Raw genomic sequence first — 63,290 nt, 5'->3', positions numbered from 1 at the left:
TTTTGCATTTGCACAGAATATTTAATTTGTTTTTGAAAAGTGCTTTATGGTTAATAAATCATATGACTGTTATTTTCCTGTGATATGAATCCAGCAGTCTGTGGTCCTGCTGCGGTCCTGGTCAGCACCTTTTTATGTTGTGTCACGTCTCTCTGTCTTAGGCTCTTGTTCCTCCACGTCCAAGTGGCTAAAAACATTCCCTGAAAAACCAATTAAGCCGAGGTTGGTAATCCTCAGCCTGCAGGCCGTGCTGGTGTCACTGACAGGAGCTGCTGTACGAGCATGTGCGAGTCAGACAGTGCCCTGCACGACAAGTTCTTTTTTTATTCTATAATATACCAACCTGGTTAAAAAACAGCCGAAGTAATATGGACGATATTTACATTTTAAATATCATAAAAATCAATGACTTTCTGCCGATATGGGCTCAAAATAACACCACAAAATATGACCTAAAAATGATCATAGAGTTAGTTCAGCTTCCCCTAAAGACAGTCACGCTTCACATACAGACAGTTTGTGAAGACGGATATTTGCATTAGATTGGAGCATGATATCTGTTGTTTATGCCTATTTTTAAACACCCAAGCTACATTGAAATAATCTAAGATTAGCAGATTATTCTCTGATACAGCGACCACAAGAATGTTCCTGTTCCTGTTTTTACCTCGAGCCTGTTCTAAAGACGTTTGGCTGAAGTGTCTCTGTGCGTACTTTCATTAGAGAGAGAATCTAAAAACAATAAATTAATTATTAAGAAATAAACCGTGAACAATTTGATTCTCTCACACGTGTTTGTCATGAGTGGTTAATGTACCCTGACTAACTGTGGGATCCAGAGAGATCCAGTCGAGGACTCAGGACGTACGAATTCTATTCAGGCGTCGTTTTTGGCATCACCTGAAGCGAGGCTCACCTCTGTTAGGTAACAAGATTACACAGAGTCGCAGCTCGTCTGCTGCTCCGCTGAGCCTGTTTAACACTTTCGCTCTGGTTTTGCTGCTTGTGGAGCTCTCTCAGCCCCGACAGCTCTGCGGTAAAGGACTTGTTGAAGTAAACATGTGAAAGACATGAAAGTAAACGTTGATTCCTGCTTTATCGTCACTTTAAAAACAGTTTGTTCACGCAAACATCTTCAGTTTGCACCGCCTGAGGCCACAGCTATAATGATAGTAATTAAGTCATTTGTTCATTAGTAGGTGGAAGCTTAAAGTAACCACCTAACATAGCCAATTTTCCACCTCTTTGTTACTATGGTGATAAGCAGGAATTGCAGGTGTTATTTGACCTCAATCTAACGTACATAAAAAAGGGTCCAAGCTGATGATTTCTGATCGTTTGTTTTCATTTGAACATCAAATTTGTGTCTTTTTTTTATTGGTTTAAAAGTTTGTAGTGACTCTTTTCTTTCTTTCTTTCTTTTTTTAAAGGATTATTTGTTTGACTTTTGCCTTTATTTATAGAACAGCTGAAGAGAGACAAGAAAAGTGGGGAGTAGAGAGAGGAGGATGTCATGCACTGAATGAACGCCGACTGGGAGTCGAGCTTGCGATCAGTGCGTCGAGGCCTGTAGCCTCTGTGCATGGAGCGCCTGCTCTACCATCTGAGCTAAACCAGCACCCCAAGTCACTCTTTTCTATCATTGTATGGCTAAAGTCGCCTTACATCTCAGCAAAGATCGAGAACACAGAACACCGCTTCCACCTCTTCTCCCGAGCACACCAACCACTGCTGGCTTTTGGACTCACTTGTGGTTTTTTTTCCAGCGCTGTCTTCTCCAAAAAACAGAAAAAAACTAAGACTAAAGAAAACTGCAAAATGAAACAAATATTCAGACATTTTTTTATAACCGAAAAACCTCAACATGGCCACTTTGATATGTGATTAATTGCCAGAAGTCACGAATCAGGAAATTGGCCAGAAAATTTGCTGATTCCACTTCTTATAACGTGATGATTTTCTTTGTCAAAGAGAATGTAAATTGATTGTAAATCTTGGTTGGTAAAAAAGGCCCATTAAGCAGCGATTGTGGAGCTTTTGAAATCATTATCTTAATGGGCAGATGGAGTTTAACAAGCTGCTGGGAGTGGAAACGTTTGAACCATTTGTCAGTCAACTTGAGGAATAGTGGAAGAAGTATTTAAAGTGGTAATCTCGAAGATCTCAGTTTCGTTCTCTTTGGCGCCTCTAATGGCGATAAACAGTAATTGCGGGAGCACACTTCCCAGATATCCAGACAGTGTTGCATGTGTGACGTCCACGGTCGGCTCCGGTTGTAACTCTTGATTTTCCTGGCTGACGGTCGCTTTCCTTTTCAGACTGTTTGCTTCATCTGAGCGTCGAGTTTGTTTCTTTTTCTTTGGATTTTCACTTCTTGTTGAAGTTGTATCTGTAGTCATCCATCTTTTCTTTGTTTGTTCAGCCATAGTAGATTACTGTTTACTCGCAACACTTGCAGAGAGCGGAAAAGCAGCCGCTTAGCTCCGCCTACCCTCTCTGGCAGACCAACCACTGCTGGCTGATGGAAAACACGTCACTAACTGGGCGCCGCTTGGTGTGAACACCCAGTCTGTAATACTGCAAATGCAAAGGCTTTCATCAGAGGGCCATAGACTCAGTCACCATTGTGTCACCTCATTCGGCGACAGATAGAGACTTAACAGACATTTATTTAAAGGAAAATCTTGAGATGATGACTTTAAGCATTTACTTTAGCAGACGTACAACAAAATGTACTTAAATATAACATTAATATTTGGATACCTGTGTCATGTTCTTCGCTAACCTACACTCCTGACCTTTCAGGGGGCTTTTGGCAGATTGCAGTGGATCTCTCTGAACAACCAGCTGATCACAGCAGCGAGGAGAGTCTGACGTCTGCGCTCTCAAATGGCTTCATACGGATCGTCATTAAACCGCAGTCAGTCTCTGGCGAGCGGCCTGGAGAAGAACTCACCAACGTGGAACAAACCGTCTCACTCTCGGAGCAGCAGCACTCTGTCGTCTCGACACTCCAGACAGGTGAGGCTACGGACCTGTAACCACCGTGACCTGTAACCGTCTGAACAAAACAGGGCTGTCCTTTATTTGAGGGCACTTCCTCTCCAGAGGAAGAAATCACTTCTGACTTTTGTTACAGTTTTAGGTGGTTTTTCCATATATGAATTAATAAGCCCGATGCTGAGGCTTTTATTGTGAAATAAAGACATGATGTAACCATCAAATCAACAGCACAGTCATTGTTAATGTGACCAAGACCCCACAAGTCAGTTTAAACCAGACCCTGAACACAGCATCAACATTTTCACATATAAAAGAATCCAAAAATGAAGAAAATCGGGTCAATTATTTCACATAGTCTGAATTTTAGACGTTTAAAGTCCAACGAAATTGACAGATTACTAAGAAAGTAAGCAAAGACAAATAAGTAGCCGATCTTTCCTTCTTTTTTGAGGCTTTCAGACAAAGTTAGACTCATAAAAATAAAAGAACCTTCCAACTTTTGCTCATTTGAACACACGAATATTTAAAGGTTTTACTAACATCACGTCAAAGCTTGTAACACAGCCAGGAAACCTTTAAACCATCTTCCCGTTCACGCTGTCCATAGATAATCAAAGATTGGGAGGTGATCGACGACCCTCATGTAGAAATGCACACAGGAGGTGACAACCCTCAGGACGTGACCACCCCGGGTATCTGCGAGGGGTATCTGCACAAGAGGAGGAAGTGGCCCCTGAAGGGCTGGCACAAGGTGAGAGAAACATCCGCTCTGTCGTCCTGTTCGCAGAGATGTCAAATTTATGACTTTAATGTTTCCTCTCTGATTCAGAGATACTTTGTTCTGGAGGCAGGGATTCTACGTTACTGCAAGAATCAACATGATGTAAGTGAATGTTGAATTTTATAACAGAATTTTCTCACCTTGTAGATTTAGAAACACGTAAACATAAATGTTTCTCCTGTAGGTGTCCAGAGGACGAGTGCAGGGCTCCTTAGATCTCAGCCTTGCAGTGATGTCGATAAACAAGAAATCAAATCAGATCGACCTGGATGCTGGAGACATTCTTTATCACATGAAGGTAAGCAGAATATTCAAACTAATGACTGAATATAAAGATGGCCGACGCGTCTCTACCTCCTCTTGTTGTACAAAACTGAAGCCAAAACCCCCGCCGGAGTGGGCGCTGCCATCTCGCTCATTTGTACCAAGCCGCAGTATTGATGTCCCGCCCCTTCCTGACAGAAACCATGTTTGAGAAAAATGTATTTAGATTTTATAGTTTGACTCGTGTCCCATCTGTTAACATGGAGGAGGCGGGCTTTATGAGCTATACTGCAGCCAGTCAGCAGGGGGCAACAGAGAGGGTTTGGCTTCACTTTAAGGGAGCTGTCACGTCGTCCATCTTTTTATACAGTCATTGTAAATGAAAGAAATGTCCTCTGTTTAAACAGACGAACATGCTTGATGACTGTTTTTGTCTCTCTAAGGCAAAGAGTCATGAACTCTTCTACATTTGGGTAACGAAGCTACAGGCCCACCGCATGTACAAGAAGAACGAGGCCGCGCATGTTCACGGCGGCTTCCTCCACACTCTGTCCCACAGCGCTGCGGCTGGACAAGCTCAGAGAAACGGAGATGTGGTGAGTATCAAACACACAGTGACGTCAAACTTCTGACACATGGATCTTTACACGTGATTCCAAGTTTGTCTTTAACTCATGAGGGTTTTCCCCCTGTGTACTCGTATCACCAGAGCTCTGCAGGCAGGGCTGATTCTGCAGCAGCATCCGGAGTGCTGCCCTCGGCTAACACGGCTGCGAACACCAAAGTGTCTGCCTGGCTGCAGCACAGTCACGACCCAGACACCTGTGTTCAAGGTAACCACCGGGGTCAGCCCTACACATGGGTTTTTATGTGGCTGACTGTGAGTGAGTGAGTGATGGTACTTTCGGGAAACACTTCAAAATAAAAGCATTGTGTACAAACAAGGGGAGTCAGAATTCCAGCTTGGGCTTTTACTTTGAAAAAGCATACCAGAAGTGTTGCCGTACTTTCCTCTCCATGCCTGTGAATTTGACAACAGGAAGAGATGTTGATATTGCTGTCAGAGATCAATAGGACTCATCACAATTCATTTTGCGAGCCTCCTGTTCTCTACATTTTCGTCGCGAGTCACGCCGGCATTGACTCATCATGCATTTCAAATGAAAGTGAACACGTCCCGCGGCTGTCACGCACACGCCACGCTTCCAGTGTTGTCCACAAAACTCACATTGTCTTGATGCAGTTAGCCACATACGAGGTTTTGACCTCGTCGTGTTTCTAATTGCGAGGCAGCAACATTCACAAACCAGAAAGAGTCTCATGGAAGAAACTCAAACTGCCTTTGTATCCTTAACGTTCTGTAAATCCTTTTGCTTCAGGGAGACGTGCACGAAGCATAATAAATGACATCGAGAGATGTGGACATCTCAGAGACCTTAAAACACGTGTTTCCATCCACTGTGTTGATACTGTATGCGTCCAAGTTGCATTGTGGGTATTTTAGATGCCAGGAAAAGGAAAAAGAATGCACGGATTAAACTGCATTTATTTTTATTTAAATATATTTTTTAATTATCTGTCCGGATTATGACACTGGTAAAGTGGTGTTTTTGTTTTCTTTATTTGTTGTATCTGACGTTATAATAATTTCCACCATTAAAAGCACATAAAATGAACAGCTCAACTCGTTTCTTGCACCTGCAGTATCGTACCTGTCTCTGTGAAGGAGTCCACGCTAACCTTCTTCTCATGTTCTCCAGAGCTGAATCGATGCCACGCCGACCTTTCTGAGCTAAACCGCTTAATCCAGAGGCTGCAGACGTTGGAGGCGGGCCAGGCTTTCACTAACGGAGACCTTAAACGCATCATCAGCACACACGTACGCTTCCTGTTCGGTTTTTAGACGAGCTTAAGACCAAATCAGTCGTCCTTTTCACGCAGAATTATTTAATATTGTTGTAATATTGATTGTTTGTTCTGTCTCGTCCTCTTATGAAAACGTAGAATCTCTCCCTGGAGAAGCCGAAGAAGCAGAGGTCAGGGAAGATCTGGGGTCACTCTCGCACGCTGTCCAGAGTGGAGGCGCTGGGGATGGTAGGAATTTAAGCTACTTTTATCTTTAATTTTTATTATTATTGTGTTTGTTTTTAAATCAAGAAGTTTTATTTTTAGTAAGTTTCAGAGCATATTGAGATTAAGTATTTGACATCCCGTCCCTCCTGTAACATTTTGTGGCCTTTCTTTAATCCAAAGCCTATTCGTGGGATTACTAAATCGGTGAGTTGGCCAATGGGCAGAACTTGATTCTCCATTTACACTCTGATGCAGGCTGCCGTCCTGAAAATAAACCATTACTGTTAAAGTAATGACGTGAGAGAAGACGTTTTTTCCTTCACAGTAGTTGCTCTGTTTCTGTAGCACTTTTATTCGACATCCAAAACACATTTATATACCAGAGTATTTAGTTTTTCCCACTGAATACAGCAGAGTAAAGAAATGATTTATGTTCATAGAAATCTGTTGTAGAGTGAGTCGAGCAGGAGAGCCTGCATTTAGTTTAGATGCTTCATAGCTTCTTTAGAGTTGTGCTTGTTGTCTGTCCTGTCAGCTGGTCTGAGTCCTCCCGCTCTGAAGGTTGTCTTTCTTACCACACAAACACATTAACAACATGATGCCAAAGTAACATTGTGTAGGACAAAAAACCTGCAAACCAGCAGCTCTGAGCGATAAAGAATTTAACCTGATGTGTGAATAAGTCCCTGACAGGTAACCTCGGAAACCAGCGGCTATAGTCTGACGACAATATATTCTCTGGGACCGACGGTGAACACGTCGGGCGTTCCAGTTTAGCGATAAGGACTTCCTGCTCCGTGCGCTGCATTGGTTACAGGTCTGTCATCAAGAGGAGAAGAAGCAGATTTAGATCGGCGGGCTTTGAGTGCAGGTTTGAAGGATAGAGCCAGGCAAGCAGCTATCAAGTGTTAGCAAGCTGAAAACATCTAAACCAAGAGGGAGAAAATGCTAATCAATATGGCAAACATTACACCGGTATACTAGCATTATCATGATATATATGAGCGAGTAAGTATCCTGATGTTAGCATGTGCAGAGAGAATCACTATGCCACAGTAAAACCTCACCATGATGCTAGCATGACTGTAGACTCTAGGTCCATCCCTGTGTCTTTATGCTAAGCTAACTGGCTGCTTTTACGTACCGGCATGAAACTCCAATCTTCAATCGCCAATAAACGTATTTACCATAAATCCAACTGTTACTTTAGCACACAAATCTCAATGGATTTGCCTCTCTCGTCCTCGTTACCGTCTTCATATTGTATAAAATGCGTTTACAAAATGAAATATGATCCACTTACACTGCAACATAAACGTAAAAACTGCATTTAAATCCTTACGTACTGATAACACCACAAGATTGAGACACGTTTATCCCCTCACACACAAACTGACGGCTAACAAGGGATGGCTAAATAAACCAATGACCCATCCATCTTCCATCCTCCTCTGTTCACCTCACAGCTGTCATCGAGTCACCTGAGCAACTCGTCTCACCTCGGTACGTCAGTCCCCTCCATCCCGGACTACGTCTACTCCCAGCTCTCCCCCTCTGCTGCCTCGCTGTCGCCTGAGGGGAAGAAAATCCACCAGGACATCTGCGCTACATCGCTACGCGGTCAGAAACATATGATGAAGAATATTAGCATAAACTTAAATATTATGATCATTTCTCCTGAACCTGAATCTGTCTTTTTATGCCTCTGCAGTGTTTACTTCCCTGAAGTCAGTGCATGAAACTCTGTCCCAGGAGAGGCAGAAGCTGCAGGAAGTCTGGGAAACTAACAACATCCACCAGTCCAACACTTCAGCAGAGGTAAGATTCATGCTGCACCTGCGTCTGGATCCTCTGGCTCATATTCCCCTCTGCTCTTTGATGGCTTATTTCTTTGTTCCGCCCTGTTTCCTTATTTCTTTGTTCCTCCGTCGTTAGTGTGCAGAAGTGAGGCGCTCGTCCCACGGGACTCCTTCAGTGGCAGACTCGGCTGCGGAGTATTTTGACGCCAGCGATGACGTCCTGTGTGCGTGTTCCTCTGGGGTGTCGGATGAATCAGGACTCAGTGATGGAAGCACCACCAACTCTGAGCCGGAGGAAGGACATGGTGGGTTCATGTTCACGAAATATCTTTGTCCACTAGTTGCATCAGCACACAGCCTATCCCAGCTGTCACTTTGGGAATATTGTTGTTGCGAATTATACTGTTTCTCCTAGTTTTGATTCCTTGATTAATGTTCTCCTTTTTGCGACATTACAGGATCAGCCACCCGGAAGTACCGCGCTAGCATTTCCAAAGCTCCTAACTGCGTTGTTCCCAAGAGCACCGGACGGCGAACTTCACTTCCCGCTCCGTGCCCTGACAACAGCCACGTGGGCCTCATGGCCATCCTCTACAATAACATAGGCAAGGACAGCAACCATCTGATAGTGCATGTTAATTATATTTCACGCACAGCTGCTATCTGAGTGTTATCTGCTGTTCTTCTTCAGGTAAAGACTTGGCTCGGGTGTCCATGCCGGCTGCTCTCAATGAGCCTGTTAACCTGCTGCAGAGACTGTGTGAGGAGCTGGAGTACAGCGAGCTGCTGGATACGGCCAACAACACAGCAGACCCCTACCAGAGGATGGTAAGACTGTTCTAACATACGACAGTATGTCTGTGTAAGAGAGATGGGAAACTAGGGGAGTCCGATATGATTAATTAATCTGTTTCTAGTAGATTTTGAAAACGTTTATTTCCTGCATTGTAACAAAGAAGTGAGCGAAGTAAGAGACACATGTGCTCATATTATACAGGAATACTGCAGCTGCTTTAACTCTTTTTAAACGGTCAGGAGGATGGCTGCAAGGAGGAGTTTCTTAATACAAACCACCTGAACATAACGACCTGACAACCATTTTTATTTATTACTGTTTTGAGACACTTCTGTGTTACCAACGACGGCTCCAACAGTCAGTAAACCGAGTGAGAAAGCAGACGCTGACGCCGCTGTGAGCAAGTCCGATTTAGTCGCCGTACTTGCAGAGCACCGTTCGGTTCTGCTCGCTGAGCTCAGAACATCGTTTAAAGAACTGAACGGGAAATTAGACGGACTTCAGACGACCGTCAGAAGCCACAGCTACAGACTGACCTCTGTGCAGGAAAAGAGTCTCTTCACCAGCGGCGGGAGGAGGTTGGATCGGTTTGCGGCCTGTTGCAGACAGAAAATCAGAAAAACTGACTCGGAAGAGAAAATAAGATTGTAAAAACTAAGGTCAAACACCAGAGAAAGAAGTGCAGAAGTAAGAGAAATAATGGACGTGTGTGAGTTTACTTGAAAATACTATTAAAGAAAACTGAGCAGTAAGCTCTTCAAAGTTCGCTACATTGGAGTACAAATATAAATAAGACAAAACTTCTGTCCCTTTTGTTTTTCTACAAACTTTTACAAAAAAAGATTCAAATAAACGACCAATATTATTTTTAAAAGAAACATTGTGAGCTTTTGTGTTCTTCTTCTTCCAGGTTTACATCGCTGCCTTTGCTATCTCCGGTTATTCCACTGCGACGTTCAGAAACCGCTACAAGCCCTTTAACCCGGTGCTGGGGGAGACCTACGAGTGTGTCAGAGAGGACCGGGGCTTCAGCCTCATCAGCGAGCAGGTATCACAGGAACAACCACAATATTTACTTTATCTCCTGATCAGATAAGCCTTTAAAAGCTCTTCTCGGCCACCGTAGAGAACAGAAAACACTTTACTGACCTTCTTTTGAATCGGGCAAAGACGATTGGTAATTACTTTTGGGCGGCCATAATCCCCTCTTGGTAAATTATGATGAATCACCCGTTGGTGTAATTGAGCAGCTCAGCCTCGGTGATTTATTGCTCTAATTAAGTCGCAGTAACTAATGATGTCATCAAAAATGAACACAAGTCATTACATCGTTTATTTTGATTGGAGCGCAATTAGTAAAAAGTAATTAATGTCAGATCTGAACAGAGTCATTAGTGTCCTGAACCGCAGCTCAGCAGTGTCGCTCTGAGAGACAAAGGATGTTTCCCCTTGAAATATGGCTGCATTATCTGCTGCTAGCATAATGCTGCTAGCATAATGCTGCCTTCAAAGAGAACATGTTAGCTCGCGGTTGTGACATAGTCGTTTTTGTCTTCACTTTACCAGGTCTGCCACCATCCTCCCATCTCTGCCTGCCATGCACAGTCAGACAACTACTCCTTTTGGCAAGGTGAGTTAACCTGACCTCTGGCTCTGCTTTGAAAAGCTTCTGAACAACACGACATTACAACAACACTTGTTTATGTTCCTGAACAGACCAGAGATGGAAAAACAAATTCTGGGGGAAGTCGCTGGAGATTCTGCCAACAGGGATGGTGAATGTCACTCTGTCAAGGTAAACAGTCCACACCTGCTGATCTGTATCTGCAGATCAAATGTTTTAAATAAGACCAAACAAACTGCAAAACATCTGTCTATTTATTCCACCCCAGCAGACCCACAGCATGAACATGTAAACAAAATAATGTGAGCAGAATCAGAAACAGCGCCATCTTGGATTAAGATGTATCATAATTGATCGCACAACAAGATGTTTCCATGAATATACAGCTCATAAGAGAGCACTCCAAATGTTCCTTAGATCAGCATCTCTCTCTTCATGTCACGGCCGGCCCGATCCAGATGTGAACCCCATTAAAACCTCTGAATGTGATCAAGAGGAAGATGGACGCTCACAAGCCATCGAACAAAGCCGAGCTGCTCCTCGAATGGCCTAACAGTACTGTGACAGACTAGAGGAGAGCATGCAGAGATGCAGGAGAGCTGTGATTAAAAACCAAGTATTGATCTGTGAACTCTTCCTGAGTTAAATCATTCTGTTGTTTCAACATGAACTGTGTTGAAATGTTTTCTTTGCATTATTTGAGCTCTGAAAAACATCTCTTGCTTTCTTAACCAGTCGTCATTTTCTGCAAATAAAAGACCCGAATGAGAATATTTGATTTGGAAGTAGGAGAAAAGTTGTTTAGAATAAAACAAAAGTTCATGTTACACGAACACAAACCGATAAATAGAAGAACCAGAGAAAAACATGTTTTTGCAGTGGTCTCTCGTGGAGCTGTATCTTTCACTGCATAAATCCAAAATATAAGAAGAAAGGACTAAATTCAGGTTGCAACTTCTGATAATTTTCCCTTTTTGAGATTTTCTCAGCCTGTCAGCTGACAGTGCAGAGAGAGACAGAAAATATGGATAAATGTTCCAAATGTTGAACTCAAATTGTGACGTTGTGATTTTCCCTCATACAGCCTCTGCCTGAAACGACTCAGTCAGCTCTGTCCCCTTAAGAAACCCCGCTCCTACAAGCCCGCTTTCCTCTGATTGGCCAGCTCTCCGAAGCCTCCTGAGGCTGCACTTTGTGACGTCAAAGTCTGAAACCTTGCAGACTGAGCTGAGAAGCCTGGGGATTAATCAAACATACTTTTACCTACAGATTTGAAACTTCAGCCACGTTTAGTCGAGACAGTAACATTATATATATGTGTTAAAATGTGAAACAGCATAGTACCCCCTCTTTAATGATGAGCAGATTAATATTATTTGTTTGCTTTTGCCCAAATTACTCTGAAATGTCTGAAAAATCTCAATAATTTCCCAATAACACCCAGGCAGCAGCCTTCAGAGAGCTTGTTTTGTCCACCAACAGTCAAATAGCACAGCTTCTCTTTTCGCTCAGGTATGGAGACCACTATGAGTGGAACAAGGTAGTGACCTGCATCCATAACGTCCTCAGTCAGCAGCGATACCTGGAGCATTACGGAGAGGTCACCATCCGAAACCTCAAGAGCAACGTCTGCACCTGCAAGATCACCTTCGTCAAGGTAAGCTTAACATCTGTCTTGACTACTTTTCTCAGTCGTTTGGTTTCACTGTCGACCGACAACTTTGTGTTTTTGTTGTAGTCTCGTTACTGGGGTTCAGAAACGAACAAGAACGAGGTGCAGGGCACGGTGCTGGACCAGAGTGGGAGCGTCATTCACCGGTTCGGAGGTCTGTGGCATGAAGGCATCTTCTGTGACACTCTGCCCAACCCCAAGTGTGTCTGGAAGCCAAGTGAGTCCACGAACGTCCCAAACCTGTTAACGAACGTGTTGTCCTTTTCCTGTACTGACGTCTTCAGTCTCAGATTCTGCTTTAAAGGTTGAAGGTTTAATGGAAGTTCGGTGAAAGGATCCAACACTGCTAATCAGCATAAATCCAGGCGTCACGTTTGTGCAGCAGCAGCTCACCTGACGACTCTTGTCATCCCACAGATCCCATGCCAAAGGATTACCTGCTGTACTACGGCTTCTCCACCTTCGCCATGGAGCTGAATGAGCTTGCCCCCGACCTGAAGCCTTTCCTGCCTCCCACAGACAGCCGCCTGCGTCCAGACCAAAGGTGAGCTGAGCTGAGAGCAGATGCTTTGTAACTCTTTCTATAGATGCTGGTGTGTTTACAGAAGAGTTTCCAAAATGACTGCACATGTTTAATGTCTCAAAAAAGTGATTTTAGTCTGAAGTGACTCTTTAAATGATAATTTCTTTCTGTAGGATGCTGGAGGAGGGATATGTGGATGAATCAGACAGAAAGAAAGATCATATCGAGGAGTGTCAGAGGGAGATGAGAAAAGAGCTCGCCAAGAAGGGACAAGAACACATGCCACGCTTTTTCAAGTGAGTTCATAACTTTTATAATCCTTGTTATCAAAGCATGATTCCGATCTGTTATCCAGCCATCCATCCATTTTCTTCCGCTTATCCGGCATTGGGTCACAGTGGCAGCAGGCTAAGCTAATTAGCCCAGACGTCCTTCTCCATAGCATCATTTTCCAGCTCCTCCTGGGGGATTCTGAGGTGTTCCCAAGCCAGGTGGGATATATAATCCCTCCAGTGTGCTCTGGGTCTGACCCAGGGTCTCCTCCCAGTTGGATATACCCAGAAAACCTCCACAGACAGGCGCCCAGGAGGCATCCTAATCAGATGTCCGAACCACCTCAACTGGCTCCTTTAGATGTGAAGGAGTAGCGGCTCTACTCCGAGCTCCAGTCTGGATGTTTGAGCTCTTTACCCTCTCACTCTAAGGCTGAGAAAACAACCGGAAATTACTGGTTATCACGGGAAAACTGAAATAAATAATATGTATGGATGTATGTCCGCTTAAGGCTTCCATACCTAATTGTTTTCTTGATGGTAAACTTTTATTTTATCCCTTTTTCTTTCTTCAGGAAGTCCAAAGATTCCTGCGGACGGGACGTGTGGGTGACAAACGGGACGTACTGGAAGGTCAGAGAAGATCCAGGTTTTGCTAAAACTGAAAACCTAACTTTGTGGTGACGAGACAACACGAGACAAAAACACATCAGAGGGAGAGACATAAACTATCACTGGTGGATATTAGCATATATGAACCGCTCTGAGAAACATGCAGAGTGGAGAAAGTGCTGCTGACCTCTCCTCGTTCTTCTGTCCTCCCGTGACTGGCTCATGGGAGGCAGACAGTGAATTACCCAGCATCCAGTGCAGGTGAAGAAAATAGGAAGAACTTCCTCCTCAGGATCAGTTTTCTAATGCATTTTAGGTTTTTTAGATTACTTGAACAACATATGTGTGAATTTTTTTTGAGAATTTAATTGTTTCCTGCTGAACTTTGAACTGAACAAATGACTTGAAATGAAAAAAACTTGTTAAACATGCATTTCTCTGTTGGGTTAGTAAGAGGCGACTTCTTTTTTTAGTGTTTAAAATGTAAACATGCAATCATGTCCTCGCAACAATTTCACTGTTTTATAATGTGTACCATTGTTTAGCTTTATGAATGTACTGTTAATGCCCTAATCCTGGCTGGATCACCAACTGGGTGACACAAGATGAGCAGCCTGTCATTTAATTTTCGCAAATTTGTTTGGAAATGTTCACCAGTAAAGCATATTTAAGCCACGAAGCTGCTGCTGCCCGCCTGTCAAGTCCATCTCTATAAATTCAGCCAGTAATAATCACATTTCTCATTTTATTTCATTATACATTTCATTTATATTTTATTTATACGTACAATGCTGCTCTCAGGTGGCCCAAAAAAAAATCAGTTCAGGCAGTGAATGAACAGCCCCTGACCAGGCTAATCTGGCAGTAGCTCAGGTACAGATACCAAAGTAAGTCCCCTGTCACATGGTACTGATGTAATGCATATGAAGTACTTTAACGTGATATCTGTGGCTTTTACTTGATTCATAAGTGCTGAAGATAATCACCTGCTTTAAAAACAATGTTTTATTAATGAAGTTTAAGTCACTATCCTTCTAAATACTTTGGTCATTGCTAGCATGGATCATGTTGGTGCAGCATCTTGAAATATTTTAATGTTTTTTAATGAATTTTTTGAGAATATATATACATCACATTAACATTTAAAAAATTATGTCTAACTTCCTGTGTCCACTAACAGTGTTTTTTGCGCTGGCAGCGCCTACTTTCTGTAGAAAACCGATCCAGTTCAGCTTTGTCAGCGCTCAGCATCCAAAACACAAAAACGCCCTCAGCTGTGTTTTTGTCGCTCTCAGATGAAAACAATGACATAAAGACTATAGCTGAAAATAGTTCAACTTTTTGAACACCGCTTCGCTCGTCAATGTCACTTCTTACTCACCGACCAATCAAAATCAAGACGGGGCGGGACTTACAATTTCAACTTTGTCAACAACAATGGCGGAGGAGAAGCTAATCGTTCTGTTTATTCGAGAGTACAATTTCCAGGTGTAGTACTTCTGCTAATGTCAGGACACGATTCCTTTCCATTGTTGTTATGTTTTATTTGTTAAATTTCCTTAAATAAAAGCAAATATCAAACATACAGAGCAATTTAAAACAGACTTAACGGTCACTAGCAAGGGAAGCGGAAGTGTCGCCAGCTTTTGTTACCTAGCAACAGGAAGCGCCGGTGAGAAGCGCTCTGAAATTGAGGTCGCGTGCGCTGCTAACGCAAAAAATGGAAGAAAGAGGACATTACACTGTATTTTTTATGTCTTTAATAGTGAAACGAATATCCAGCTGGTTGGAAACATGTTCAAATTTATTTATACAGAACATTAAACTGTCTATATCACAATTGTGTTTTTATTTCTCAGCAGCTTATCAATTTATCATAATTGCATTTTACTGCACTTGACTGACTTTTATTTGAAAACACCTGTCCTGAAGCCATTATTTTTCCGTATATTTAAATCTAAATTGAATGATGTAGGGTATGCAGCATTTTGAAAAGGTGCTTTGTTTATACTGTAGGTCTTCAGATAAATAAGAGACACAGATTATGCTTTTTATGTGTAAGCTTTAATTTCATGAATAAAAAAACAACAGTACAATACACAATTATGCCACCTTTTAATAAATAACAATTTTCCCCTTCAGAAATCTCTTATTTGTTTATGCATCACATTTTACAAGCTCTCAATGAAAGAGACAAAGGAGGATAACTTCTCCCTCGACATGAACGGTGCACATGGACCACACACAAAAAAATAACACACTTGCTGCTCGACCCTGATCTCCCCTCTTCACTCCTATTTTTACATTTTACATTAAAATCTCTGGAAAAACAGCTCCTGCACAGTCTTTTCTCTTACTGGGGGAAATGTGTGTACAAGGGACGCACAGACTCATGGGAAATGGAGGTATAAGAGGTTAAACATCAGTGGTTTGGCTGATTGTAATAGCTGAGATATCCAGCAGAGGGCGTTCCTGAGGTGTCTGCTGGTTGATGTGAGCTCTTGCTCTCGTCAGGTTGAGGATCTCTGAGTGACCACGTTAACAAACCACAGCACATAAAATAAATAACAGACATCGTCCACAGGCCAGTGAGCACATTAAACCTTTCTCTTATTATTTTTGAGAATCCTTTGCTGCCTCTAAACTAATTTATTTTCTTATTAATTGCACTTGAAACAAGAATTGTCCATTTGGCAGCTTCTTTAAGGTACATCAAGAATCATCTTTTTCTTCGTGAATAAACATATTAAATAGTACATCTTATGGAAATGTTAAACAAGCAACACACATGTTCTCATCCGAATCATACAGATATCCACTCTGTTTTTAACACAAAATTAACACTTTATCATTTAACTTATTTAAATGTTCAGTTAAAGGACTCAACTGTCAGACAGTTGTTTATTTTCCCAAGTGCTTCTTCATGTGTTTGATTGTCTCTAGGCTCCAGTTCCTCCAGTGTAAGTGCCACTCTTTGTAAAAAATCAACTTCGGTCAGAGACAGCTTAAACTGTTGTGTCTATTTATGAAATTCTAACAATGCAAACAGGCAAACTGTCCGCCTACCAGCACCTCTAAGCTCAGACATGAACTCTTTTTAGTTTGATATGTTCAGGAGTATTACTTCACAAGTTAGCCTAGCTGTTTTCCACCTGCTTCATTATTTATGCTAAACTATGCTAAGCTAACTGTGTCATGGCTCTAGCTAAATTTTTAGCATACAGAAATGAGCAATCACTCTGTTTGGAGCAATCTGTGTTAGCAGGATCAATCCATCTCAACATCCTGTTAATGTGATAAATTAAGGAGAACTTTTAAAAGGTTTTATGTTCTCAGCAATATTTTTATCCCTTAGTCAAATGTGCAATGTTTGTTTTCTTGGTAATTTTCTTCCCTGATGTTATCTTTCATGAAACCTTTGTCCTAAAAATTTGCAGGCAATACATTTTTTTTACTTTGACTAGATATATTCCACAGATTTTTACAATTTAATTAGAAATTGCAGGGTGCCGGTTGAGCTCAGCGGTTAAACTCTATGTGGCGGCCCCGGGCTCGACTCCCACCCTCGGCCCTTTGTCGCGTGTCGTCCCCACTCTCTCCTCCCCTGTTTCCGACACTATCTGCTGTCCTCTCTCTCAATAAAAACAAAAAACATCTTTAATCTGCAACCAAAACATCCTTTCTCCTCTGCTCTTTTGCAATTCAGTCTTTGAATATAACCCTCCTCAATTTCTTACAGTGTTAATGAACATATGTCCCCAGGACAACATATAATGACCCCCAACTTATCTAACACCAAAATGTCAGCCTGTTTCTTTAATGAGCTTCTTTAATCATTTTCGGTGATTTCTTTTTAAATTAAGTCATAAATAAACGTAAGTTATTTGATCCCCTTAGAGAAGACTTAAGTAACCCAGCCTTCACTGCACCGAGGAAGTGCCTGTCTGTCGCCCCCAGTGTTGTCTGACGCCATTAGCACACCTGGCGAGGAATGAGGAGCAGATCTCTGATCAGCACCGACTGCTGCCTCACTCTTCATCTCTGTCACCGGGCGGAGAGCCGGGCCCCTGTCACCCACTGTCACAACATGATCCGCCCCGAGACCAGAGGGGGAAATCCTGTGCCCGTCTGGTCACTTTGTGCTTCCTGTTCCTATCGTGACACTGCCTCGTCTGTTTACCTACAGCAGGTGTGTGGAGACGTTCTGATTGACCCACTTTTTACACGTCTGCAGCACTGATGCTCTGCTGCTACTGTACGGGGAAGAGATGCAGAATGAGGGAGTCTTATACAAAATTTAGATGTTTCAGAGCCACAGTGAAGATTTGACTCTTGTCGTCACCTTCTCTTGTGCAGTGGGTTTCTGTTTGTGTTTGTTTGTGTGTTTAAAGCTGTCACGCTTCCCTCTGCCAATACTGTTTTCCGGTTACGTCGTTGTCGCGGCTCATATTGATCTGGGGCTTTATCTGTGTGTGGTGACAGGAGCGTTTTCACATCGACTGATTGGAGCACGGGGCTGGAGGGGCCTTTGTTATAATGAGGCCTTTATTACTCTATCAAAGCAAGCAATGTCCATCTGGCCTTGTTTACACCTGCTGCTAAGATGCACAAATGTTTCCTATCTGTCTATAAATGTCCTTAAAGCTATTGCAAAAGGAGAGGTAGAGCACTGCCTTGAAACTGGGTAAAATTGGTGCGACTGCTACTGCTATGTCTTCATATTTTAGGACCATCTTCAGCAGTTTCCCAGAATTAGGAAAGTGAGATACCGAGTATCACTAGTTTTTGAATATCCTATTATGGCGCAGCTCAAAACAGCTTTTTCTCATACTTGATGGTGCCCTCGTCATGCATCTTTCCGTCCTTAGATCCAGAGGGCTGTGTCTGACAAATCCAGTAACTTTTTCAAAACCTACAGTCGGACATTTACTCCCACTTTGGGCTGTGATTGTCCAGCTGTGCAGAGGTGAGAGAAGACCCAGGTTTCTAACTCCTTTACTCTGAAAATGTGTGCTGGATTTCCATATTTAAAGAGCCAGTATTTCACTCCAGTGTCTCTCTTACTTTCAGAGGGAGGGTAGCAATGCACTCTGGGTGTTGTAGGAATGTAGAATGGGCGAAACCAGGAGCTGTTTGTACAACTTTCTCCACAGCTATGGCGCCAATTTCAAATACTATTGCTTCTATTGATTACAGAGAACACCAGCTTTGACTGACAGCGGCTTTTTCCAGGGAAGAATCGCTCCGATATCGATAATCCTGCTTTCTATGACAATATGCACTTTTTCTACGCGCCTTTCAGTTTGGCTGTTTGAAACAAGCTTAACCGCTTAATCATTGCATGTCTAATCAAGCTATATGATTACTTTTTCTCTTCTTTTCTCGTCTGTTTGCAGAGTTTGCCTTATTCATGAATGTGTGTGGATTATCAGCTACTGAAATGTTTTTGTTTTGTCACATTCGACGGCCTTTTGATGGTAATTGTCTCTGTGTTTTGGGCATGAAGTGCTAATCACTGCAGGTTATTATGAAATGTTAAATTTGATCCCAAATAAAAAATGCATGAGGAACTTTAAAGATACGAGCTCTCCTGTTGCTGCTGAGTAATTCCATTCCTAAGTTTCCCCTTAGATTGTCTCCAGGTGTAATGACTTGCTATTTCTGCACACAAGCACACACACACACACACACACACCGACACACAGAAAAGATTGTCCTAGCTGGATTGACTTAGATTACCGGTCGTACTTCAGAACATGTGCTCGCTAAGCCCTCTTAACCTCCTGACATTAGTTAACTCAGACAACTCTGGCCTTGGCAGAATCCGCCTGTAACGCGCCTCTGTGGCCACCGGTGGGCGCTGCGCTGCACATTTTGGGCCTGATTGACAAGAGGAAAGTGTGTGAAATATAATTTCTGCTCAGAATGATGAGGGGAAATGAACGTGAGCATATTGTGGGAGTATGTGTGAAGGGCTGAGGGTGAGAAGGACGAGACAGAGCGAGAACAAGATGGAGCAGAAGAGACACACAGAGTGTTTGATGCAGAAAGAAGAGACAAGCCCTTCAGGCGTCTGTCACCAAGCAGATATGCAGATCATTTTTTCACCCCCAAATCTCCAGATGCTTCTGAGGCTAAAGTCACAGGTCTGTTTGTCTGCGTGGTGTTTATGTGACTGTAGGGCAGCGTCCCAGTCACTTCCACTTGTGTTCAACAAGAAGTTTGACAGCAACCTTGAAAGTTCCTCCTGAATCGTTCGACACTTTGAGAGGAGACTTTATAAACTGTGTGGACGGATGCTGCTGTGTGTCCCTGGTATTTGTCCTGCCCTGACTGGACAGGTGGAGTTGGGAAGACTCTGGGAGAGACTGTGGCGACTGGTGATGTATGAGGTCATATGCATGAGGTCATCAGTGGGTGTAAAAGCCATAGTAGTCTGCGTCACTGTTGCTGTCCTTCTCGCAGACGTCTCCACTGCGGGGCGGCGGGGAGTTTTCAGTGCTGGACGTGTAGGGCGACACCCTCCTCTTCTTGTTGTCCCCCACGCCGCCCTCAAACAGGCCCGAGTCTGCTGAGGCTGCAGATTTCACCGAGGGAGGCTCGAGCCAGGGGTCCTCCACCACATGCACTGTCTCTTTAGGTTTTTCCTGCAGCAGCGGCGTCTGCATGGGCTCCAGGAGCGGGGGAGGGTGCAGCCTGGGGTTGCCAGGTGACGTGGAAGAAGATGAGGAGGAAGAGGAGGATGATATGGGTCTAAACCAGCCCAGACTGGGGCCGTGCTTACTCGGGTGGCTGAGGTACTGAGGGGTGGGCCGGCTGGTGGTCCAGCCGGCTGAGGTGGCTCCTGATACAGACACACTTGTAGAAGCGAAAGGATGGTCGGGGTAGTAGGTGAGGGCGTGGTGAGCGGATGTCTGCAGTGGGAAAGGCTTGTAGAAACTGTTTCCGGAGAAGTCGCCCTCATACGAGGAGGGGAAGTCCAGGCGGTTGGGGGCCACACCCTGCTGAGGCGGCAGGTACCAGTGGCTGTGAGGACCGGGACTGGAGGTGGGGTCTTTGCGCTGCTGGCCCATGCTGAAGCGGCCCTGAGGCAGGGGGCTCATGTACTGCTCTGAGAAGTAGCCCTGCGGGTAGCAGCTCCCCGTTAGCAGCTGCTGGCTCTCTGTAGGGGAGGGGGTGAGGCGGTCTGAGTCTGGAGGAGCGTACAGCCTAGGCAGGGGGAGGAGGAGGAGGAGGAGGAGGGGGAGGAGGAGGAGGGGAAGAGAAGAGTGTGAGAAGAGAAAAAAAAGAAGGTGTTATTTCCTGAGCAAACCTCAAACTATCTATCAAACATCTCACAGCCCCTCACACCCTCTCACTGCAGCATGCTCGAGCTGCACAGTTATTTCATCTATTCCAATATTCGAATAAGAGCACTCAGGACATTTAAACACACGCAATGATCCTGTCGCACTATTTATAGTGAGCGTATGCACGATTCAAATAAAGACGTGCTAGTTCTCCTCTTTAAAGGAGACGATTCACTACTTTTTTCTTTCTACAAACACAGTTTTTATAAAGATTACTTACGTGTCGTAACTGTCGCGGAAACCTTTAGCGAAGGGGTTATGGTCTATTTTCAGCTGAGTGATCTGTGAGGGGAAGAAGAGGAGGGCAGTGAGAGAATGTAGGCAAAGACGGAGCGAGCAAACACGCAAGAGAAACAAGAGAGCAGACAGAGAGGAGGTCACTGACTAATTATTAATGAGGATAATGTGCAATTTATTTTCCTGCTGCAGCTGGAAAAACATTGGCACAAAAACACACACACATATATATATATTTATACACACTGTGATGGAATAAACATACAAACAGTGTGAGTGTAAATTACTTTGGAAAAATGTTCCACAATGAGCAGCTGTTAAATTTAATCTGTATAGCACAAATACTCGTGACGTCTGAGCTACTGTACTCAGGTCAGCTGAGGTGATGTGACTCTTCGTTGAACTCTGCGACTGTACACTAACCCGTGCTCACACTTATAGTAGATAGTAGGAATGTAAATTAGCGTGTGTGAATTTTTGATGCTTGCATGCATAAACCAAGGCCTCTATCGGAAACATGGCTCCGACATGAATCATTGACGTCTAGACCCCATTAAGACGGTGTTAGAGAAGTTAGAAGAGGTGCTGTTATGATTGACGGCCTCATTGTGCAGGGTTACACTAAGTAAGAGTGTAAGTGACAGAAAATAAAGTAACAGATCTCTTCTTGTAAGAAAACTACAGAAGCGAGACATGTTATAATGTTTTTAGCTTCTTCTCAGGCTTTTTTAAAGTAAGAAAAGAAAGACATTTTACACTTTATGTCATGTTTCACCCGGTGATATATTTCTTTACTTGTCCTGATAGATGTGACTTACATCTGCGTTCTGATAAGCAGTGACAGCGATGAACTGGGTCTCCGGGAAGATGAAGGTCTGAGCTTTGGCCGAGAGGAAGGGGTCCTCAGAGCCGTCCTCTTTAACCTCCACGATGTGAAGGCGAGGCTGGTACTTGTGGAGCGACTGCAGCACGATCATCTGGAGAGGATGCACGAGCCGGTTATTTATTTCTCTAAGACATTATGAGGAATCTCTTGACTTTATCTGAATGAGCACTGAGAGGAAGTGTGTGGGCAGAGAGACAACAGCAATATATCTTAAAAATAGTCTTTGATGACGAAGAAAAGAGGAAGTGAAAACAAAGCTGAAGTGACTTTAACCTGCATTCTTTCTAATGGCCTGCAGGGGGCGACTACTGGCTGCAACAGGCAGTTGGATAGCACAGAAATCTACTACTTGGTTTATTACCTCTGCAAACATGCACACTTGGTCTCAGACACTAGTTTAAAGTCTTCTTCAATACAGCCTGATGTTTATTTTGTCAGTTTTGGTGCCATTTACAGTGAGATATACAATAAAGCAGGGCATGCTTTAGGGCAGTAGTTCCCAACCTTTTCTCCTTGGAGGCCCCCCTCTTGTATCTAAGAAAGGCTGAGCCCCCCAGCCAGCACACATGTACACCAAAACAATAAAGTGATTCATTCGAAATCTTCATTGGCAAAAATTAACACCAATCAGCCGATAGTTCGCAGTGACGTGGCCCACAAAGTAGCTGCTATATTTGAATGAGGAACCAGAAGAAAAAAAGTTTAATAGTAGACTTTTGATTAACAAGTAAGTACTTTTTAAATGATTTTATTTAACGTGCAAATTTCATCTTGACATTCTCAGTGCAGACAAAGCCTCGAGTACCCCCAGCGATCTTGATGAACTTTTACTTTTACAGACAGTCTGCTGAGTCGACTGCTCGTTTTCTTGTGGCTTCACTTTATTTAAAGACTGTTTTTAACTAGCAACAATCATATTTTATTAGAAGACTTGTTGCTGCTACTTTTATGCCCCCTGATTGACTACGCTGATGTTTTATATATGCATGCACCTTCAACGCCTCCACTCTCTGGATACTGTATACCATGGAGCATTGAGGTTCAGTACAAATCTTAAGGCCCTAACTCATCATTGCTCCATGTGTGCTCCAGTTGGCTGGCCTGCATCGTCCACCCAAAGACTAAATCAGTAGTGTGTCCTTATTTATCAGCAATTCTTAACTTGCTTCCCTCTCACTGAAGAATTAGTTTTTTGCCTTTTATGCCTTCACTGACAGAGACAGGAAAGTGGGCAGCGTTGGAATGAGGGGGAGAGAAAGGGAGCATGACGTGCACCAAGGGGCCGAGGGTGGGAGTTGAACCCAGGGCCGCCGCATCGAGGGCTGTAGCCTGTCTATATGATTTAACCGCTGAGCTAAAGCAGCACCCCGTGAAATTTAACTCATCTGAAAAATGCTGGAAGTTTCACTCTTTGTTCTGTGACCCATTCACTAGACTTTTTTGTTGCTATCTGACCCCTAAGTGCGTCTTGAAAAGGGGTTTTAGGTTTGCTGCTCCTGCAGGATTTGGGTCTCGGGGAGCTGATCTCTTTAAATCTTGTTAAAAGTAGATTGAAGGCGTTGGAGGAAGATGCATCAGGCTGCAGAAGCTTTGACTTATGACTTTCTGCTATGTGACCCAGGATATGTTGTGTTTGTTATGTGTTTGTTTAAATGTGCTGCTGCTGTCTTGCCCAGTACACTCTTGTCAAAGAGATTTCTAATCTCAATGAGGCCTTTATGCTTAAATTAAATAATAATAAAAACCTCAAAATTCGTCTTTTACACAGTTTATGTTTGCAGTTAGATTGTATGCATCTAAGAACACTGTTACACTGTGACAAGTTTAATTCTCATTACAAAGCCATGGTTTCAGCCTTCTAAAAATGTCAATTAGATGGTTGATAATAAATAAACAATAAACTACAGACATGCTCAGATGGAAGTATTTCAAGGTAGAAAGCAGAGGTGACTGTACCTGTGCCACATTGTTGGTGCTGCCCTTGTTGTTGGTGAGCTTGAGTTTGCTGAAAGACACTTCTTGTCTCATCCAGTGCGCTCCTGTGTTTGGAGAGTCGGGGTGCATGTACATCCTGTTCCCTGCAGAAGAACTCAGCATGAGCGCTATTCAGAGCACTTTGAAAATATCTTCTATCATGTGTAGCACAGCACTAAAACCAGGACGATTTACACGTTGGTCACTTAAACAAGCATTCATTTAATGTCAGCCATGTCTGCAAACCTAATACCCCAAAGTGAGCCACATTTATTGAATTACTGTCTTTGTGTATTTGTTATTTTATCAGTGAAAACAAGAGATAAGGCGAGTCAAGACTAATTCAGCTTTTAACTGCCTTTTGCCCTTTTTTTTTTGCAGCTCAATCTCAGACTTCGTTGTAAAAAAAACACCACAGAAAACTGAAGATGCAATCTGAGCAGCTGTGGATGATGGGGATGTTCCTCGCTGCCAATATTTGTCAAAATCAGAAAAAAATCACTTTAATGTCATCATTCAGTTTGAGATGTTGGAGGACGAGAAGCTACTTAAACAAAAAACACTTTTCCATCATATTTTACCAAAAATAAATCAATAAATCAGCCACTAATTTCTGCTAATAGGGAAGATATTGTTTTCATTCAGTCTCCGAGCTGTGATTTTTCACAGCGTCACCACAGTGACCTGATAACCTTCTATGACAACACCACACAAATGAACTATTAAATCTTATTGTGTTAAGTTGTTTCACCACAGTTTACCACAACTGTAGCACCAGCTGTCACCTTTCCACAACACCTGGCACATGTGTGACAACACCTTACACTCTGTAACATTTATATATCTGTGGTTACAGTATCATCAGTCGCACACAAAATGTCGTCTTGGTTCAGTTGCTTTGTTGTTGTTTAAGGTGTGAACAGGAAGAAATGATTGAACGGAAGAAAAAGCAAAACATGGGTGTAAAGTAAAGTTAGAGAGTAAATCGATTATCCAGATTTGTTATTAAGCACCATAATAACATGTAATCCAGTGTCGATCATATATGTCCATTAACCCAAACTGATGTCTCTGGGGAGGAGCATGAATGAGGTGCATTTTGTCACCATTTGAGCAGTTAAAGGGATTTTAGTTTTAAATAAAGGTTTAAATGTTACTTCTGGGCACCACACCTGCTGGGCCCAACCAGCTCAGGCCTTGTACTAAACAAAATATGAGCAATCATACACACATTTCCTGCACAGTTACTGATGGAGAAAAAGTGATCAGTGCCCTAAAATAAATGATGATATTCCCAAAGACCATGTTGTCCCTTCAAAATAAAGTTCCAAGAGGCTTTGAGGGAATCGCTGTGCTATAAAAACCACGTATCACCAACATCTAAACTTATCTTCAGCTTAAAACACGACCTCAGTTTTTAAATTCATTATTATGTTTTTCCAAACTCCAGTTAGCTTAAAAAGGGTTTATATAGTTCAAGAAAATCACCAAAGTTTGCCTGATTTGATCTGCAGTTTTATATTGGCGACATCAAGGAAAACTGACAAATTATTATTTAATTTGTCCAACAGAAATACTACAGTTACACCTATCCAACACCTACATACATAAATATCCCCCCGTCATATACAGAAAGGTTTGAGGTTTCTTTGTACGTTTTAAAAATATGAGAGAACCTGGCAAATAAATCCACACAAATGGATATGCTAAAACGTATTACTGCAAAGAGACTGAAGTTAATATCAGATTAAAAACCTACAGCAAAACAATGCAGTATGTCCAAACAGATGTTGTTTGATAAAGCTGGGGAAAGACTAACATAAGAGAGGTTCTTAAAGTCCACCGTTAAGTTGCAGCCAATAAAGCTGTTGGGAAATATCTCACCCTAAATGTCCACTTCCTGATATTGTTTACTCAGTCTCTGCAGAACGTCCTGTGAGGCTTCTGAACGCAACAAAAGCAATATCAAAATGTCCACAGAAACCTCCTCTCATATCACTTGTGCATCATGATGCACATTTTGGTTTCCCTACTGTAGGCATGTAGGTTTGCTACAACTCTGCTCAACAAAACCACTTCCTCATGATCTCCCATGTTGCATGAGCTGAGCTGAAGACCTGCGTGTCTCCGGCTAATTGAGCAGGTTCAGGCTCAGCTGCCGATCATATTCTTTGCAACTGGAAAAATGCAACTACGTCTTTTTTTTTTCATCATTTGTGGGTAAGTGTCTGATTTAAGAAGTGTCTGATGTTTGGTTGAAGTATTCTGTGAAAGATTGAGGAATAACATTTGCTATTTTGCACGTTTGCAGGTCCAAATATCAGGAACAGGTGACTTTAAAACATACTGAACTGTAGTAAAGTGCATGCTCAGCTTATATCACTTTAATTAAAGCAACACTAAATGAAAGCAGGAGAAAAAGACCAGCACATTTTTAATTCTTACATCATTAAATTAAGTAAAAGAAGCTTTATCACAGTGAAAAACAAACTTTAAAGTCTGAAAATCTAATTAAACTTAAAGAACCAAAAGTCAAAGTACTTATTATGCATCACTTTTACCTTTTACTTTGACATTACTGTAGTAAAAGTGGGGCTGATTGTAATTCATTTATATTCCTGGCAAGTTTTATCTACTATAAAACAATATACATTTTGTTATTTGTATTTCTTATTAATAATTTGAATCTGCAAAATGATTAAAGCTTTAAAGACAATATTTTCCTCTGAGTTAGATTAAAGTATAAGAATAAAGTTGCATCAACTGAAAATAAAAAAAGTACTGACCCTTTGTAGTAAATGCTATTTATATCTTCTCTTTAATCTTTCTCTTTATATTATAGCTGCATTTTATAAAGTCACATATTTCACATATTAAAAACAAAGACACAAAATCTATTTTGGTTATTGAAAGAAAATAAGTCACATGAAGTGTTTTAAAGTCATTTAAAAACCTGCTGTAAGACTCTTCACTTTTTTTTAACGTATATTTGAATGTAAACTGTGTAATAAGAAACGTTTTCAGTCATAAAGACAAAAGAATAAATTATAAATCGATTACTTTGTGTTTTATTAAGCGTTATGATTTAATTGTACCTGGCATGTTGCCCTCTGCTTTCCCACACTGGACCCACTTGCCGCCCTGGTACCGCCAGTGGTGCTGGTCAGCCAGAACCACGTCCACGTAGACGTTATAGTGGGCGGTTGGATCCAGAAGGCTGATGTTGAAGCTCAGGAAGGGGAACATCCTCCTGGATAAACACAAGAGGAAAATCATGGTTCGTGATTCTGATGATTCATATTATTCATATTATTTAGCAACATTTAAAGCTAAAATTTGCATGATCTGACATCGCAGTGAAAATTATTAAATGCTTCAAATCTCTAGAATCTAAAACAACCTCAGCTAAATATGCTGCAAGTCAACAACCATAAGAGTTAATGAAAGTATCCCAAAAGTAGGAAAAACAATCAGACATGTGTTTGGTTAAAGTTTGCACAAAACTTTCTGATCAACAAACACACAATGTAGCAAAAGTCAGAGGCCTTAGCTTTCTGTTGCAAGAGAAAAAAATCCCTCGCTGCTTCAGCGAGGGATTTTATTATTATCAATTTGGACAGGATTGTGCAAACAACTATTTGGTGCATTACTTCAAATGCAGTACAACTGATTTAAATAAACTAAAATGTACTGAAATAAGCTAAAAATGTGACTGGATTCGAAACAGATCAGGGCAATATTTACCTTCAAGGTTTGATGGTTTCTGACCAGTTAAAAACCAGGTTTAAATATCTCTATTTTCTTGCATTTTCTACTTACTTTGCAGATACCAGTGCTAGCAGAAGAAATGCTCAAAGTATTTCTTTATTTATAACTACCACCAGGAGGATGTGACCCACTGAGATTCTGCAGTATTATTCAGGTATTATTGTTGGATACGGGGAAAGAAAATAAGAAGGATGAATGAAATCGATTTGGCACAAATGTTGTCAAAGGAAAGGAGATGTGCAATAACGTCATGACTACAACATGACTAATAAACCATTGAGCTTTAATTGTATCTGTAAACTGATATTAAAAAATGAAGCCGTATCACTAAATGTCACTGAAGGTATTTAAAGTGCTCTTAAAGGACATGAACGTGTGGAAGTAAGGTAGGGATGTGTTTCCTGTTTGAACCTTGAAGCCTCACTTTGCTCCAGCAGCTGAAGAATCGAGAGTAATGGACGAGAAGTGGAGGCGGAGTCTGACGGGTGGGGGCATGTGTGTCTAAGTGAATTTTTAATGCTGCTGTTAATAAAAGATGGCCCAGAAGCTGCCCCTGATTGCTCGAGCTTTACATGTTAAACTTATTTTGACGTCAGAGGGCTTCAGTGAGACGGGGTAACCGGGAGGTCAGGGCGTCCCCGGGCACCACGGCCCAGGGAAGGAGAAGGAGAGGCTGGGTTTAACCAAGAGGAAAAGACGCACAGATACGGGACATGGACACCAAACACACAAAACCACACAACATGTTAGACAGTGTGCGGAGGCATGTTCATGTATACACTATACTTTCAGAGTTCTTGTTATGTTGATGGAGAAGCACTTAGTGCCTCAGAATGAGCAAAGCAACAATAAGCACATCAACAGAAACATGTTAAAACATAAACAACACATGTTTTCTTGCTCATTCTTTTATATATTTGTCACCTTGTTTTGACGGTTTTTCCCACAAAAGCTGTAGAAAAACAATAGTTCAACATTTTGGAATAGGCCGGGCTTACCCTTGCATGTCGGTATGCTAAACATGCAGCTACAGCTAGAAGACGGTTAGCTTAGCTAGCATAAACACTGTAAGAAGGTAGCCAAGGTCTACAGGCATACTAGCGGCTCTAAGTGCTTGTACACATAGGTGCTTTGAGCTAAATGCTAATGTATCATACCAACATCCTCACAATGAAAATGCTGACATGCTAATGTTTAACAGGTATAATGTTTACCATGTACTACTTTAGTTTAGCATGCTAGCAAGCTAAGATTTGCTTATCAGTATTAAAAACAAAGTAAGTGAGAGTTCCCTGAACTTCAACACTACAATTGTAACATGAAAGTTTGACCTCTCTACCTGAATGCCATCATGACCTCATCACATCGAAATGTGGTCAATGTTCATTTGCCATGAAAATTATTTGTTAAATGCTGATTTTATCCAGGTGAAAATGTACTCATTACAATTGACACTCATGTGCGAACATTGAAACATTAGACAGTGTCCACTTAATTTTTAATTACTCACAACTTGATTTCTCTGTTGAAAAACGTGTTGAAAAAGTATGACACATGTTGCATAAGATTTCTCAGTAAAAGAGTGAAAAGTGCATAATCTTATTATTGTAGGTAACTGCTACTGAGGCTGACAGGAATCTAATTAAACACATGTTTGGTCCACCAAACTGTAGGATATATTAAAATTTTGCTAAAGTGTTAGCATTCGATGAAACGTAGGTAGATCAGTTAAATGAATAGGATTGATCCTCTGGGAAACAATGAATTTCTGTTCTAAATCTTACAGCAATCAATGAAATATTTGTTGAGATGTTCACAAAAAGCTGTCGGCCTCACAGTGCTAAAGGGACATTTTTTTGGACCACCAAAGTGTGTAGGATTTAACCTCTGAGGACCAAGAATATTGGGTATAAAAATCCAAGAGTTTTAGAGATATTTGACATCAGACCAAACCAATCGAGGCAGAACAAGCAGACTGAATTTAATAGAACAATACGCCTAGCATCAACCTGGTCTGTACATCTAAAGCTCAACTGCTTACACATTATATGTTGTTTGTTTAGTCATACAAAAATTGAAGTCTAGACAGAACAAGCACTGGTCTAAGGGGGAGTTATCTGCTCACTCACAACCAGGCTAGCTGTTTCCTCATGTTTCCAGTCTTTATGCTAAGCTAAGCTAATCGTCTCCTGGATTTGGCTTATATCTAATGTACAGAGTGGTTTTAATCTTTTTATTTAACTCTCTGAAAGAAACCAAATAAGCAAATGTAATATAAAATACATCCACGGTGTCTCAAATTGACCACTGATTGAGGACGTGTTGTGTCTGAATCTGCCCTGCACGTTGGGTCAATATGGGGTCATGAGTTTGTAGTTGGTGTAAATAAAATCAGGGCAACATGTTTGACATTTGGCCCAGCTGTTTGAAACCTGAGGCTATGGAGTATTTGTAATGAGCAATGGGCGACCGTCACCGCCCTCCACCTCTGTGTCAATAATAAAAAAACACACCCTGTTCAGAGTTTACAGCACAATATGTGATTTTACATTTAAGTTAAGAGATTGAAGCCTTGCCTGCAAAAGCGATTACTGTTTTCGTTAGAGTGTAAAGCTACTGTAAAATTAGTCACTGTAAGAGTGCACAAGACACAACACAGAAAAGACTTCCTTTTCAGAAACGCCCTCTTCTTTCTTTTCTAAAAAACTCTTTGGTGTGGGCGGAAAAGAGAGATCAGATCTGTAAATACAAAAGAACAAAGAGCTCTCGGCTAACAACAAGAGTTCAGCTTCAGATAATTCAGTTAAACGTGTCCAGAAAAGAAGAATCTTCCGTGTTGTTCTGTTTAGGTAAACTACAAAACCTGTTATCTCATTTAAATTCAGCATCTCCCCCCCGAAGCAGTTTGGTCATTTAGCGGTGTTAGAACAAGTGAGGTGTGTAAAGAGACAACGTGGTCGAGGCTACTGTTAGCAGGCTGCTGGGACTCCTGCAGGGCCCGTCATGTTGATGAGGGTTTAAGGTGCGTGTTGCCTCGATGTGTGTACATGAATGGGTTTAAACATGCTGGTTTCATAAAGTTAGCTTTGACACAAATCAGTTGTCACATGCGGTTATAACTGAGCTGTTTATTCTTTATTCCTTCAAGAGGCCATGATGACAGTTCTCTAAGGATGGGTATCAAACTACATACATTCATGTCGCACCAAAACGCAACGAGACAAGACAATCAAGTTTAGAACGTTGACATTTAAAAAAAACCTTGTAAACATCTCCATGTGGTGTTCTTCATGTGCTACAAGACATATCAGGGACAACATCAGCAGTAATCTCCATGGCTGGGCCTGTCTGCTTTTAAACTGCAGTGTACCAAGGACAGGCTGAACAACACGTTTTCAGATCGGCAGGTTTGAGACCTCACAAACCTAAGGAGCCAATCCCGTTAATGGACGGGGTGAGGCTATGCAGATCATTTTGTGTAACCTATGGCAACCACTTCAGCGATGCGCGAGCCAGCTGTAACCATCATCGACATTTTTGCAAACTCACTACTGACTACTAACATTAACGTTACTACTACTAATGACTACTTTTCAAGCTAGCTAAGTTTCAACCAGATGCTACTAAACGATGGCAGAGACGTGTTTTGTTTTTGTGACGGAGGGGGCGGTTGGAAATGTGCATAGTGGGCGGGGACTGTGCAGATTTAGGAATTTTTAATGGCGAGACGGAGGAGATGCCTCGGGAGGATTTTGTTCAAGGTAATTAATTAAATTTTGCAGAAAACAATTTCAAACACAATTTATTATTTCAAGCAGAGAATTTTATATGTCTTAAAACACGACTGGAGCTGCTCTTTAACGTCCAACCAATGTCTTGTTTGCTTAGTTTCTGATTTAAATACAACATTTACTAATTAAAGATCCATATTTTCTAGGTAACATTTTTATACGGCTCTTTATTTAGACAAGTTCAAAAGCATTTTGCTGTTAACTTCTTTATTATTTTCTTACTTTCAACAAATCCCATGAAGAGACCAAAACAAACGAGGGATATATTCTTCTCACAAGTGTTGTGTGCGATATTATGAACAGGACACTGTATCGTTGGAAAGTTCGCAGGTTCGCATTTTGGCTAACATGTCTGCTATTTTCTTTAAGTTTTCTTGACATGTTGTAAATAAATATTGTGTGTATTATGTTGAGTTTAGACCCTTTCTCTCACAGGAAATGGTTTTATATTGACGCAATGACTCGTACACCATCCTGCTGCCTACATAGAAATTGCTTCTAAATGGATATTAATCCGCAGCTAAAAGTAGTCCCCAACGATGCCCTATTTACTCCTGTTATAGTAATGTTTGTAAATGAATGTACTAACTCATATGTTAGCACTGCTATATATGACAAACGTCATCTCTATGCTTTCATTTTGGTTTATTGAATTTAAAAACTAATATATTATTAATTCTGTCTTTGATTGACGGGTCTTTATGCTTGTGAACTGAACACACACACACACACACACACACACACACACACACACACACACACACCTCTTACCCTTGAGCGGTAAGACAAAACCCTGCCATGAGCGGTCCCAGTTGGGTCTTTCTGGCTACACAGCGAGTCCAGTTTAACAATCAATCATAGTTCTGGGTGAAACTGAATCGTGGCCTCAGCCTGCAGAGAACAGGTGAAAGGGCTCTTCTTCCATCGCAGCGTTTAATACAAGTGAAAACAGAAACTTGGCTGTTCAGCGTATGAATGGATCCACCCTCCTACACTGTGAGAGTGATGTGGAAAGTAGATACTTTTGCTCCAGTGATATAAGCACCGGCTAAAAGACACTTCATGTACTGAAGTAGAAGAACAAATACTTTGAGTTTTCAGACGCCATTTTTGTTACATCTGTTGCATGTTATACACACTGATGGATACAGCAAGGAACTGTCCTTTCTTTGTATTACTGTTCTTTCCATTAAGGTAGAAATCTGGTCTATATACTTGATAAAATGATGGACGACATGACAGCTCCCAAAAGTGAAGGCAAAACATCTCTATCGCCCCCTGATGGGACATGAGTCAAACTATAAAATCAAAATACACATCAAATACTGATTTATGCCCAAGTGTGACAAGTTTACTTTTAATTAGTTATTTGATGCTCTAAAAAGGGGGTGTGGCCTCATGATGGACAGCTCTGTTGACAAATGGGGCTCCTGCAGCGTTCTGTTCCCGAGTAGCCGAGTAGAGGAGGGATGTGGAGAGGAGACGTAACTAACACTAACACTACAGTCATTGAACTTTCCATCAGCGTGAATATCTGCTTCAGACCGACACAAGAAGCTGTTCTGCTGCAGACTGAGCCCACCTGAGGGCTCCAACACGGCAAGGACACAAGGTGAAGGTGTGTTTTGGGTGGAGGGGATGTCGATACTGCAACTCCACCTGCCGATCTCTACTGCACACACGAATGCATTCAAACTTAAGTAACTTGCTTTAGAGTCTGTTCTGATAATTTAAGGAGCATAAAGTACAGATATTTGTTTTATATGTAGGAGGTAAAAGCAAAAAGTGAAAGTCTAACTTCTAACCTCTGAGTGATATTGTCGATTCACTGATACTGGAGGCTTTTATAGGAAATCAGAACTTGACAAAGGGGGAAACCATAGAAAACACAACACAGAGGGGTATTTGCATGCGGGGGCGGCACAGAGTTCAGAGAGAAGCTTAAAAGCACAAACACGCAAGTGTGGACGCATCTTCGGTGTAGCGCAACCATGGTTGTGAAGCGTACAGTAGCTCTTCTGCTTTCTGACACACGTAGGATTATATTTTTGCTTAAATGTTTAAAACCACAAAGAAAACATCTCTGTGCTGCCGAAGAGTGATGCACGTACGTAACCCAATGTGTTGATGAGAAAGGAAGGACCCAGGGACACCAGGCGGACAAAGGAGTGCGCCTTACATCTGTCCTGGTCCTGTCCTGTGCATGTAATTAATTATCTAACGAGAAATCTCATCATGCTTCCTTTTAAAGGTATAACAAACAAGTCACTGTGAAACTTTGCAAATGAAACTGTAAAAATAAAAGCTTCTCTTGGTCTGCTTTCAGTGAAATGGCTCAGCTTGGTGCTGCAGCTCTATCTGCTAGCTGATAGTCTGGTTTGCTTTTGTAGGTCATGTAAGTGTATTTATTTATTTATCTTATTTGTAAGGGGATCATGAACAGTATTAAACATAAATGTTGCCATTTGATGCATTGCAAGAGAGTTGGTTTAAAGCTATTTTCATCTGCAGCCACTTGGCAGGTCACAATTCAAACACATGGTTACAACATTATTAGAAGAATCAGTGTTGAACAGTAAAAGCTTAGTTTTCCCAAACTTACCAGAAATCACTCTTAAAACAACTATTTTTCAGTGCCAGTTCATTGAAATCTATATCGACAGTTTGGGGCCGGTAATACAAATAAAATGAGCTGAAGAAAAAAGAGAGGAGGACTTTATAGTAGGACCACATGAAGGAGGAGGCCTCTAGGTCTTCTCAGTCAAACATAAACTATTATTATAACAAGGCAGAAAAAGATAAAGGTATGAGACCCTGTTACACACACATGGACTTGTATGTTTCAACAGTAGAGGGAATCAAACCTGCAGCTCTCCATCTACCTGACAGACTCCCTAACCAACCTGCCACTGTGCCACTCTGATTCACCAGAAACTTGACGGTAATGACAGTGGGCTGCCCGGCGCTCCCTCAGCCTCATCCAGGTGTATACGTACGCACATGAACACTCATAACTGCCTTCTTTCTCCTTTCAGACAAATCACCGCAGAAACAGATGAGTGTAGTGAACCAGCCAGTAATACAGAGACAGTACGGCTGGTGGTGACATTTAAGAGAATCAAAATAAACTGTGTGGATGTTGGAGAGAGAGGAAGAGGAGGGGGAGGTTAGGTTTGGGTAGACGGAGGGGAAACCGCGGGGGGGAAACGGAGGTTAGAGAAAGGGAAAAGGAAAGAGCAGAGGGTGGAGAGAAGGGAGGGAGGGTGGGAGGGGTGGAGGGTTTGTCCTGGGGATGCACGGCAGCAGCTCGAGAGGGGAAGAGGAGCTGGATATTCACCAGGGAGAGGACTTTTCCGCATGAGCGCAGCGGCTGATTCATCCGGACAGGAGTTCAGGTCCAGTTTTTGTCACCGAGCGTGCGCCTGATCATCTGTGACGATAACATGCCAGTCTACAGCTGCTGCCGGACACAAGCGCTCCAACACGGACACTCCTGCTTCTCTATCCACTAGATGCAGAGGAATTCAGTGACCAGATGCGTTGAAATTTCAATGTTATAGTGCAGCATGTCATCTGATAAGGCCGGTGTTCCCTCATCAATATAAACTCTGATTAAAACACCAGAAACAACAGGGTCTTACACTTATCTATGACACCCCAAGGCCATTTATTCCACAGTTAAAGACATACAGCTTAAAAGAAGATCAGAAATATGTTTTATTCTCACAAAAAAGGCTCAGTGATTTTCTAAAACAGTTGGGCACTGTATTTTTATTGCAAGAGCTACTCAAAAAAGAATAATGCTTTTTCCAGGGACTATTTTCTGAGGTGGATGAATCAACACTGGGGCTTTAGAGAGTGTTTGGGGCAGCAGGGTGGTGTGTGTGGGTTTCAGTCAAAAGAAACAGTATGTGTGTTAAAGGTAATGAAGGTAAATGTCAGCCAGTGCAACAGTGTGCTGCACGGATGTGCATTACGGCAAAGAAAAAGAAGTCATACTAGGCTTTTGATGCACACAATACTTCTCAGCAGGTATCTTAATATAATTTGTTAATAAAAAGAAACTAAAAATGTGAGAAAACAAGCTTCATATTTGGTCTCTGACTGACCACAAAAGAAATGAGAAGCATATTTTCTGTCCTCTTGACCTCAGTGTTTCTAAAAGCCCTCATGAAAACCAAAATAAGAGAGACACCGGTCAAAAAATACGATCACTAAGGCCAGCTTGGGTCGTCCTGCGGGTCAAAACGTGCAGTTATGCAAAGGGGTTATTCTACAGGGCAAGATAAGGCACTTAAATAACTATATGAAGATATTGGCACTAGAAGTTTCTGCGAAAAGCTGCATATGCACATAAACAGCTGAACAGGAAGTGACAAGTCATAGCGTCAAAACCTTGAAATAGTCCCACTTCTGCTTTCAGACACACACAGAGAAAGACAGAATCGAATCACAAGGCTTCCAAACATTCCTTAAAACGACAACTTGTGACGTTTGCAAGAACAAATAACCGCCTTACTTTGGTTTTTGACGTTAATATTATTTATCATTTCTGCTTTATTGAAATGAAGGCTGCCAGGTTCAAGAGAGCAGACGCCCACATTAATTTCCTTGGTGATGTTAAGTGAGAATTTCAAAATAAGACAAACCTACCCTGGAAAGAAACTTTAATTTAATGAGTCAGAATCTAAGAGATGTTTATCTTTGTAAGCTGTAACTTGCAGCAGCCCACAGAAAATAGAGGTGATGTGATAGAGATAAAGGAGCTACTATGCGCTGTGCAAGACCTGATGCAACTTTTCTTTTAATAAACGTGCAAACTTCCCCATGATTATACTCCGAAAACGGCATCTTCATTCTGCGATAAAGGAACTCGATCTTCAGCTATGACACTTTGCAGTATTCATTCTTTGGAGCAAAATGATTCAAAGGATTGTTTCCTCCGACATCAGACTGATTCATGTCACAGTTTGGACTCAGTGGAGCAGAGAGAGCAGATGAGCATGAATCCTCTCAGTCTGAAGTGGAGCTCTGCTTTAATTCCCTGAAAGGTGTTTGTGTTTAGAACTTACTCAGTCCTATCTCCTTCCTAGAACAAATGCACGGTTCTGAATGGTCAAGCAGAACCTCATGAGCACGATTTGCAACTCTTTATTTGTCTTTAATCTCAAAGAATACGTTTCAAATGTTGATTTATGTTTGGCACATTTCGGGTTGATGATATTCCGGTAACTTTTACGTCTTAACTCTAAAGAAATCTGCTAAAATTTTTGAGTTATTTCTGTAAAAAGTCCCCACAATGAAGCTGCTTCTTGGAAACGATGGTAGGGAAAAGTTTGTCCTCTTGACTCATATCTCAAGCGAGCACACGCCAGGTGTGGGATCAGTAGTTCGGTCAAACAAATTATTGAGGGAAAAAAAATTCACTTTCTCTTTTCAATTTTAGTCACTTGATTCTTTTTTTACTGCATCAGAAAACCCCATTATTTTGCATATAAAAAGCCTCATTGTCTAATCATTTTTATCTCTTGGACAGCTGAAAATGATGCCATGTTTATATCGATGTCTTGCTTTGTGCAGTCTTCATCAACTTTGCCACAAAGCAGGATGCAAACTGCGACCACAGGGTCTGAGAAGGCACCAACTACTGCGGTGATCTGAATTTAGCTCATGAGAAGTGCAGATGAATTCGCCTCCCTCTGCTGCAGGCCCTGAAAATGTCTCGAGATTTCAAAGCCCAGGTGTGGTACACGAGCAAAACTTCTGAGAGATCTGTCAGGCTGTACAGCAGGCAGGCGTCTGTGCAGGCTGAAGAGAGAAAAAAAAGAGAATCTAGTCTTTTACTTCCTGAACTTCAAAGGTGCCTCACCTCCTCAGTGTGGCCATCTAAAGGCTCAGGGGTGTTTGACCCTCTCTTACTTTCCTCTACACTTTCTTTCTCCTGTAGATACTAGGGTTTTGATTAACAATGCAGACCCTCTCTAAAAAAAAACCCCAGTAAAATTAATGTGGAAGCCTGAACCCAAGATGAAATTTTAAGCAGGATTTCACCTCTGATATTGAGAAAAGCACTTTTTTCGGTGCAGCTCTTCTGCACAACTTCTCCAGATTTTTGCAGGAGTTTTAGTTGGTTTGAAAAAGTCATCATCTCGTTTGTTTCTGCATGTGAGCGAGGATGTGCTTAAACGTTTCCAGCGCCACCGTTTCTAATGTTCATAATATGAGGTTTGTGGTTTTTGCACAAGATGAAAATTTGCTTTTTGTCTCATGGGGAAGGATAACACCTCCGCACTCATGTCGCTGAACCTGCTGTTATCGCGGGTTGTATTAATATGTGCAGAAAAGTGTAGCAAGTGTGCTTGCATTGCTTTGCTTTGGCAAGTGAAAATACATTTGAAAAAAACCTTTATATTTTAATTGTTACATAACATCATCTGACAGCTGCACATAAATGTGTGTGTATAGAGAGCGATGTGCCAGGACTAAGTATGGAAAATGACAGTAGTCACACACACACACGCACACACACTTCATCATATCGCAAAGAGAATTAAACAACCTGAAACTTCTGATTTCACCCAAACTTACTCACAAAACCTACACCCGGAAAAATAAATCCAATAAATGTAATTTCTGCAATAATTATCCTCCATATTCCATGTGACTAATATTGCTGACGTGATGCACAGAGAGGAGAGCGTTTAGCTACATTTTGGTTCAAGTTTAAAAGTGCAAAAGAAGAAGAAAGTATCTGAAGAGACTTTCCTCAACCAGCTTTTCTGACTTACAAACATTCAAGAGTCACTCTGGCACTCTGTGCACCTGGCACATGTTGCAGTCAACCACAGAGTATTGTTAATGCAGGTCAAAGGGGGATATGTAGCAGGAATGTAACCTGCAGCTTGCCAATTGAAAGTGAGAATCCGCCTCATTTAAAAACAAAAAACAAGAACAAAGAGATTCTTATTTTAGATTGTTTCTAATTTTAAATGGAAGTCACGCTGATTAAATAAACAAGTCCAGCCTCAGCTGAGTGAAGGGACATATATCAGTGTCCTATTATGTGACAGCGCACTTGTTTTCTGCACCGATCCGCGCCATGAGAACCTCATGGCCTGAAACCTTCTGTCAAACACAAGAGTCGCGTATTAGAGGATTAATCCTCATCGACGTGACTGCGTCTTAATGCTCGCTGACCCATCAGAGGGGCCGGCAGCGCCGTCTCTCCCCCTCACCGCTCAGGAGACACACAAACACTTTACATGTTGTTTTTTTTATCTCAATTTCAGAGTCATCGTTTCTGCTGCAGCCGCACACACGAGATGTCGCGCTGAGGTTTAATTATCAAAAGTTTATATCGACTCATCACCTAAGTGCTTTCAGTCTGAGCGGATCTGAGACATCTTAAACGGTTTGATTTGCCACTGATTCTATTTTATACAGCAGCAAAACAAAGAAAATGAGCGTGTTTTACAGATTTCTGACTGCAGTAAAAGAAATAGTTTCACGAAGAGTAATTTAGCGGAAAGATCAATGAGTACATTTCATTGATTGCCCTCCTTTTGGGGTTAAATTCCTGCTGCGTTGACTGAAGGCACCCCTCAGACTGTGGAGGTCAAACAGAGGTGTCAAAATGTTTTCCAGCAACTCAGCCTGCAAATGATATTTTGCCCTACTTCATAATTTCTCCGGCTCGTAGACAAATTTTACCCAAAGCGAAATGTGATTTTGTCCCAATTTTACGACAAGAAATAAAAGTCAAGTGTGAAAGCACATGATGCAATTCACGGGAGACAAATTACTTTGTAAAATGATTATTTGTTTAATTTAAAAAATGAATTAATTCTATATACCTACTCTAAGTATCTATACGTGTTTGTTTTAGCTTTTCATGCTCGAATTATGACTCAGTTGTGACCAATTTTACTCAAAAGCAGCAGCGTGCAAAAACGACTGATTTTACGCTGCACTTCTGCCTGGTTCAGAGGTCATTGTCATCATTCTTACAACCAAAAGCCAAAGCTGCCAACACCTCCGTCACCACCTTACCAGTGATGTGGTGCTGAAGTCTGCAAAGTCCGACGAGAAAAGGTATAACTTAACGTCCATGAAAGCAGCATGACGAGGCGTTAAAGTGTCATTTAGTTCTCAGACAAACTCGTCTAAGTTTATTTAATATGGGAAGTTACTGTGGTGTTGTGGTGGCTGCTCATCATTAATAGAAAACTGCTACTGGGTAAAGTATAAGGTGTGTACAGCGAAAAGGACAGCGCGTAATTCCGTGCGTAATTTGCAGTTTGTATCAGCTTTTCTCGGCTTAAATGTGCACGCAACAAAACGGGTTCTCATCCCATGCAGTCAAATACAGACGCAATTTAACTTGCTTATTATTTCGTGTCGAAAAACAAAGCAGTTCGAGTTGTCTGCCAGTCTTACCTCCCCTGTTTGGTGATGATCATCTCGGTTTGGAACTTGTGGAACTTGGCCCACAGCGGGTAGTTATTGAGCAGAGCCTGCGTCTTCCCGCACACCTGTAGCCCAGGTAGAGGGTAGAGAGGCGGCCGCTGGTAGCCGTGCTGAAAGCCCGCTGGGTAACTCTCCGGGGAGGGAGAAAACAAGTCTTTCCCGGGTGTTGGAAACCCATCTCCTGCCGCCTGGATGTAAGCCTGCCCGGCTCCGCTTCTCGGCGGAGAGCGCACGCCGCCGTAGGGGCAGCTGCTGAGGGTCTGTGCGTAAAACCTGCCGGGCTGCGCTCCGTACCCTCCCACCGCCTGGTCCGAGTGGTACGGCAGAGTCAGAGCTTCCTGCCCGCTCTGAACAGAGTCCGGATAGTAAAACCTCGCGTCCTGAATCCCCATTTTGAAGTCGGTTAGATCCTTGCCGCCTCGGTGCAGGTGACTGCTGATGTCGGTGTTCTTTCCGAAAGTTTGCGTTTCAGTCCCATTCAACATGCTGAGGTAGAGGTTGCCACCTATGCCGCCCATTTGCAGCCCCGCTCCCGGTCTGTGCGTAATGTCATAAGTCTCCGCTCGTGCGTCCAGATGAATGAGAGCATGTACAATAAAAAAAAAACACACAACAGCAGAATCTGCTCTGTTATCCTCACATTAATGACGCACGGCGCACTGACATGACACAAACTTTGAGACTCGGTGTCTCACTCAGTCCGGACCTCAGCATGAAGACATAAATCCTTCAATAGACTATTTACCTCTAAACTTTTTTATCACCCGAGCAGCTGATTGTCTCGTCTTGTTTGACATGTGGAGTCGCTCCCAGAGACTCACACACACGCTCAGTTTTCTAACCTATGATATATACATTTAGTAAGAGGTCATGTTTGCGGAGGTGTGTCTGATGCGGAGAGGGGACGTGATAGGTTCAGATAGGAGAGAGACACGTCCCTCATCTCAACACAAATCACACACTCTGCCCTTTAAAAGCAGCGCCTGTAATTGATTTAATAATACTGTTAAACATAAAGCTTTAAAATTAATTACAAGTAAACAAAATCACATTTTAATTACACGAGTTCCATTATTGTTCTTTTCCTTTTAGTTTTACGCACGTGAATAATGAATGTAATTATTATTTTGTTTTTTATCGATGATTTCCAGTGTTTCTATGACGACAGGTGAGCTGCAAGACTAAAACTTAAGACGAATAAGTTAATTAAAACCATCATTAATTAGATTCATTATTTAAATATGTCCCCGAAGCAGTAATGTGTCTAAATATATTAAATTCACTTAATAATCAATAGAAACAGAATATTGTTGCGCTTTGTGTTCATACATTTTCGAATCAGACGATTATTTAACACTCGTTGATTTTTCATGACTGTTTATTCTCGCTAAATGACTCGTTATTTGTTTCTCCTTACAAGAAACACGATTGGACTCGTTTTCTGTAAAGGTAAAGATCTCTCACAAACAGAAAAGTGGTTCAAAGTATCCAAAATGAAAGGAAACATCGTCACCTCTTTCATGTGGCGCGCTGATTTTCAGTTTTCCATGAAGTCTGACTGTGATTCTTTGTTCAGACGCTGTTGACAGGTTTTGGTTACCTGCTCTTATTTTCATTTTCATTTTCAATCATAAAATACATTTTATTTTTTTATATTTTTAATAAGCATTTGACCAAATTGTCAATCAACTTTACTTAATTAATGATTACATGATTTTTAAGTTCAGTGGTTCAGGCCCTGCTCAAAAAGATGAATTTTATTTAGAGTCACTATTTATGTAGTCATCTTATTTATTCATCATACAAACTAAAACAAACACACCTTTGAGCAGAGATTGTACTTCAGCACTAAACTGTTAAGAAATAATAGGAACGTGTGTCTGAGTCACGTAGGGATAAACAACTAAATATTATATGTTTATTCAAGTAAAGCTTGTTCTTTTTTTAGCGAGGTCAAAACCTGATTCTGGTTCTCTCAATGATGGAGTTAAATAGTTTTAATAATTGGAGTTCGTAGGCTGAAAAATACCAGAATTTTCCTTTAAATCAGAGGCCTGATTAGGCCGAGCATACTACCATGTTTAATGTGTTTAAATGTTGGATGGAGACTACATTCATCTCTTCAATAAGAGTACGGTGCAGGTCAGCAGATTACAGGGTTTTTCTTTTTACTGGCTCGATGTTGAACAATCAGACGTTTGTGGAAGAACAGCTCAGAAAGGTTCAGGAAAGGTTTCACTCCGTCACATATGCAAAAACACAGGTTTCAAAATACGTGTTCTCAGTCATACAGAATTTGACCAGTCACACCATTTGCTCCCAGTCTTGATGAAACAGAGAATGGTTTGAGTCAGCAGTGTTCTCTGCTCTTTACGGCCTTTTAGCAGCTTGTTTTGGCCGTCACATGATGGCCAGCCTGCTCAGAGAATCAGCTTGATAAACACAGGTGAAAGATATACCCCTGAGGTATTAGCGGCTGCACGTGTGTGTCCACTCAAACACACACACATTAATAGACGAAAGCCCCCCAGTGCAGGTACGACACAGTGATCCCCCCTGACACTGTCACCGCTCTAATCCCACTTCCTGCGTCTCTCCTAGCAAGGTGAGCTCATAAGGGCACACGCTGAAGTCATCAGTGTTGACACGGGAGGCGAGAGGGCCTCAGTGTGAGCGACACCGCGGACGCCACGGCCAGCCAGGCGTGTCCACCAACCCCCCTCCCCCACCAGCCCCCAACTACCAGCATTTCCTGTACTCTGCTTCCAGCAAGGGCCTTGGGCCATCACCTTGTGAAGCACAATCAGCTTTCATTTTCAGCGTGTGATCAGCAGGTCAGCTGGCTCTCATGAGCACAGGCAGAAGGCAGGAAACAAACTAATGGTAGGTTTTCTGAAAAGGATATATTCCTTTTAATCATGACAAATATCCACTCAGATAAATCACCTGAAACATTTGATGTCTCAAGAATCGTTGAAGGGTTCTTAAGTGATTTTACCTCCATTCTTGGACAGGTAATCTTGCATTTCGGGCGAACTTGAGTTGGGCAGGTTCACCCTAATGTGGCAAACTGCCATCACCTGAAAGTTGGACCAAAAGCTGACTAGGGGTTACATGGTCCCAAGATTGTCAATAGTCTACCTATAGTGTAATATTAATAACAGAGGGCCCAAAATAACCAAGAGGTGGGCCGGTCTAGACGAATATTGCCAGGGCCATCTTTTGCTCTCAGTCCTATCCTGCTTTTCTTGATCTTTTCGAGGTAGATATAAAGAGGGATACACACCTGTATTTGTTGCTGATGTTCTTTTTGTCTCTTAAAAAGCTTTAAAAAAACTGTTTTATCTTCTTGCACTAGAGCCATCATTTGAGAGTTCAGCTTGGATTTGTAGCCTCAGCCTTCTCTTGCCAGTTAGTAACAAAACAACGCTACTTAAAAGCATGGCTTCAGAAAATAAGAGCGCAGAGGATGTATGTATTCAAGCAATATATTCTATATACACCCGAAAGAAATGCCTCTAACCTCGGCCAATGCTGCAGCTGCACCCACTCAATGCAACCTGGTATACGTAGGCACAGCTCCACGTGCAGGAAAACTAAGGTTTTTCCCCTGTGACCAAAGCGGTACCTCTTACCTCTTTGCTGGGCCCGACTTATTACATGTGTGCAGTATTATTTAAAGAAAACAGGCATTTAAAAATATTCCTTCTGAAGGTCTGATTTAGGTCAGATAAAGGCATCAGAATTAATTGCTTCTGTTTCATAACCAGTTAAAAACTCCCCTAGGTGTGTTTAATTTGACAGCTTTTACCATTAACACCAATAGGATCCTTCCACATAAAACCTGGTGAATACTACCCTTAACCTTTTTCTGCTGCCTGTACGGAAGTCACACTGGGTGAGCAGACATGAGACGCAGAGCTGAGCTGCAACTGGACACTGATGTAAAATCTCGATGGCTATAAAAAAATGCAGTAAAACTAAGTGTGGTTAACTTGTACCGGCTTCTGTGGACTGACAGATTTAGACGTGATAGACAGGCACATCAGCGGATGCCTCATGATGTCTTCATTAACAGTATCACCCGGCTGCTGAGTTTAAACAGATGATACTCTGTGAAAACGAAGAGGTGATGATGATTATTACATTGTGGGAATAACACCATGAAATTATTCACTGGTTAAAAATATGACTGAAATCTGAAATGACTTTTGTTTGATCTGAATTAAAGGCCCCAGTTTGCTTTACATGACGAGCTTGTCATGCTGAAACCGCATCTGACAACTTTCATGTTTGAATTCACTATGACCTTTCTCATAGTGATGTTACGGCCACAGCAAGCAGCCACTTTCCGACTGACGCAATAAGTAACTTTTTAGTATCACTCAGGATGCTTCCTGTAGACCTGCTATTGGCTGCTTATTTCAGACAAAATGATCCTCCCCCTCCTCGTGCTATGTGACGACATTCTTAATCACAACAGGAAACAATAAGAATGTTTGTGCTAGCAAAATATGTACATGCTAACAACGAGTTTTGACGATGCAATATGTCAGTCCTGCTTGCTTATACAAAGATTATGATGGACCAGTTATTTTGCAGGGATTAAGCCACCATTGCAGGGCTTCGAAATGGAATTATTCTGCACAAACAAGTTCCCTGCAAACACTATTTTGCAATTGCCTTCAAAAATAGCCTTCAGCCCTGAACAATTTTTCCCATTAAGGCAAAAAAGTTGGTCCAGCCAGACCTTACCCCAGCCCTGTTACATCACTAAAAATAACTGTGGAGATAGGTGAAAATAGAGGGGCAAATAGCAGCTAAAGTGCCAGATATTTCCCTCAGGAGGTGGTGGAGACCAAAAACAGAGCTAAAAGACAGCAAATATTGGACTTCTAGTCATCAGTTGGACATATTCGTTACTCAAAATGCTCCCGTCTTGTGACATCCGACTTCTGGATGTTTAAAAAAGGCACTGTTTGCTAACCTGCGCAGCACATCACCTGTAAAGGTCCTGATGCTTTGTTCACATCTCGCCCTAAATGGCCAAAACAGGCTCAGAGGGCTTTGTTGCTTCAACTTAATAATTTTTGGGGCATTTTCTGAAACAAACGATGCTTTAAAGGACCGTCCGATATAAAGATATTCTCTTTAAGATGTCTTAGGATGGAACTTTGCACATGTGAGTTGGTTGGAGGCACACTGGACCCTTCAGGCAGGTCTAAAGTTTTGAGGTTGACACCACTTAGTTTACAGCTTGTTCCCGCTGAATCTGCACTGGAAAGGCCCACCAGCCCCCATTTGACACCTGAGGAGGCTACTTGTTGCTCTAACTCATGACCACTATGTTCACTATGTCAAACTCATATATGCTTGTTGTAAATATGCACTTCCTATCTGACCTAAGTGTCTGATTGAAACCTCCTCATAGCTCACAAAAAAATCATCCAAGCAGTGTTTTTGTGTCTCTTTTCCATTCTCCGCCCTCGCTTATGTTTTAAGTCAACTGTGCCTTTTGGGTGCGTAACCCCTCGGCCATAAATATCTGTGTCTTGACATCGCGCCGATGTGGGTGGGCATAGCAAACCTGACACAGAGTTCACAAATCAAACCCAATGTGCAGGCTGAGCCGGGGCATTCATTTCACTTGAACACCAGCTTGGCGCTTGTAGCAGTCAGACTAATTAAAAAATATGACGTTATCATCACAGCGAATGAGAGATTTATCACTTGCTTACAGGGAAAATTACTGCACTCTTTATATCATGGGACATTTCTCAAAAAGAATAATCACGACAATGGCCAAAGAAACTCTCACACTTCACAGGTTGTGTACTTGTATATCTACAAGTGACGTTCCTGCACATTGTTTCACATGAATAGTTTTCTAAAGCCCAGAGAGGTTAAACAATCCCATATTTCAGGCGAAAATAATGTTTTTTTAAAAAGGTGAAAACCGAAAGAATATGTCTCCCAATCCCTGACATCTATTCAGTGACTTCTAAGGGCCCAATCCAACTTTGGGAAACACTAGCCTCAGGTATATAAAGCATGTACAAAAAGGTAATTGAAAATATATATATTTTTAAATTCAGATGATGTGCAGGAAACAAGAATTGGTATTTATAAGCCTGAATTGTATTGATATATAGATGTAAACCTTAACCCAGTCCTACTGCAGTTTATGAAGTAGTCTTAAAAAAGTAACCATAGGACTCATTCATGGACCTGGCCTGTGTGAAACCAAAAGTAAAAGATGACTTATTATGCTAGGCCAAACCATAATCTTGAACCTCACCAAGTAATTTCAGTAGCAAAGTGAACTGAACTGTGGCCTTTTAAGAGCGTTAACCACATGTGGAAGCTTTGTAAAACAACTGCAGTTTGTTTAGGTTTAGGCACAAAAGACACTTATTAATACATTATTTCTGTTAGAGTTAAAACAATAATTTAACATTTACTCCCTGGTCTCAAATAGGACTGTTGGGGGGCTGTGGCTCAGTGGTAGAGTCGGTCGACTCTCAATCGGAACGTTGGGGGTTCGATCCCTGCTACAGTCACATGTCGAAGTGTCCTTGGGCAAGACACTGAACCCCAAATTGCACTCTGTGGCATAGCCATGAATGGTCATAGATCTGTTTTGAAATTGGCCTTTGCCATCAGTGTGTGGATGTGTGTGTGTGAATGTAAGAATGTTACATGAAGTGTACAAGTACAGTCCATTTGTCTTCAGGTTGAAAGTCCTGTTTATGTTTGACCCATCCATTACCACAGACCTCCTCGCATCCTGGACTCTGACGGCCCTTATGTCCCTTTACATCTTTAATATTGAAGTGTTGCTGCCACAGAATATTTCCAATTATAGTAATACTAGTGTAAAAGTCATACTGACTGTCCAGAACATTTGTGTCCAGGCACACAGATCTATAGCTGATATTTTGGGTCTATTTCATGAACTGCTGTGAAACCAGGTTGGACAACATCAACAACAAGTTTTGGTAAATTTTTTAACACAGCCTGTGCTTTACGATGTATGTTTTCCTTTATCTCTATTTAAGCACCAACTGGAAGCAGTCGTTTTTTCCTCTTCCTGACGTAGACAGCAAACACCCAGCATATACCAAAAAATCCAGTTTATAAGAGGTAATTACTTTGCTACACCGACTGAGGCGTTGATAAGTTTGTTAAAGAGCATGGTAAAAATGTGATGAAGCCTGGCTTCAGTTTGGGTGTTTTTGAGAAGCAGTGCTGGGAGCAGGTGTTTGTGCTCTGTGAGAAGCAGAAGTGAGGATGTCCCCCGAAATCACCACGTAAACATTTTTCATTAGACCGCCTCAGACGCTCCAAAGGGGCTCCACGTAGAACTGCTTCCTGTCGGAGGCGCACCATGGCACTGGTTAATAATTAACGCAACATATGTTTATTCAAATCTCCTCACGGGGTGTGAAAGAGGGCTTCAGGAGGCACCACCCACAGAGGCTGTGAAAACAGAGGGTGTTGGAATTAAGTGGAGAAAGAGAGAATGGAGCGATCTGGTGAGCTCGAGATAGAGTGAGATAAAAAAGATGGCACTTATTGCTCAATGGAATTCACACCTGATAGCTCATGAACTCTTGCTGAAGTGCAAATGTATTCCACAGCAACCCAGAAACAAACAAGCTGCCACTTCCTTAGCCTATAATTAGCTGGTAATCAATGCTTGGGCGGGTTTCTGTCCTGTCAGACGTCCCCAGCCATCACGGGGCAACACTAGACCTGCAGCTGTACGCTCAAGTCTCAGATGACAATCCAACATAAAGAACATTAAGCCGTGTGTTCGGAAAGTGTCCTTTGCTTATCAGGGATGCCTGAACAAACACGGAAACAGGATGCACAACTAACAAACATTTTATACAAGTTAAACTGCGGCTATGCCACTACTTTCTTATCTGAAGATTTAAAGATATTTTGCTGAAAGCTCAGAAAAAAACATTTGCGCTGTCCCCACCTCCCTGTTACCCAGTGGAGTTCATGGACATCTCCATTGGCACATGTGGTGTGACACCCCCAGACATTTGCCACTTTCTCCAAGAGCTTGTTTAAGAGCGTGGAGTGTTGTGGTGGGAGAGTAATGGGACAGTGGGCACTCTCCTGTTGGCCTATGAACCCTCGCTAACCCCAATAAACACAAGAGAGGGGACGTGTAAGCAGCAGATCTCAGGCGCTCCAGAGTTACACTGACCTTTCAGCCTGGAAATATCAAACAGCTTAAACCTGCCTTTACTTGATATTCTTTTAATTAGCTTCATTTTCAAGGTCAACACATAGTCTTCATCTCTTAGAGCTAATTCCCCCTGGTTAAATTACAAATTCTGGTTGCTGAAAGTGACTGACAACTTCAATGTTATCTAAATAATAATAATTCTCTATTGCTAATATGTGATTGAGGCACTATGACCTACTATCCCAAAGCTACATCAGCTACATTTTCTACAGGTGTAGCTGCACGTATCTGACTCATGATGTGACATTTAAGTGCAATACATACATCACAAACCATGTCATTAAATGTTGCATGAGTCAGAACATTCACTATGACTTTCAGGCATTTAGATTTTATCTCTAAGTTTTCCTGAAAACCATGTTTACTTATTTTAAACTTAAGTAACCTCACACTTATTCTGACACAGTGCTGTATTTTGTATGTCAGCCAAAAAAACATCAGCAATCATCATGCGATCTTTTTTACGGAAATGATCAATGCTTTCATCGTAAAAATGTGTCATGCAAAATATGTAGTAATAAATAAGGTATATTAATTAATATTGGGTGATTATACAACTATTAGAAGGGTACGCCACAGATTTACTACTGCTTTTTCAAAAGGCCAATGGATCCTACATTTCCCGTAATGCAACATCTGGGACGTTAGAAGCAAGTAATATAGATTTTTGACCAGACAAACAATACAAAATAAAATTACTACATTCAACTATGCCATTTATAGGCCTATTATTAAAATGCACGTTGATAAATGTACAGCGCCAACACAATTAATCCCGTATATTACTATTGGAAATATAAACAAATAAATAGAAAAAGTATCGAACAAAAATACAAACAATCACCATCCAAATCAAAGTCACCACAAATAGCATATGTGGATTTACAAAATCATCAGCTATGAGCAAAAAACACGACCGTTACACTGCGAATAAATATAATCAGCAGATTCGTCAAGCGTAACCATGGAAACAGCACTACACAAATCAAGCTAGCTAGAAGCAGCCTGCTAACTGTAGCTAGCGTTAGCCCGAGGCACACAACACAAGTAAGAAATAGCTTATTTTCAGGTCATGACGCTTACTTACAGTATTAATGCAGCATGTTCAGACAGTCCTCTTCTTCACCATCCTCATTATCCTCCATTATAATGTTTAGCATCACAATGTCTCCACCACGTTAGCAGTTAGCATCCTCTTGCTGTAATTAGCCGTCTCATCATCCACACTCCCTCCTCTCTTATCAATAATAAAAGCAACGCGGTTCATAATCAGCTCATTAGCACGAACTTCTTGCATTTTACTGAATCGTTTCAAGACTAAAAGTAACTTCTAGACTAGAAACTGTTGGAGTAATGTATGTTTATGTTGTCCCACGTATTGAACCCGGACTTAGCAAAGTTTAGGTTTACGGTTTACGGTCATGTTTTTTCTTCAAACTTTATTGAACAATGTGTAAATTTACAAAAAATGTGGGCATGTGCTCAACATAAATGTACAATGAAAATGATAAAATTACTTTGCATGAATACATTTGAAATAAATTAATTAAAAGAAAATACGGTAAACAACATTAATGTAGAGTTTTATGGTGCTATATAAATAAAGCTTTGCTTAATTTAAATTACAGTGATAATTAGAACCTTAATGATATACTCAGAAAAAGAGGGTGTAAATAATGCAGTTAACATTGGTTTCACTGTAAGCATGTAATATATTTGACAGACCCATGAGTCACAGCTAAAATAAACCAGCATCTGACTGACAGCTTGTGTTGCTTTCAGACCTTGCCTTGGCCGCACTTAGCAAATAATTACAGTCATGTTTTTTCTTCAAACTTTATTGAACATTGTGTAAATTTACACAACAAAATGTAGACGTGGTCAACATAAATGTAAAATGAAAATTATAAACTTAATTTACATGAATGAATTAAAAGTAAATAAATTAAAAGAAAATACAGGAAACAACATTAATGTAGAGTTGGAAAACTCTAAGAAAATGTAACAGACAAAGCTTTTTAGTTGAAGTTTTTATGTTATTTTTTAGTATTTATACGTCTCCATCGTCGTGATATAATTTCTTAATTTTCGTTCTGATATTGTTTATTTGTTTTAATTCCTGTTATGTGAAGTGTTTTAAAAGTGCTATACAAATAAAGCTTTACTAATTTTAATCACAGTGATGATTAGAACCTTAATGATACACTCATAAAAGTGGGTGTAAATAATGCAGTTTACACTGATTTCACTGTAAGCATGTAATATATTTAACAGGCCGATGAGCCACAGCTAAAATAAACTAGCATCTGACCGATGGCTGGTGTTGCTCTCAGGCCTTGCCTTGGCCGTATTAGCTGGCACTCATGTAGGTTAATTCATGCTGCGTTGTGCATCTGTGGCCTGCAGATCCATGGGAGGTCCTGCACATGAACACACAACACTGGCAGCTTTATATTACTCAGACAGACAGCACAGTGCAGCGCCATGACAAAACAGGGCAGCTGTACACTTCCACACATTCCTCCAGCCTGCTCCATGATCGCAGATCACCGCCCCCCCCATCCTTAACCTCCTCCACCCAAAACATCGCCAGGCTCCATACCTCCCAACACACACCCCGACCCCACACCCACCTTGTACGCAGACTAACCCCCCCCACCTCAGCCGCCGTCCACTTGCCCTCTCACTACATTAAGAAATCATCACCCTTGTCAGGTTCACGCTGACCCTGCTATCCTAAGTGCTACTGTCGGGGTCAGCTGGTCCACGCTGAGCTGCTACTGTTGGATTTAATTTCAGCCAAATGAGAGGCTTTTACAAGCAGAGCATACAGAGCTTTATGGGAAACCATGCAGAGTTTTCCACTTTCAAATGCTTTAGTGTATCGCATGGACATTTTCTGTGTTAAGGCTGAATTTGTGAATGAGTAGTTGTGGCTGTGCGATTGTGTTTCGGTTGGCCAGGAGCCCAGACTATGTTCTTGGCATGTTTCCAGTCTATGATAGCGTGCTTGCATGTCAGTAAGAGAGTGAATATGGGAGTGAGACTGAAAGTATCCGCGAACTTGTGCAGAACACAACCAGACAGAAGATCTATAATGAAACTGTTTAAATGTGAAATTGCTCATAAAAGACAAAAGATGACGGAAGAGAAACGAATATTGATTCGTACGCCAAGTGTTAGCATAAAGACTGGTAACAGCTTGTCTCTGTCAGTAGGTGAGGAATCATGCCTACGAGCGCCTCTAAAGCTCAAAAATAACACGTTAGCTAGCTGGGTTTGGCAAGAAATAGTTCAGCAAATAAACTTCTATCAAACACAAATTGTAATTTTTACACTGGTTTTCCTACAACATGCAGTATAAGACCTGGTAAATTAATGGCTTTTAGAATTATTGGGTAATTTTATTTGATTTCATAACCTCTTGATGGAGCCAGTCTGTTTTCCCCAGTTTCAAGTCGTTATGCTAAGCTAATCATTGCCTGACTATAGCTTTGTATTGAGCGTAGATATAAGATTGGTATCAATCTTCTACAAGAAATCTTCCAAACTTTTTATCTAAACAAAGAGATAACCCAGGAAATAGCAATATGGGAATATATAAATAAGGAAAATAATTATTTAAAGCCTTTATTGTGGCTAAACCATTAAAAATGCTATGTTTGAACAACTTTCGGTCTCTGTCGTGGCTTAAAAAGCCAATATTTCCCAAAATGTTGACCAATTTTATGAAAAATGTTCTAATTAGAATAATTCATAATGCGGTTAAAGACATAAAATCCATTAATGTGAAATAATATCTTTCCTCTCAGGGTCCTGGTCTTCCTTGAATTGCTTCTTCCAGAAAAAATCTGCAAATAAAAGCCTGAAAGTTTAGTTTAACCAAGTTTACAATCAGCTTCTGGAGCCTTGATTAGAAAACAGAAACCAAAAAAACTCCTTCATAAGTCTGGACATTTCACTTTTCTTTATTTTTATAACTTTGCTGATATCACGATGTTTAGCTAACTTACTAGAGTTATTTATGGCATGGAGAAATACAGCCTGTTTTTCCTGCAGTAACAAGCTCTGTTGTCTTTGTTCATCCAGAGCAGCTGCCTCTCTGGATCGGCGCTCGTTCTAAAGCCCAATTATCAGGCCGTAAATCCTGCTGGACAAGGTGTCAGGTGCTGTCAATTCAGCCAAGGATTTCCATGGGTCTGTGTCACCTATCCAGACAAAGGCACGGCCTGTTCATTTAATAATTGATCAACGCGCATAGAGGTTCAGGGCATGTAGGCACCTTACGTGGCTGCTGTTCTCTCGCAGTGTCCTCCCTGCCCTCTTAATCCCACACTGACACTTGAGAAATGGCTTTATCGTCCTTGAAGTCACAGTAACTGATGGAATTCAGAGGATGAAACATAAGACGCTGAAGTTTGGCAGTGAAATATTTGAGCAATAACGTCACATGTCCTCATGTCCTGCTTAATTGCTGATGCTCTGTCTGCCTGAGAAAGAGAAAGTGAGCTCCCGAGCTTTAGCTTCAGATTGTCAGAGCAGCCCCTTGTCTGTCCTTGCTTCACATTGACCCACTTGGCCACATTTCATTGCCTTAACCTATATTCCCACCGTTTACCTCTGCAACGTCTGCTGGGTTCCTGGTATGTTAAGTCGCTTCCATGAAGAAACACTGTTGGAAAAAGGAGCTTTATGGCGCCCGGGAAAGCAGAGAAAAGATGTGTGATGTGAGTCTATGCTCTGCTGTAATTTTTCTGCAAGGGGCCAGGGTCGCTGTGGAACGAACCTTGCTGACAGAGCTGACAGTGCTGTGAAGGATCGGAGGGCCTGGTGTGTTTTTATCAATCCAGTTTTTCTGGCTGAGCTAACATTTACTTCTTTATTTTATTTTTGGTTTAATTTGATACGACAGCTGAAGAGAGACAGGAAATAGTAGAGAGCGGGGGATGACATGCACCAAATGATCGGCAGACCCGGAGTCGAAGCTGCGATCAGTGCGACGCGGACTGTAGCCTCTGTACACGGGGCGCCTGCCAACTGAGCTAAACCAGCGCCCCATCTTCATCTTTGTTTTCTTATTTCTGCACTTTTCCTGAATTATCCATGCTTGCCAGGTCTTGTCATGTCTGCCCCTTAGTTACATTTTTTGTTCCCTCATGTATCATGTCTCGTGTTTCCTGTTTTATTTTGAAGATCACTCACACTTGTCTCTGTTTCAGGTGTGTGTCCTGTCCCTTCCCCTGTCGTGTGCTTACCTGCTCCTGATTGTCTCTTCCCCGGCTGTGTCTTATCACTGCTCATTACCTCTTGTATTTAAACCTCATGTCTCCCCATGCCTCGTCGCCAGTTCGTTGTACCTTGTCGCCACGTTCCAGCATTCTCAAAGCATTCTGATTCACGTAAGCCTCGACCTTGTCTGTTTTCTGTCCTGCCTCTTGCCTAAAAATTTTAACACTGTTGCCTTGCAGGATTGATAACCCGTGTACCGAACTTTGCCTGTTATCAAACCTTGTTTAAATCTGCTCCTGAGTCGAGTCGTGCAATCGGGGCTCCTTTCTCTGGTTCAAGTTCTTGCCAGGTCTAACCCGTCCTGTCATTTCACCTTCTATTTCCCTCCTTTCCTGCAGTTGTTTCAAGAGTTTTCTTTCAAGTCTTTTCTACATCACCTGGTGTGTGTTCAGCCACCGCTAACCGTAGCAAACGTTTATTTTAACAGAAACTGTGATTCGTTGAACACCCCTTGTCTATGGTGTTTTACCGCTTTATATATTTGTTGCTGCCAATGGAGTAAAACCTCTGAGACACCCACCAAACGTATATCAAAGCACCCTGCAAACTGTCCCAAATTGTTTTGTTTAAAATGTTGTTCATCCCTGAATCAGAGGGAAAACATTGCACACTGTACTGAGATCAAACATCTCCCACTTTCCCAGCTTCATAAAAAAAAAAACCTGTCCACACAAGCGCGGTTATAAAAAAAAGCCCCGTCCAAATGAAAACGCAAAAACACAACAGAAACGCTGTCATGAGAATGCCACACCAACATGCGGCGATATAACCCGGCAATGCAAAGAAGAAAAAGAAAACCGCAGCCAATCAAAATTCTGAAAAAATCTATTGCTGGAAGACTACCTGGCGGGCTGCAATGGCGCATCGAGGAAGGGGGACTATATATCAATGTAGTTGACGAGTAACTGCGCATATATGTGTAAACATGTAAAAAGTCCTGTTAGCATGGTCAGAAACATCACTGTTTTTGTCACGTCCATTTTGCAAGGAATGTCGCCTTATTTGTGACGCCTCGCAAAGAAGATAACGGCGCACAGCTGGACGTCACGAGACAAAAACGTTGTTTACCCCGTCTACATGTTTCCAAAAGATCTGTTTTCAGTGCCCTAAAACGGCCATAACGCAGAGAACATGCCCGTGTACGTGGAGACACGGCATCAGCCTCTCAGTTTCAATAAAGTGCCTGCAAAGACCACTCTTCTGTCAGATATCATTTTTGCAGTTGTGCTGCAGCCCACTGTTCAGATGTTCATCTCTTTCTCCTCAGTCTCCACTGCTTGTATCCTCTCCCAGTCAAAGATCCGTCTCAAACTTTAAACCATCTTTGCGCACTAACCAAGTCTTTGAAGAACACCGCCCGAGAAGGTGCAGCAGAACATTACTTTTGAAGGAAATCTGATCTGAACGCTGTATCAAAATAATCCTGCCCCCTTGCTTCCCAACATCCTGCGAGCTTGATGCTGCAGGCCTCGATATTACAATCACTGTAATGAAGCCGGGATTGATTGAATGATTGGCAGCTTGAGACATGTGCGATGAATGACCTGAGCCGGGGATTTAATGCACAAACACAGTGATGGACACAGTGTTCTGGGGTATGTGAGGCCGCGGAAAGTGCAGCCGGGTTAAAGCACAAAGAGGCTGAGGCTGTGTGTGTGTGTGGAGGCAGACAGACGCTTCAGTTTCCGTAGCTCCTGTTTGTTTCACTTGCTCCTGGGCGGGCGCTGGCATTTGTGTGCAATGTGTGTAATGTGTTTGTGTGTATGGTTTGACTGGCAGGAGGCAGAGGGGCACTGCTAGGGGTGGTCAAACACAACAAGTGAGGGCGGATGAGGATGAGGAGGTGGAGGAGGGGGAGGTGTACTGGTACTGAGGTGGTGTACTTTATGTGTATTTGAATTCAGACCAGACACGTTTATCTGGACACGGTGGCTTTAAGCGCTGTTTCATCTGACAACAACTTGCCAACCAGAGGTCTTGCCCGCCACCGCCACCACCTAAGCCCTCTGATTCATGTGGCCCTATCAGTCCACTGCTATCTGTATCAATCATTAGAAATCATTTATTTTTAGTGGGATGTGGCCTCTCGCCCTCCTCGCTGCCCTCCTGCCCCCTGCGGGCCCCCCTCTGCCTCGGAGCCCCTCACTAATGAGTGTCAATCTGGAGGGCTGTGGCACTTTTACTGCAGACACCTCCCCTGACAAACGCAGGGCTTCAGTCAACATGAATCATGCAAGCGGACGCCAGCAAAAGTGACAACCGTGCCAACCGCCGCCAAACCCCTCCCTCGTTTCCTCCCCAGCCTTTTAAAAGTTTGTTCATAAGAGCTGGAACATCTTTTTGTTTTTCTCTTTTCATGTATGTCATTGCTTGATGCATAGATAGATACTTTATTTATGCCTTGGGGGGGAATTGTTCTAGTCTCTACAAGTGTATGCTGAAATTATAAACCTTATTCATTTATATAATGCACCATATTTTACCTCCACAATTTTATTTTAATGACCCAATTTTGAGAATGAAATGTGTGCAGAATACATTGCCCTCAAAGATTCTCAAAATTGACTCTAGTTTCTAAGAATTCTTTAACGTGTATTGTGTCACATCTAATAGACGCAAAGATTACAGTTGTGCTAAAAGCGAATGATTTATAAGGGTGATTCATAATTTACTGTTCACCGAACAAGGGAGAGATTTTGGGAAGATTCCAAGGGAATCTACCACTTCAAAGGCACTGCCACTACTTTTGCTAAAAGCTAATGTCAGCAAGCTAACATTCTTAAAATGCTAAAGCTTAAACAATGTTTAGGTACAGTGTTAAACACGCTAATCTTATTCCAGCATGCCAACATGCAACATTCAATAATAACAATAATATTTAAGTTTTTCCCACAGATATGGGACTCATTGGGCTGTCTTCACAGGTTGGTTAAAACATCACAATCCAAACAACAATAAAAAGCACATCAGCCAACAATTACATACATGGCTCCAGTTTGAAAAGAGTTTATGATCTAAAATCAGCAGTTTTGAAGACACTTGGTCATGAGTGAAGGAATTAGACGCACTAAAATGTTGACTGCATGACAGCACTAGGTTAAGTATTAGTTTATGGACTACAACAATTCGGGGACCTTCATTGTGTAAACCAAATTTCTTATCAATCCAATTGCAAAGATTATTTTACTTCAAACAAATGTCAACCTCATGATGCCACAAGGGATAAAGTCATTACATCACCATAATCATTAAGTTTCTTTAAGAGAGAACAATGGATGTTTGAACAAATCTTGTGGCGATCAATCCAAAGGATGTTAAGAGATGTTAATGGGTAAGAGGAAAAGTTGATCTGCAGGTGGCAACAGATGAAAAGTTAAGGGGTCACCAAAGTGGTGAGGATTCCTCCTCTGGGCATGGTGGATACCTGCACCAAATTTAATTCCAATCCATCCAACAGTTGTTGACATAATCCAGTCTGAACCTATGTGGTGAACTCGCTGAAGCACCAACTCCCTTGGTGACATTGCCATTCCATTTCCGTGTATCAATATCCTTTCTTTGCACAGTACAGTTTACACCAGTCATAAAGAGATCAATGTATCAGCTGTGGCTGTAGTAGCTGAACTGCTGTGGTGCTGTGTTTTGTATTGATATTATTGATATGGGCAATTAGCCTGTGAGGTCATACCCTGGTCACTTTTTAGACCACAGTCGCTCCTCCCCCAGCGCTCATTTTGCACGCCTGACAGGCTTTTTTGAAGGCTACCAGTGTATGTGATGTTGTCATGAGGGTTCGAACCTTGACAGCTCTGATTTCCTAGAACAACATACTCAGGGAATCAGCATTCCTGTGTTTGAGTGGACCTTTGTCTCTAGTGTGTTTAAATGAACTTTACTGGCGTTTTAAGTCTACCCTGTGTCTATGTGTCTATCCTCTATGTTCCTCTGATTCTTGGGACGTTGGCGTATTCTAGTAACCAGGCGGACGTCAGAGATCTATTCTGGATGCCCGCTGCGACAGCCGGCCAGCAACAGCAGCAGCAGCAGGGGGAAGGAATGCCGTCTGTCCGGAGGCCTGGCCAGAATGATCGCTGATCCTTTCGGAGGAAGCGGAGATGGCGGCTCTCCTGTTTCATGGGTTGTGGAAGAGAGAAAGAGAGCGAGAGGCGAGGAGAGAGAGGGGGAGTTGGACAGGGGACATGATGCTCATGAGAGGGAGAGTGAGAGTGGTGGTGGGGGGGCTGAAGGCATTTGGTTTGGTGCCAGTCGAGCCAGCTTTCTGGCATGCCACATTCCAGGAGATCAACACCACGGTGTTTCCTTTCACCCCCAACCCACATCCACCACCCTGCAGCCCACCCCGATCACCACTACCATTTTTTCCCCCCAATAAATCTTTATTGAACAATGAACACAAACCAATAATTTTTACCATCAGTTAAACAAACCCACAAAAATGTCTGTCAATGGAGACTGTGATTTTTGAGCAGAAAAATATTTCTCAATACATTTCAGGGTTTTGCTAGCAAAACCTTACTTTCCATTGGTCAATATTCCCAGGCAACACATTCAAGTGGGGCTTACATGGGCTCTACCTGGTTCGGTGGGTTCAAAATGGGCTTTCAATTGGGTTGATGTTGGGGCCCGCATGGGAGAATACAGGGCCTAGAAATGGACACCAACTTAAACAGGAAACACGGGTACAGGATGCGTCCCAAGTGGGTTAGGATATATCTACATGGGCCCTGTTTGGAGCCCGTCAAGGGGCCTTTATCAACTCATCTGGGCTGACCCATGTTGACCAGCCAAAATGGTCTGGACTCCATGTTGGGTATCCCATTCGGGCCCCACATGGTCGTGCTGTCTGGCTTTATGACTTGTCTGTTCTTGACTGTCACACTCTCATGTAGCTTTAACTATTATTTTGAACCAATCAGTTGCAGCCACATTGGTTGAGCATGTGCAATATTTTGTCGCAGCTCAGTTTGTCAAATACAGTTGTGGTTAAACTTTGCTTCATGAAGCTTTAATAATCTATGCCCGCCATTGCAAATATAGTTTGCTCGAAGAGGAGAGAGGTTTTGCATTCACGAACCCTCTTAGCGGGTCAAGCAGATCTCTGGTGTACTGTATACATGTTGAAAATGCTGGCTGACTGAGTGCAGGCTTTCAGTAGGGTGATTAGAGAGCTATGTTTCTTGACGGAGCATGATAGTGGGATTTCAATACATCATCAGATAATTGTCGCTCACCCAAACCCATGTCATGGAAAGATGTTAATCATTACAACGCCACTAAAAGTAATTTTGGAAGGACTTTGGAAGGACTTTTCTTCCTGTGGCGTTGGCTGGTATTCCTGGCTGATATAGGGAGAGCAGTACCCTGATGGATTGGTGGTTAGCGACCATGAAGTTGAAATGTCCCTGGTTTGATTCTGGATCTTAGTTGCATGTGACCAAACCAACTCCCCAATCCACAACCCTCTCTCCCCCAGCCAGCTCTCTAGAGCATCTAAAAAAGGTATTAATATGCCCGAAACTGAGTTTCTTGAGTCATGCTTGTGCTTTAAGCTAAATGCTAAAGTCAGCTTACATGCTTGGCCGGTAGAATGTTTTCATGTTGAGGAAAAAGACAGTATCATTACTTTTTCAAACATTGGGTCACAGACCAAACATTGGGAAAATCAAACATTTGACCTGTTAATAGGTCATCATAGTGAATTCAACTCGTCCAGGAAGTTTACAATTTCAATATATTTTATTAAATGGCTGATGAGGCCTTTGACACAAAACCTCACATGGGCAGAGGACGAAAAGAGAAGGCCGAAATTATTTGACTTAATTATCTGGGCATCTTTACAAAATTCTTGGCGATCCATCAAATAACTTTTGTGATATTTAGTATCGACCACAGTAATGAATGGGCCAACAAAACATAGGCTATCCCTATAAGAATTAATCCCTATGTTCCGAGGATAACATGTTACTCAGGGTCCGAAGTTCATTGAAATTTAAAAAGAAATCTTCAGAGTTCAAATTAAAAGGAAATGAAAGTTTTAAGGACTCCAACATCAGTGGGCTGTAGGTGGTTGCAAAGAACATAAAACCCTCTGAAGTACCTCTTTAATGTGTCATATTGCTCTGGGGAATACCCTTGAGGCATGGATACCCCCTATGAAGACATGCAGTTGGCGTGGCTAAAAATAGTAGCAATGTGTGTTTATTAAACTCAGTTAAATGGTCAGACTTTAGTTTTCTAAACAGTTCCTGATTATTATTTGGGTTTCACTTTCAAACTACACCTTGCTGCTTCACTCACACATGACATACTCTACTTCCTGTTGCTTATTTCTAACACACCTTTCATTCCAAGGTGGGCTTTTCAAGCTGGAAAAGCCCCGCCCACTCTTAAGCTCTGCTGCACTGCTGCTATCTTGTATGTTTGTTAGCTAGCAACCTTTAGGCCTCAAACCTGCACTTCTAACCTGAAGCTGGAGTTAAGCTTCCTGCTGCTGGTCTGCTGGGACAACAGGAACTCTTTCAGGACAGTTTCACTGAGACGCCGGACATCACTGCTTTACTTCTTCAAGCTAAGTACTTGTTTTTCTTGCTAACATGCTAAACTGATGTCCTTGCTCTGGTCTGTGTGTGTTGGTGGAAATGGAAATGAATAAAAGCTTCATACTATGATGGATTGGATTGTTGTTGACCATAAGTTCTTTACCATTGTTTCATACAAACTACTTTCTCCTGTAGAGTTTTACTGGCTTCAGAAATGGCTCGCTTTTAACATGTTTTTCATTGTACTATTGTCCTAAAGGGATACTTTTTACTATATATTCTAAAGCTGTTGATTTATTTGTGAATTCTAATACATAACCGAGTAAACCACAGAGCATAATTGTATACTGAACATTACATGGGTTCATGTGATTTAAATATTTACTTTGATGCTTGCTAAAGAATCATATCGAGAGACCTGAGGTGACATTTTGAACTTCAAGGAACATTGTGTTTCATCACGGTCTTCCCCCATCACTTCCTGAAAGCACCTTTGAGCAAAGCAGTGAATCCAAACCTGCTGTGGGGCGTTTGTAGGAACGCATGTTTTGAAATATTATCAGTGCACCTCCAGCTGGAATCTTCACAAAGAAAAATTGTCTTAAAAAAGAAGTAAAGACAAGTGTATCTAAATCATCCACTGTAATTTTCACACAGCAGATGATAAAGTGACACCTTAAGAATCATTGCATGTTCACACATTAAAAATACAATGCACTTTACTTGACCTAAAACAGTTTCCACTCTTTGTTTCTTATCTGGTTTCCATCACGCTGTGATGCTCACGTGAACTGCTGGGTGTGAAAACCATCACATCCCCTCAGACCTTTTTTTACTTGTCTGAACGTCGACTGCATTTCATAGTTGATTTAAACAGCAAGACAGCAAATGGAGGCAAATACAGATTACATATGTGTGTTAGCCTGCTTGCGTCTGTCTACCACCTTCGTCTAGACTACAATGTCTCCACAACTACTGGATGGCCTGCTGTGAAGTTTTAGAGGCAGAGGTTGGCTACAGACTTTGGTGAGCACCTGATGTTTAACAAACTGTGAGGTTGACATTTGTGGTTTTGTGGAAATTGTCTGAACAGCTGTTGAATTAATTCTATGATATTTGGTACAGATGTTCATGTTCCCTTCAGAATAAATCGCAAGAACTTTGATGATTACTTAACCTTCCGTCCAGTGCCAATACAAGTTTAAAGAAAACACTTGAACGACTGAATACCTGCAGACTAATGACACTCTCTTCAGCCACAGTTGTTTGTCTTATTTCATGCAAACAAGCAATTATTAGCATGCTAACAGGCTAAAATAAGAGCATTGTAAACATCATACCTGAGTGTTTCTTTCACTTATAAGCTAGCGTTAGCATTTAGCTTAAAGCACAAGAACTAAAAATATATGAATGTTTTGATTGAAGGTTTATCACATTATTAAGTTTTAGATGTGTGTTTTATTGATAGCCCTGTATGTCTATGTGTGTGTGCTTTAGTGTGTAACAACCCCGGTTTTGTGTGGCCAGGGATATTTTTACCAATTTGTGTGTGTGTGCGTCTATGAGAGTGTTTTTATTATGATTCAGTGCGTGTGTGAGTGCGTGCACGTGTGTGCGAGCGCTGGCCGGTCTGTCAGCTCAGGTTAGGCTGACGCTGAGTGGGCCACACCTCAGGGCTGTGCAGGCCTGCGAGGCGGGCTCGCTCTCATCAGCAGCATTAGGCCGCCGCGTGTGATGGCTGCTGACCCCCGGCGGAGCAGAGCGGTGGCCGCGGCGGTCGGCCGGTGTCGGGCACCAATAACGCCAGGTCCTGGGCTCACTTCCCGCCAGGAGCGGCCCTCACTCTCCTGCTGTCAAAGAGTAAGTGGCGATTGGGAAAGATGGCACTTTGGGTAATGTGTGCAGGGCCTCATCAAGGACACCCTGTGAAAATGCCCCACGTCTGTGAGTCAGAGAGCATGAGGAGATGGACGAGAGGGAGGGAGTGTCAGGAGAGAAGTTTGTGCAAAACTTTCTCCCCGTCAAAACAGAATTAAAGGGCAATTGCAACTTAAATCTAAGCATTGATTCTTGATGATACAATCACTTTGGATAACATTCAACTTGCCCACAGTTTAGGCTTAGATTACAGGACCTACATCGGCTGTGAGCAGCGTTTATATTGTGTCAGTTTTGGCGTCACCTGTGGACCAAACAGTACATCTCCCTCTTTGCTGATCCTGTCATATTTATGTGTGTGTATTCCCCAAAGAAAAATCCAATCCTGCTTCCTTTTACCTGTCTTACATAATACTCACTGTGAAAAATGTAAACAAAGGTTCTTCTAGTCTGTTAAGTCCACTGTAGGACACTGACAGGACTTAAAGGAGCAGTTCGCTGTAATCGATAGAAGCAATAATATGGAACAACCCAGTAAGAGACGCTGGAGTTAAATATTACCGTTTCGCTGCAGGCAACGGCTTAGAGAGGTACAGAATCTGATGAGATTATTGTCTAAAAAAATCTTCAGGTCTGCAGTCTACATTTCAAACCTGACGGTTTTGAACGAGACATGACATCGGAGACGGGCGTCCTAGATTGAGAAAGTGTAGTTTAGTGAGCTCCCTGGCCTTTTCCAGGGCCCATTGGAGAAGTGTATAGCGGCCTCCAAAGGCACAGAGCAAAACTGCATTTGTTTTCCTACCCTAATGGTGTTAGCTCCCCATCATAGCATGACAGGGCTGAGGTTGAAAATCGACGAACTGGCCCTTTAATAACTATATTAAAAGTCCTCATTGAACTTAGTTGAGCAGACGCTGAGGTTTTCCTTTGCAATGAAGGAATACTACCGGTTTTCTTACTGCCAATTTTACCTCCAGAGTGTTAAAAATGTTTCTAAAGTGTTGGTTTGATCCTCACAGATCCACTGAGCGCTCAGTTTAGTGTTTCCCTCAGAGAAGCTGTTGCATTCCTTTCGCCTTGGCTCTTTTTTTTGGTTCCAAAAGGTGCGACTTGGCACTCAGATTGCAGTACTTCTGGCTACGTGATCTACTTGTAGTGTGATCAAGGTTTTATTTTGTTATGTAAAAATAATCCAGGCAGCTCTTCAGATAAGGTGCATGAAGTCCAGCTCTATAATCTGCGAGCGGAGACATTTTGCTTCCTGTAGTGTGACGGCAAACGGCGGCAGCAGGTGCACCACAGGGAAGAACACCGGGGGAGGCAGGGCCGGCACCAGGAGATGACCCCTGCCAGAAACAAGGAGCAAAAAGCCGGGCTTTTGGAGCCTTGAAAATATGAAGTGACAAA

General features: G+C 42.0%; 2 protein-coding genes across 2 annotated transcripts; one reads left to right on the top strand and one right to left on the bottom strand.

Annotated features, from left to right (window-relative positions):
- The first annotated feature begins 2,889 nt into the window (after positions 1–2,889).
- On the top strand, positions 2,890–13,491 carry osbpl7 (oxysterol binding protein-like 7). Its single transcript, XM_069664445.1, has 22 exons — positions 2,890–3,021; positions 3,611–3,754; positions 3,833–3,886; positions 3,969–4,082; positions 4,492–4,644; positions 4,758–4,881; positions 5,809–5,927; positions 6,053–6,142; positions 6,302–6,325; positions 7,588–7,741; positions 7,833–7,939; positions 8,057–8,225; positions 8,379–8,525; positions 8,612–8,748; positions 9,627–9,764; positions 10,283–10,346; positions 10,433–10,511; positions 11,853–11,997; positions 12,079–12,229; positions 12,430–12,556; positions 12,709–12,831; positions 13,383–13,491. Exons 1-22 carry the CDS (start codon positions 2,890–2,892, stop codon positions 13,489–13,491), a joined length of 2,604 nt encoding a protein of 867 aa, XP_069520546.1.
- A 1,970-nt stretch (positions 13,492–15,461) lies between these two features.
- On the bottom strand, positions 15,462–40,455 carry tbx21 (T-box transcription factor 21). Its single transcript, XM_069664972.1, has 6 exons — positions 39,861–40,455; positions 26,961–27,115; positions 23,848–23,969; positions 21,824–21,982; positions 20,989–21,050; positions 15,462–20,628 (listed from the first exon to the last, which is right to left on the bottom strand). The coding sequence occupies exons 1-6, from the start codon at positions 40,406–40,408 to the stop codon at positions 19,830–19,832; spliced, it is 1,845 nt and encodes a 614-aa protein (XP_069521073.1). The 5' UTR covers positions 40,409–40,455; the 3' UTR covers positions 15,462–19,829.
- Between the last annotated feature and the right edge of the window lie 22,835 nt (positions 40,456–63,290).

The sequence above is a fragment of the Semicossyphus pulcher genome, unplaced genomic scaffold, assembly GCF_022749685.1.
Source record: "Semicossyphus pulcher isolate SPU_LCO1_2020_fin unplaced genomic scaffold, fSemPul1.0.p SCAF_16, whole genome shotgun sequence".
NCBI lineage: Eukaryota > Metazoa > Chordata > Actinopteri > Labriformes > Labridae > Semicossyphus > Semicossyphus pulcher.
Note: the sequence above shows the minus strand (reverse complement) of the source record. Positions and strands in the feature narration are given on the sequence as shown.

Bases quoted from the DNA above. Each gene is read 5' to 3' on its own strand.
- osbpl7 (XM_069664445.1), top strand. From the start codon at position 2,890: ATGGCTTCATACGGATCGTCATTAAACCGCAGTCAGTCTCTGGCGAGC. The intron at 4,083-4,491 runs GTAAGCAGAATA...TGTCTCTCTAAG, and splicing joins ACATTCTTTATCACATGAAG to GCAAAGAGTCATGAACTCTT. The intron at 11,998-12,078 runs GTAAGCTTAACA...TTTTTGTTGTAG, and splicing joins GCAAGATCACCTTCGTCAAG to TCTCGTTACTGGGGTTCAGA.
- tbx21 (XM_069664972.1), bottom strand. From the start codon at position 40,408: ATGGGCGGCATAGGTGGCAACCTCTACCTCAGCATGTTGAATGGGACT. The intron at 21,983-23,847 runs GTACAGTCACCT...CATCCTCTCCAG, and splicing joins GCACCAACAATGTGGCACAG to ATGATCGTGCTGCAGTCGCT. The intron at 21,051-21,823 runs GTAAGTCACATC...TTCCCCTCACAG, and splicing joins CTGCTTATCAGAACGCAGAT to ATCACTCAGCTGAAAATAGA.